The sequence below is a fragment of the Scyliorhinus canicula genome, unplaced genomic scaffold (genome assembly GCF_902713615.1).
Source record: "Scyliorhinus canicula unplaced genomic scaffold, sScyCan1.1, whole genome shotgun sequence".
NCBI lineage: Eukaryota > Metazoa > Chordata > Chondrichthyes > Carcharhiniformes > Scyliorhinidae > Scyliorhinus > Scyliorhinus canicula.
This window is the reverse complement of record NW_024055427.1, coordinates 341,991-405,279: the sequence shown is the minus strand read 5'-3', so window position 1 is coordinate 405,279 and position 63,289 is coordinate 341,991. Positions and strand designations below refer to the sequence as shown.

The 63,289-nt window shown below is 46.9% G+C and overlaps 3 protein-coding genes, 1 long non-coding RNA gene and 1 other non-coding gene across 11 annotated transcripts in view; 1 reads left to right on the top strand and 4 right to left on the bottom strand.

Moving 5' to 3' along the window:
- Window positions 1–3,790: 3,790 nt before the first annotated feature.
- LOC119959313 lies at window positions 3,791–22,153 on the bottom strand. Of its 3 annotated transcripts, none has more exons than XR_005459167.1 (4): window positions 22,024–22,153; window positions 20,696–20,802; window positions 19,871–19,963; window positions 3,791–4,012 (listed from the first exon to the last, which is right to left on the bottom strand). It is a non-coding gene; the product is annotated as an uncharacterized LOC119959313 (long non-coding RNA). The 3 variants fall into 3 exon arrangements; XR_005459166.1 differs by lacking the exon at window positions 22,024–22,153 and adding an exon at window positions 20,924–20,979; XR_005459168.1 differs by lacking the exons at window positions 3,791–4,012; window positions 22,024–22,153 and adding exons at window positions 17,434–17,488; window positions 20,924–20,979.
- Window positions 22,154–30,847: 8,694 nt separating this feature from the next.
- Window positions 30,848–34,533, bottom strand: LOC119959322 (zinc finger protein 239-like). Of its 2 annotated transcripts, none has more exons than XM_038787636.1 (2): window positions 34,360–34,533; window positions 30,848–33,212 (listed from the first exon to the last, which is right to left on the bottom strand). In XM_038787636.1, exon 2 carries the CDS (start codon window positions 32,865–32,867, stop codon window positions 31,713–31,715), a length of 1,155 nt encoding a protein of 384 aa, XP_038643564.1. In that variant the 5' UTR covers window positions 32,868–33,212; window positions 34,360–34,533; the 3' UTR covers window positions 30,848–31,712. The 2 variants fall into 2 exon arrangements, with proteins under 2 accessions (XP_038643564.1, XP_038643565.1); XM_038787637.1 differs by having other exon boundaries at window positions 34,419–34,533.
- A 2,576-nt stretch (window positions 34,534–37,109) lies between these two features.
- Window positions 37,110–39,637, bottom strand: LOC119959316 (gastrula zinc finger protein XlCGF52.1-like). The gene is made up of 3 exons (XM_038787626.1): window positions 39,529–39,637; window positions 37,974–38,997; window positions 37,110–37,194 (listed from the first exon to the last, which is right to left on the bottom strand). The coding sequence occupies exons 1-3, from the start codon at window positions 39,635–39,637 to the stop codon at window positions 37,110–37,112; spliced, it is 1,218 nt and encodes a 405-aa protein (XP_038643554.1).
- A 1,717-nt stretch (window positions 39,638–41,354) lies between these two features.
- trnak-cuu lies at window positions 41,355–41,427 on the bottom strand. Its single transcript has one exon. It is a non-coding gene; the product is annotated as a tRNA-Lys (tRNA).
- Window positions 41,428–60,961: 19,534 nt separating this feature from the next.
- The window catches only part of LOC119959317 (zinc finger protein 239-like), a 9,898-nt gene continuing 7,570 nt past the window's right edge, over window positions 60,962–63,289 (top strand). For 2 of the 4 annotated variants that reach the window (XM_038787627.1, XM_038787630.1), the window contains exon 1: window positions 60,962–61,054. The gene's annotated coding sequence lies outside the window, so the exon portion shown is untranslated. The other 2 variants (XM_038787628.1, XM_038787629.1) reach the window with 2 other exon arrangements.

The following is a 63,289-nucleotide window of genomic DNA, read 5'->3' as shown; positions in this document are numbered from 1 at the left end:
TCTGCCAGTGATGACCTCAAATGGGCTTCGGCCTGTGGTTCTGTTTGGGGTTGCTCTGAAACTGCACAAAACTAGTGGCAAGGCTTGAATCCAATTCCTGCCTTCTTGGTTGTATTTGGACAATCGTTCTTTTAAAGTCTGGTTCATGCGTTCCACTTGTCCTGATGATTCTGTATAAGGGCACTGTAGATTCCAATCGATGTTCAGTAACCTGCAAACCTCCTGGCAAACAGCACCTGTAAAATGGGTTCCATTGTCTGAGTCAATGCGAGCTGGTACTCCCCATCTGGGAATATCGTCTTTGTATAGGACTTTGGCTGTATGGGTGGCTGTAGCCCTCCTGGCTGGAGCAGCCTCGGCCCATCTAGAGAACCTATCCACTATTACAAGGATGTATCTTTGACATGTAGGATGGGTGATGTAATCGACCTGTATGTTCTGGAATGGTCCTGCAGGGGCAGGAGCTTTTAGCTGAGGCATTGATGTTATAGGTCCTAAGTTGTTCTTTTGACAGGTTACACAGCGGTTTGACACCAATTGTGCATGTGTTTTGAATCCTTTGCCACACCAACTTTTCCGGAATCAAGCCATCATCTGTCCTTGGGCTAAATCTCCCCATGAATGGATCTGTTGGGCCAGAAATGGCATCAGTGCCTGTGGGGCAACTGGTTTATCCGTCTGAACTTGTCTCCAAATATCATCATCATACCACTGGATACCCGAGTCTAACCATGACCATTTCTCTTCTTGTGTAGAGACATGTTGCATTTCACATAGATGTTGTAATAAATCGGTCACTCCCAATTTGTAGATGTGTCTTGGTTCTGCTGAAGAATCCTACTGGGAGGCAGCTTCCTTTGCTACTCGGTCTGCAAGGGTGTTTCCTTGTGCTTCTCTAGTGTTGTCTTGCGTATGGGCCTTACACTTTAGAATGGATACTTCCTTTGGCAAAGCTATGGCTTCCAGGAGGTCATCATTTCAGTGGTGGGAGTCTAGAACTCGCTGTCTGATAGGGTCATAGAAGCAGAAATCCTGATCACTTTAAAATAAACGTCTTGGATATCCAATTGAAGGACTGGAACATACAGGGCAATCGACTGAGATCTGCAAAATGGGATTAAGCTGAATAGCTCCACTTCAGCCAGCACTCACACGATGGGCCAAATGGCCTCTATCTGGACCAGAACGTTGGAGGTTTGTACTCTGATAGTTGGAGTTTGTTTCTGATGATAATAATCTCTAAGGGACTGGAGTTTAATATTCTAGATATTGGTAAAATAAATCAGCTGTTTTAAACACGTTGTAGATTTTTGTCTTTCCCGCCTGAGTGTTTAACATCACCTGGCTGGAGCTCAGAAAGGACAATCTCACCTCATAGAATCAGAGAATTTACAGTGCAGATGGAGACCCACGCAGACAAGGAGAGAACTTGCAGACTCCGCACAGACAGTGACCCAATCCGGGAATCGAACCCGGGTCCCAGGTGCTGTGAATCAACGGTGCTACCCACTGTGCTACCGTGCCGCCCTTGCATCCCAGCACCCGGATTGTCTCTCTTTCTCTCCGGGTGAGATTCCGTTTGTCTCTTGTATTTCATTGTGACAGGGCAGTGACCTGATTGAAGGGATTCAAACATGGGAGTTCTGGGAAAGATGGGCAAGGATTTGGGGGATGACAACATGTTCAAAGAGTTTGGAGGAGAGGGAGGTTGAAGACTGGGGCAGTAATTTGTAAGGATGACAGGGTCAAGGGTTTGTTTTATTGAGGAGGGGGTGATGATGGCAGATTTGAAGGACAGAGGGACAGTACCTGAAGAGAGAGAAATGTTGACAATATCCATAGACACAGGGTAGTTGGCTGATCAGTAGCTCAGTGGGAATAGGGTCGATGGAGCAGGAGCTGGGTCTCATGGACAAGATGAGCTCTGAGAGGGCATGAGGAGAGATGGGAGGGAAACTAGAAAAAGATGTGGGTTCAGGGCTCGGGGAAGGATGAAATTTAGAGACAGTTTGATCCGGTGGGCTTGTGTAAGGGAGGGAAGCAGCAGAGGAAGCTGATCGGATTTACTCAATCTCAGTCACAAAGAAGCTCCACCAGCTCCTCACACTTCTTGTTAGAGGTGAGAATGGAAGAGACAGGGGCCTCACGGTAGCATGGTGGTTAGCATCAATGCTTCACAGCTCCAGGGTCCCAGGTTCGATTCCCGGCTGGGTCACTGTCTGTGTGGAGTCTGCACGTCCTCCCCGTGTGTGCGTGGGTTTCCTCCGGGTGCTCCGGTTTCCTCCCACAGTCCAAAGATGTGCGGGTTAGGTGGATTGGCCATGCTAAATTGCCCGTAGTGTAAGGTTAATGGGGGGATTGTTGGGTTACGGGTATACGGGTTACGTGGGTTTAAGTAGGGTGATCATTGCTCGGCACAACATCGAGGGCCGAAGGGCCTGTTCTGTGCTGTACTGTTCTATGTTCTATGTTCTATGTGCGGGTTAGGTGGATTGGCCATGCTAAATTGCCCGTAGTGTAAGGTTAATGGGGGATTGTTGGGTTACGGGTATACGGGTTACGTGGGTTTAAGTGGGGTGATCATTGCTCGGCACAACATCGAGGGCCGAAGGGCCTGTTCTGTGCTGTACTGTTCTATTCTATAAACTTCAAAAGGAACAGACTTTTGTCTGGGGCTGGTTTAGCACACTGGGCTAAATTGCGGGCTTTGAAAGCAGGCCAGCAACACTGTTCAATTCCCGGAACAGTCTCACCAAACAGGCGCCGGAATGTGGTGACCAGGGGCTTTTCACAGTAACTTCATTTGAAGCCTACTCGTGACAATAAGCGATTTTCATTTTCATTCATTTCATTTCAGAGATATTAAAAAGATTCAGCACACAGCGTATTTAACATAAATCTAATTTATTTGACTTTTAGGCAGAATATTAGCCCCTGTAAATGGGCTGGAGTTTGTTATCAGCAGAAAGAGACCCAAATGAACATGGTTCAGTCCTGAATGTGAGGAACAGTAAAATCCATTCACCGTGGTTTGTGGCCTCGTTGGTGTCGCAGTAGGGAGGATGACTGAGTGAATCCCTTCCCACACTCTGAACAGGTGAACGGTCTCTCTCCAGTGTGAATTCGCTGGTGATTCAGCAGACTGGATGACTGAGTGAATCCCTTCCCACACTCGGAGCAGGTGAATAGCCCTCCCCAGTGTGAATTCGCTGATGTACAGTGAGTTGAGTTGATTCTCTGAATCCAGTCCCACAGTGAGAGCACCTAAACGGTCTCTCGTCAGTGTGAACACGTTGATGGAGCATCAGTTCCCCAGAACCTTTAAAGCATTTCCCGCAGCCTGGACATTGGAACGGTCTCTCCCCAGTGTGAATTCGCTGGTGCTTCTGCAGGTCGGAAGATTGACTGAATCCTTTCCCACACTTGGAGCAGGTGAATGGTCTCTCCCCAGTGTGAACTCGCTGGTGTCTCAGCAGGTTGGATACCCGAGTGAAACCCTTCCCACACTTGGGGCAGGTGAATGGTCTCTCCCCAGTGTGAACTCGCTGGTGTATCAGCAGATTGGTTGAATTAATGAATCCCTTTGCACACTGACAGCAGGTGAATGGCCTCTCCCCAGTGTGAACTCGCTGGTGTTTTCGCAGGTTGGATACCTGAGTGAATCCCTTCCCACATGTGGAGCAGGTGAATGGTCTCTCCCCAGTGTGACTGCGTCGATGAGTTTCGAGCTTGGATGGGGAAGTGAATCCTTTCCCACAGTCCGCACATTTCCACGGTTTCTCCTCAGTGTGACTGCATTTGTGGCTTGTGAGGCCTGATGATGGACTGAATCCTCGTCCACACACACAACACGTGTACGGTTTCTCCCCACTGAGAACGATGCTTTTTCCTTCCATGTTCAAAATCTGCTGATATTCAGGTATGATGAATTGAGGACTCACGTCAGATCCTGTTCTGATGCTTGGTTTGAGTTTCCCGACTTTGAAGCCTCCCCTTCGAACACCCTGTGAAACTGATTGAAAACAGAAAATAGGGAGTGAGAGAACCCACAAAAACACAAAGGCAGGTTGTGAAACTGAATGAATCTGGTCATTTGTGGGGCCGACACTGGGAAAAGAAGTGGCCATGAAAACTGCTGGATTGTTATAAAAACCCAACTGGCCACTTTGGGAGGAGAGAGAAAGAGGTGAAGAGGGAGTTTGTATATCTACAAGACATCAAGAGAGTAGTTGGCAAAGCAAATTTGATCTTGAGCTTCATAAACAGTAATATTGATACCAAAACTATGCTTCTGGTGGCACGGTGATTAGCACTGCTGCCTCAGTGCCAGGGACCCGGATTCAATTCCGGCCTTGGTGACTGTCTGTGTGGAGTTTGCACTTTCTCCCCGTGTCTGTGTGGGTTTCCACCCGGTGCTCAGGTTTCCTCCAACAGTCCAAAGAAGGGCAAATTAGGTGGATTGGCCTTGATAAATTGCCCCTTAGTGTCCAGGGATGTGCAGGTTAGATGGGGCTATGGGGTTACAGGGACAGGGTAGAGGTGTGGGCCTAGGCAGGGATCCCTTTCAGAGAATAGGTGCAGACCCGATGGGCCAAAGGTCCTCCTTCTGCACTGTAGGAATTCTATGGTTCTAATTCTATTCAATGAATCTTTCTAAAGCTCTGGTCACCACTCTTCAGGAAGGATGTGATGGTTCTTGGAGAAGGTGCAGAGGAGATTTACCAGACTGGATCCAGCAAAGGAGGTTGAGAGGAGATTTGATTCAGTGACACAAGATTACGCCAGATTTCCATTGGATGGACAAAGAAACTCTGTTTCCATTCACTGATCGTACAAGCAGCCGGGACACAGATTTAAAGTTTTAGGTAAAACCTGGATTTAACTATAAGATCCTGAGGGGACTTGACAGGGTGGATGTGGAGAGGATGATTCCTCTTGTGGGAGAATCTGGAACAAGGGGGTCACTGTTGCAAAGTAAGGGGTCACCCATTTCAGATGGAGATAAGGATTTGTTTTTCTCTTGAGGGTTGCAAGACAGGGGGTGGCATAGTGCTTAGCACTGCTGCCTCACAGCATCAAGGTTGAATTCCCACCCTGTCTGTGCGGAGTTTGCATGTTCTCCCCCCGTCTGTGTGGGTTTCCTCCAGGTGTTCCGGTTTCCTCCCACAGTTCAAAGGTGTGCAGATTAGATTGAATTGGTTAGGATTGTATTTGCTGGAGTTCAGCAGAATGAGGGGGGATTCACAGAAACGTATAAAAAGTGGGTGGCGCTGTGGTTAGCACTGCTGCCTCATGTCACCGAGGACCCGGGTTTGATCCCGACCCGGGTCACTGTCTGTGTGGAGTTTGCACATTCTTGTGTGGGTCTCACCCCCACAAATCCAAAGATGTGCAGGGTAGGTAGATTGGCCACGCTAAAATGGCCCTTAATTGCAAAAAATGAATTGGGCACTCTAAATTGAACAAAGAACAAAGAAAAGTGCAGCACAGGAACAGGCCCTTCGACCCTCCAAGCCCCTGCCGACCAAGCTGCCCGTATAAACTAAAATCTTCAACACTTCCTGGGTCCGTACCCCTCTATTCCCATCCTATTCATGTATTTGTCAAGATGACCCTTAAATAAACCTATGCCCCCTAGTAATTGACACCTCTACCCTGGGAAAAAGCCTCTGACGATCCACTCTGTCTATGCCCCTCATAATTTTGTAGACCTCTATCAGGTCGCCCCTCAAACTCCGTCGTTCCAGTGAGAACAAACCGAGTTTATTCAAACGCTCCTCATAGCTAATGCCCTCCAAACCAGGCAACCTCGTGTAAATCTCTTCTGCACCCTCTCTCAAGCCTCCACATCCTTCTGGTAGTGTGGCGGCCGGAATTGAACAATATACTCCAAGTGTGGCCTAACTAAGGTTCTATACAGCTGCAACATGACTTGCCAATTCTTATACTCAATGCCCCGGCCAATGAAGTGTTCTGGAAAATACAGAATGTGTCATTTGAAACATAGAGGTCTGCCAACATCTGATCGGGGAGAGTGCAGGGAAAGATCCCACAAGAGGTTGGTGGCAGCTGAAGGGCACAGAAACTGTGGGCAGCAATTTCAGTCTATCAGAATGGTTATTACAACCTGCAGCAGGAAAAAGGCAAAAGAAAAAGTTTTTAAAAATCTCTTTGTGTTGTTGGAAAATTGTGATGGACTGCCCCTTTAAGACCCGAAGTCCGATCCTTATCAGAGGTCCCGATCAGAACAGCTGAAACAGAGAAACCAGCGTGGACTTCAGACTCCTCCCCTTTTTCTCCCCACGAGGCAAGAAGCAAGAACAAAGACACCAGAGCAGAACACCAGCGGCACCCAAAGAAGCCAGAAGGACAGCAGCAGCCACAGCAGCCGGAAAAGAGAAAACTGCACCAGGAGAGATGACCAGGAGGCTTGAAAGTGAAAGAGAGAGAGAGAGAGTCTGAAGGCCTCACCAACCAACCAGACAACATCAAAAAGTAAATAATGTTTTTAATTTAATGAGATAAAAAGAGTATGTTAATAATAAAATAATTTAACCTGAAAAAGTGGTTATTAGCTTACTTCACTTCCTTAAGAACGCAGGACCCTGGACATCAATGCCATTAAGGGGTAAGTAAGTAAAATTCTTCAGTGAAGGTAGGAGTTATACCGGGGGATAACTTGAAAGGAGAGTTTGACCCGATTAGCACTCTCAGAGGCCTGTACTGGAGTCAGGGAGGTAGTTCCCTGTTCGCGGTTTTTAGAATATTGGCCCGTAAGGTTCTTTGGTATAAAGGGAATTCTAAAACATATAGGTGAATTTAAAAAACATGGCGCCCAGCGTGGAGGCCTAGAATATTAGAAGTTTCTAGGTAAAGCGAGGCTAGAATATTAGAAGTTTCTAGTTAAGCAGAGTAGGGGCTAGAATATTAGAAGTTTCTAGTTCCCAAGAAAGGCCTAGAATATTAGAAGTTTCTAGGTAAAGCGAGGCTAGAATATTAGAAGTTTCTAGTTAAGCAGAGTAGGGGCTAGAATATTAGAAGTTTCTAGTTCCCAAGAAAAGCCTAGAATATTAGAAGTTTCTAGGTAAAGCGAGGCTAGAATATTAGAAGTTTCTAGTTAAGCAGAGTAGGGGCTAGAATATTAGAAGTTTCTAGTTCCCAAGAAACGGGTGGAATATTAGAAGTTTCTAACCGGCAAAAAGGCTAGAATATTAGAAGTTTCTAGTCTATGTGTGAGTCAAACTTTACCTGCCGAGTTTAGTTTGGAAAGTCAGGTGTGATTGGCTTTTGTAAGGATATTCTGTGGATCGAGGGGACTGAAGCTCAGGTTGGGGGTGAAAATCAGTAGACTAGAAGATACTGACCCTGAGAAAAAGTCTGCAAGACATTTTGGTGATAGCACTAAAATCTTGCATCCATCACTGGTAAAAGGGGCTAAAGAATAAATCATCCTCAGAGTAAGGCGGATTGTGCGGACATTTTCTGGAAAATAGGGACGCTTATATTCAGAAACCAATAATCAATCGACCCTTAACTAGAGCAGGAAGATAGTGCCTTGGATAGGGCCCAGAAAGGGTACTTATCCTTAATTTCAGAGTGCACCTGAAAGGGACAACCAGGAACAGAACTAAAAATCCGAAAATGGCAATTAGGGTAATTCTCATGCCCTGGGATACGGTCAAGAGAAATGTAGAAATGAAAAGGGAATGGAAGAAATTAAAAGAGCAAAAGAAATCCTGGACAGGAGATATGTATCCAGACGGAGATATCTCCCTCTTTGTTAGAGTGCCAAAAGCCCTGCAATATACAGATTCAGTCAGGGTCCTTAAAGCACTTTGTCAGTTTGCATTTGAAAAGCGAGCTGAATCACTAATCGTATTTGGACACAGACAGAAGCATGCAGCTGCTCAAGTGGGCAAAGTGTGTTCCAAACTGATTAAAATCATTGACGGAGTAAACAGGACAGAAATAATACAGATCCATAGTAAACACAAAATTAACTCTGAAGTGGTAGGCAAATATATAAAACAACTGCAGAAAAATGAACCATTAGAAATGGAAAGTGACGAGGAATCAGGCCTAGAATCAGATAGCCGAGAGAATTCGGACTCCTGTGAAAATTTCCCAACGGGATACAATTTTCCATACCCAGATCCAAGTCTGTTTCAGGAAGAAAATTGGCCTCAGCAATCTGCCACACATAAGAAAGAAGCGTTTATCGATCATTTCGTTGAACCACAAGAAAGTGAAGAGGAACAAGGCATAGTTGGGATTATGGCGCCTCCTGTGATGGGACAGGAAGAATTATCATCCTCATCCGAGAATGAGGAAATAGTCAAACCAAAGAGAGGAATAGGGAATAGAAAAAATTCTAAACCATTAGAAATAGGGGATTATAGCGATCACTGGAAACACCAACAACCTTCCACTTATCAACCAGTAAATAAGGATGTACCGTATTATATGTATAATCCAGAAGCAGAAATGGTACACCATAGAGATCAGGAAGGATGGGAAAGAGAGGTTACAGCTAGGGGACTTAAAATAGGAGAAATATTAGGCGGAAGTCAACAAATTGATTCTTCGAAATTACTAGAATTACCAAACGTTACCCCCAAAGCTAAAATTTGGCAAATGAGCAAAGGGTATGACAGTTTCGGAAGAGCCATGAGTAGGGTAAGGAACAGCACAGAAACACACGGCCAGATAATAGCAGCACTAAGACCACAGGAAAGGATACAGAATCGTCCAAGACCCCAAAAAACTGCTCCTACTCCAATGGATAGGGCAAGTTATGCTCCACGAGATAGCCAGGTACCAAGTGCAAGGTTTGAAGAATATATAGAATCGGTGGAAGAGTTTGCACAACATGGTACCCCCTATTTTGAGGAAGAACCGGTACGACGACGGATACATTTCTCCGAATATAGGGACCCAGATAGAGGTGCCCCTTTGAGAACACCATGCCCCAGAAGTGAGAAAATAGTTCAGTCATTTACACCAGGTCCAGAGGAAGGACAGGGAGGCATGGTACCGTATAAAATAGTAGCAGCCGTAATGAAGACAGCAGGCCCAAAGAAACATGGGGAGAGTAGAATTGAGTATTCACAGAGGTTAAAACAGTTAGCGAAGAAAATGGGGGCATCAGGAGAATCCACCAAATTGATTGATTTACATACAGTGGGAGAAATAGTTACAGGCGAAGTCGCAGATTTAATAAATGAGTTAGATTTGGGAAATGAGAGAGCTAATTTAATGAAAGAGATGACAGAGGCAGCATATGCAGGGGAACACCTCACACCATATATCGACCGAATATATGAGGTTAATAAGGAAGAGGGGGTCGATGTAGTCAGATTCCTGAGGGAATTAGGACCCAAGATTCCAGGAGGAAAAAGCCTCTCAATAATACTGTTAACGACCTCTAGAAGAGAAATAGGAAGAGAACTGGTTAAATTTGATTTGGCAGGCAAAGCATTTAAGGATAAACACACAAAAGGGGAACAAAAAAGAGCAGCTGCCCAAAATAATGTTTCAACACAAAATGCTCAGATTAGACCACCAAACCGACAGATACCTGACAAATCGGAACAAAATCCAGCACAACCAGCAATGCCACAACATGGGTATAATTTGCGGTCACAAGGGCCACCTCCACCACAAAATCTAGATTATTTACCAAGGGGACAATTCCTAGCCCTCAGTCGGGAGGAAAGAGACAGATTCATTGAGGATAGGAGAAGAAGAGCAGCTGGTCAGGGGAGGATTGAGCAAGGTAGATATCAACCACCAGAAGGGTATCCGGGACGCTCGCGAGGGGGATTCCGAGGAGGAGGCAGAGGAGGCCCCGGTATATATGGACAGGATTCGGCTTCTCCCCTTAAACAGGCTATACAAAATCTAACAACAGAAACAGACAAAGGAGAATTAGTAGTAGTATACAAGGGGGAAAGATGTATAGTGGACACAGGGGCTGAGATATCAATGATAAGGGAAGAAGCTGGAAATCCGACAGGAAAGAAATACATAGTAGAAGGAGCATTAGGGAATAAGGATATTAGACCAGAAGTTAGATTGGGAGAATTACTGGCAATATCAGGAACTGATAATCTGATGGCAGGGAAAGATTTAATAAAAATAGATACTGGAAAAATAAGGATATTAAAACCAATTGATAACATGGAGGAAATAAGGAAACAGAAAGAGAAAAGTATTTTAAATGACGAAGCTTGGAAGAAGATGGAAGAAGTACTGATGGGAGCAAACCTAGCGATAGGTAAGAATGACACAGGTTTGCTTAGCCAGCAATTTCAACACACAATTCACGGGGGACAACACAGACCTCAAAAACAGTATCCTTTGCCTAGAGGAGCTAAGAGCGAGCTGGAGATAATAATCAAGGAATTGGAGCAGCAGGGGATTATTCAAGGGGTCACATATGCCTCAACAAATAGTCCACTTCAGGTAGTAAGAAAACCAGATGGTACATTTAGAATGGTAACAAATTACAAAGCTTTAAATAAAGTCACAAAGAAGGACAAGAGATATTTAATAAATCCACAAGCTACCTTAGAGCAAGTCGCGGGAAAAACTTACTTAACTAGTATAGATTTGGCGAATGGATTCTGGAGTGTTCCATTAGACCCAGACAGCAGGGAGAAAACAGCATTCACCTTTGGAACTAAGCATTATGTATATTGTAGACTTCCACAGGGATATGTTAATTCTCCAAATCACTTTCAGGCAATAATCAGGGAGCTGATTCAAGATGATTTGGCCTTAGTATATATCGATGATATATTAATTGGAGATGACGATCAGGACATACATGTGGAAAGAGTGGCCAGGATCATTAAGACACTTGGTGAAGCAGGCTTTAAAATAGGGCTAAAGAAATGTCAAATTGGGAGAAGCGAAGTCAACTATTTGGGTTATTCAGTATCGAAGGAAGGTAGAGAGGCCAGTATTGAAATGAGGAAGAAGATAGCTGAAATTACTGCGCCGGTTTCGAAAAAAGGGGTTCAAAAAATAATGGGAATGTTGGGATATCTAAGGCCAGTAGTGAAGGACTTCAGTCTCTATGCTAAAGCCATTTATCAAACCTTGAAAGGGGATTTATTTGGACCCGCGAGGCCCAGAGAGGGTTAGATCAGTTAAAGGCAGCAATTGCGATATCGGGGTCATTAGTTGGGAGACAAGAAGAGGATGATTTAAGCATTAAATTAGACATATATAAAAATGGATATGGTATGGTACTTGCTAATCTTAGCAATCAGACACCTATCAAACATCTGACAGGAAACTGGTCGAGAGCTGAACAAAAGTTTTCAAACATCGAGAAATGTCTAGCAGCTATAACAAAGAGAATAGCAGAGATAGAAAACTTGTCGGGTGGTAAGAAAATTTATGTCACAACTGAGTTTCTGGAGTTAAAGGAGCTAACCAAGAGACAGATTTGCCAGCAAGGCGCGAATACAGCTCGATGGGAAAGATGGGAAACCATTCTTCTAAACCCTGACTTAATGTTTGTTCATAACATTCAAAAGGGACAGAAACTTGATGAGCCAGTTAGTAAAACGGAGTTGGTGAATGCTTGGGTATTATATACTGATGGTAGTAAAGTCAAGAAGGACGAAGAACAAGCCAGATGGGCATTCATTTTAAAAAATTCAGGAAACATAGTAGTGGAGGAACAGGGAGTAATCATTGGATCAGCTCAGACAGCTGAGGTAGAGGGAGTATTGCAAGGGTTAAAGGAGTGTCACCAGCGAAAGCTGCAGGAAGTTACCGTTGTAACCGATAGCTTTTTCGTGCAGCAAGGATTGGAGAAAGATTTGGAGTTTTGGAAACTAAACGGTTGGACGAACGGTAGAAATAAACTACTGGAACAGAAAGAACAGTGGGAAGAGATAGATAAAATTTTAGCCGATATGGAGATCCAGACAATTCATCAAAAAGCACACACAAAAGGAATTGGGGAACTGTGTAAGGGGAATCAGGAAGTGGATGAATTAGCCAGACTTAGGACAATAATCTTGGGGACTCTTGGGAACTCAGCAGCCGACCATCAAATGATAATTAAGCAAGTACATGAAGCCACAGGACATGGGGGTCATGTTGTAGTCTCAAGGGAGTTGAAGAAGTTGGGACTTAAAATAGCCTATTGGAGACAACATTTAACTGCAGTAAGGAGAAAATGTGAGAGATGTATGGCCTGTGGAGGACAGAGAGGAAATAAAACATATGGGAGCATAAAAACTGAGAAACCAATGCAGGAATGGTCATTAGATTATGCAGGACCACTTTTTCCCAGAAGCAGCAAAGGTAATTTGTATTTTTTAGTCAAAGCTGATAGCTGCACGGGAGAAATTGACCTTAGAGCAACCAGCAAAGCAAATGGAGCCACAACCAAAAGGGTATTGGCAGAAATGATGACCTCCAGAGGTAGACCAGAATCGATCCGAATGGACAACGCGCCACACTTTAGAAACAATACTGTTATTAACTTTTGTGCTGACAGAGGAATAACAATCAATTGGGCCGTGAAATATGCACCTGAGAGTAATGGAATGGCTGAGAGGTCTGTAAGAAAAGTAAAGGATTGGATCATAAAGAATCAGAATAATAAAGGCTGGGATAAAGACATTGAAAGAATAGTATTTGATCTTAATAGCAACCTTGGAACCTCTGTCCCCCAGGGACAAGGAGACCCAAGTGAATCTGGGAATTATCAAGTAGGAGACGAAGTTTGGGTGAAGTTACCAACTAAGACTGCGGGGAAAATCATTCGCGAGACTGTAAAATGTAAAGACAAGATTGTTCAGATTCTGGGTACACATACAATTGAATTAGAGAAGCATGGTGTCTGGAGCAAAAGAAATTGTGTCACGCTTGAAACACACGACCCAGTGAGCATCAGAGGAGTTTGAGATTCTTCGAATCTCACTCAGGGGTGCAATGACAGAAGGAGGCTTGACTACATCAAGGATATGGAATATAAACCAGTTCAAAAAGAAATGATGGCAAAAGGAATCCGGAAGTCCTGGAGAGGGCACTTCTGGGATAATCCGAATTAAAGAATAGGGCCCTCTCCACCCTTGATCTGTTCATTTGCTTTTTCAGGTGGAAAAAATTAATAACAAACCAGGTCGCAAGAAGGAAGAGAACTACACTCCAATAACAAACCAGTTCGCGAGAAGGAAGAGAACTACACTCCAGAGAAGAATCTGTTCGACAGGATTGGGGGGAAACTAATGATATAATTGGCTACAAATTTGAGGGAATTAAATGCAAATTAGAATATCAAATTATAACTGGACAGTGAAACCCCGGTCAGACATCTCTAACTGGACATTAGTTGATGGATGATCTGTGGTCTCCATGGGGTATGTACTACGCAGTGGAATCATTAAGGTCTCGGCAGCAGATAGCAGCGACTGACGAGGAACCCCAATATGATCAATGATAATAGGTTAAGAATTTCAGTAGCTTGATACTACGGCGGGAAAATTGTTACCAATGCAACAAAACAATATTGCATTGAAGAGCTATAATCGTTGATAAGAAATTTTTTTTATTTTCATGTAAATTGATAGGGACTGTTGTATATATATGAGAAGGGGGGTATGTGTGTCGTTAAATAACTTGATCCGCATTTCTAAACTGTGAATGTTTTAATAGAGGGTTAGTTAGTATGTAATAATGATTGTTCCAAAAGCCAAGAAGCGATGTTTCGATATGGATATTAAATTGTTAACAGTTGAAAATATGTAAAGTGTAACACACAGTCTATTGGTTAGGTAATGTATAAGGTGTTAAGATAAGATAAAAATTTTACTATGTATAGAACAATAAGGAGAATTTGTTTGGGAAGAAAAAAAAAAAAGAGACGGTTCAATGCGGTTCTGTAAATGCTGAAATGAAAAATATACACGTTGTCAGAAAGATGTTCTCTCATGTAAACCAGGGGTTGGCAGACTTACATGATTCACGACAATGTTAGACATTAATGGGGAAGTTAGGAATACAAGCAGGATCAATTGAACATTTTAAATTAATAAGACTAGGGGATCAGTGGGGGGTAAAAGATATCACAATTACCACATTCCAATCAGAAATGGAAAACAAGACTCGTATTGACACTGGTCTATGATATGCATACAAATGACAATGATCAGGGATGTAGGTTAGTACAATTGGATGGGGGGACAATAAACCAAATTATAGTAATGTTTCAAATGTCAAGACGGGGTGTTCTGGAAAATACAGAATGTGTCATTTGAAACATAGAGGTCTGCCAACATCTGATCGGGGAGAGTGCAGGGAAAGATCCCACAAGAGGTTGGTGGCAGCTGAAGGGCACAGAAACTGTGGGCAGCAATTTCAGTCTATCAGAATGGTTATTACAACCTGCAGCAGGAAAAAGGCAAAAGAAAAAGTTTTAAAAAATCTCTTTGTGTTGTTGGAAAATTGTGATGGACTGCCCCTTTAAGACCCGAAGTCCGATCCTTATCAGAGGTCCCGATCAGAACAGCTGAAACAGAGAAACCAGCGTGGACTTCAGACTCCTCCCCTTTTTCTCCCCACGAGGCAAGAAGCAAGAACAAAGACACCAGAGCAGAACACCAGCGGCACCCAAAGAAGCCAGAAGGACAGCAGCAGCCACAGCAGCCGGAAAAGAGAAAACTGCACCAGGAGAGATGACCAGGAGGCTTGAAAGTGAAAGAGAGAGAGAGAGAGTCTGAAGGCCTCACCAACCAACCAGACAACATCAAAAAGTAAATAATGTTTTTAATTTAATGAGATAAAAAGAGTATGTTAATAATAAAATAATTTAACCTGAAAAAGTGGTTATTAGCTTACTTCACTTCCTTAAGAACGCAGGACCCTGGACATCAATGCCATTAAGGGGTAAGTAAGTAAAATTCTTCAGTGAAGGTAGGAGTTATACCGGGGGATAACTTGAAAGGAGAGTTTGACCCGATTAGCACTCTCAGAGGCCTGTACTGGAGTCAGGGAGGTAGTTCCCTGTTCGCGGTTTTTAGAATATTGGCCCGTAAGGTTCTTTGGTATAAAGGGAATTCTAAAACATATAGGTGAATTTAAAAAACAGAAGGCAAGCATGCCGTATGCCTTCTTGACTACCTTCTCCACCTGTGTTGCCCCTTTCAGTGACCTGTAGACCTGTACACCTAGATCTCTCTGACTTTCAATACTCTTGAGGGTTCTACCATTCACTGTCTAATCCCTACCTGCATTTGACCTTCCAAAATACATTACCTCACATTTGTCCGGATTAAACTCCATCTGCCATCTCTCCGCCCATGTCTCCACACGATCTAAATCCTGCTGTATCCTCTGACAGTTCTCATCGCTATCCACAATTCCACCAACCTTTGTGTCATCTGCAAACTTACTAATCAGACCAGTTACATTTCCCTCCAAATTATTTATATATACTACGAACAGCAAAGGTCCTAGCACTATCCCTGTAGAACACCACTAGTCACAGCCTTCCAATTAGAAAAGCACCCTTCCATTGCTACTCTGCCTTCTATGACCGAGCCAGTTCTGTATCCACCTTGCCAGCTCACCCCTGATCCTGTGTGACTTCACCTTGTATGCCAGTCAACCATGAGGGACCTTGTCAAAGGCCTTACTGAAATCCATATAGACAACATCCACTGCCCTACCTGCATCAATCAACTTTGTGACCTCTTCGAACAACTCTATCAAGTTAGCGAGACATGACCTCCCCTTCACAAAACCATGCTGCCTCTCACTAATACGTCCATTTGCTTCCAAATGGGAGTAGATCCTGTCTCGAAGAATTCTCTCCAGTAATTTCCCTACCACTGACGTAAGGCTCACCGGCCTGTAGTTCTCTGAGTTATCCTTGCTACCCTTCTGAAACAAAGGAACAACATTGGCTATTCTCCAGTCCCCCGGGACATCAGCTGAAGACAGTGAGGATCCAAAGATTTCTGTCAAGGCCTCAGAAAAAAAACAGGGCGAGACAGAGTAGATTCAGGAAGGATGTTTCCGATAGTGGGTGTGTCCAGAAATAGGGGTCACAGTCTGAGGATACGGGGTAGACCATTTAGGACAGAGATGAGGAGAAATTTCTTCACACAGAGAGCGGTGAGCCTTTGGAATTCGTCACCACAGGAACTAATTAAGGCTAAAACATTGCATGTTTTCAAGAAGTAGGGTGAAGGGGATCAAAGGATATGGGGGGAAAGCGGGATTAGGCTATTGAGCCTAATCAGCTCTGATCGTAATGAATGGTGGAGCCGGCTCGAAGGGCCAAATGGCCTCCTGCTTCTATTTTCTACGTTGCTCCGTATCTGTGCATGTAAATGGTCCAGGAGCTATGAGGAAGAATGTTTTTACACAGCCAGTGGCAATGACCTTAAACTTGCTGCCAATGACGGAGTTTGGAAATAGACACAATAATTTTTTTTTTTAATTGGATAGAAACATGAGAGAAATAAACCGGTGAGGGTACAGAGATAGAGCAGGAGAATAACTCTGACTGGATTGCTCCAGATAATAATAACATTTATTAGTGTCACAAGTAGGCTTACATTAACACTGCAATGAGGTTACTGTGAAAATCCCCAAGTCATCACACTCCGGCTCCTGTTCGGGTACACAGAGGGAGAATTCAGAATGTCCAATTCACCTAACAAGCACATCTTTCGGGACTTGTGGGAGGAAACCGCAGCACCCGGAGGAAACCCATAACAGACACGGGGAGAACATGCAGACTCCGCACAGACAGCGACCCAAGCCGGGTATCAAACCCGGGCCCCTGGCGCTATGAAGCAACAGTGCTAACCATGCTGATTAGAGCTAGCATGGACTCAATGGACCGAATGCCCTTCTCTGCCCTTTTTCTATTTTTTAAAAATAAATTTAATGTACCCAATTCATTTTTTTCCAATCAAGGGGCAATTCAGTGCAGTCAATCCACCTATCTGCCCATCTTTGGGTTATGGGGGCAAAACACAAGCAAACACGGGGAGAATGTGCAAACTGCACATGGACAGCGACCCAGAGCCAGGATTGAACCTGCGACCTCGGCGCTGTGAGGCAGCAGTGCTACTCACTGCGCCACCGTGCTGACAGCTGACTCTGACATTTCTGTCTAATCTCGCTTTATAATTTAACCCTGGAGAGTTCAGATATCATTCAGGTAAAGCTGTGCTATACTCCCTCCGAGGCCATTCTATCCTTCCTCTGGTTTGTTGTCCAGAACTGAACACAGTTCTCCAGGTTTGGTCTAACCAGGGTTTGTGAATCTCGGGGCTTTTCCAGTCACACTGAGACCTGAAATCTTCCCTCACAGACAGAACAGACAAACCTTTTACCTTCCACACCCAGATGCTGCTGATATTCAGGTTCTGATGAATCGAGTGACTCTGTCAGATCGCGATGTGACATTTGGTTTGCGTTTCCCGTCTGTTAAACCTCCACTTCCAGTATCCTGTAAATTTACAGAAACCTCACTGTCAGTTTAGGATAGAAATTCACAACATTCTCTCCTCGCCAACTTTGATTAAATGTATTCCTGGAGGTTTGATCACATGACCTGCCCCCATCCTCCAGCCATTAATCGGTCAACCTATCCATCCTTGTGACACACTGCCTTCCTCGGCCAATTGGGAAGCAAAAGGTCTCATTACCTCACAGGACAGTGTTTGACTGTCAGCCAAACATCCTTTATCCCATTTTCAATATTTTTATATCCGCTGAAGAGAAATGTTCAAAAATCTTCTTTCCTGTCCCTATGATTTTCCAGAAATCCAGGTATGAATCTCACCAAGGTAGAAGGTAAAATTTGAATTTGTTGAAAATTTACTGAAGACCATGAAACCATTGTTGGTTGTTGTAAAGACCCATCTGGTTCACTCCTGTCCTTCAGTGAAGGAAATCTGCCATCCTTACCTGGTCTGGGCAAACCACAGCAATGTGGTTGACTCTTTAAATGTCTTCTCATCCAGTGGAAACATCTTCCACTTGTCTATCACATCAAACCTTTTCATAATCTTACATGATCAGGCCATCCTTTATTCCCCTTTCCAGAGAAAAGTTTATGCCCTGTCCAATCCCTTTTGCCAGGTGTAACTTGCCAGTTCAAGCATAATTTAAATATATTTGCCTGCATCTTCTCCAGTCCTTCTAGGTCCATTTTGTGATGTGGAGACTTTACTTAACCTGAGCAGCAAACTCACCGTTGTCCTCAAATGCCTGTATGTTGCAGTATTTTAATCATTTTACCATTAGCTGAATGTAAGATGGGACAGAAGAAGCAGATCCAACGAGTCTGTAACACTATAGAACATCTACAAACTTGCCTCTTCCCCATACTGCTAAACAGTTGACTTTTTCACTCTTAGCCTGTCAGCTATGGCATTAAGAATAATGTGTCAAAGAAAGAGTGGATTTCAGCTCGGTGACACTCGGCCAGACTAAATTTTCGTTCACAGGGTTGTGGAGCTAATGTCTCCATGTCATAAAATGGATCTGGAAGGACTGGGAAAGTATTCCAGAATGATGCCTGAACGAGCAGGTTACAGCCAGCAAGATATGCAGAGGCTCGATGAGCCATATGGTCTCCACCCGCTTCCATTACTTGTGTTATTATGAACATCTCTGTAAATCATTTCCATGCAGACACAACAGATGCAACAACCACCAGTTCATCGCCTTCCCTCCCACATTCCAGGATTCCAAACACACTTTCCAGGTGACAGTGATTTACTTGTACTTTTTGCTATCCACTATTGTGTATGCACTGCTCACGATTTGGTCTTCCCTACACTGAGGAGATTAAATCTGGATTGGGTGACTGTGGAACATCACCATTCGGTCTGCAAGCATAATCCTGAGCTTCTGATCATTTTAATTCCCGCCCCATTCCCACTCTGTCCTCAGCCTCCTGCACTGCTCCAATAAAGCTCAAAAGAAACTCGAGGAACAGAACCTCATCCTTGATCAGGCAATTCCTGACCTTCCAGACACAACATTCATTTCAGTAATTTCAGATTATAATCATCACTCCGATATTTTTAGACAGTTGGTGCAGTTAACGGTTCTGCTGTTGCCATTTATACCTCACCTGGACCTCTCTTTTATTTCTTCTCTTGTCCTATTAGTTTATTTACTTATCTCATTGTCACCCCGATTTATCTTGCACCATTATCCCCTTTGTCATTTCATCACTTCAGCCTTACATCCTCCCAAACTGCCCCCCTCTGAAATGGCCCAGCAAGCCACTCAGTTCCAGGGCAATTAGGGGTGGGCCACAAATGCCGGCTCAGCCAGCGACACCCACATCCCAAAACACATAAAGGAAAGTTGGCAGCTAGAAAGGCAAATGCAATGTTCGCATTCATTTCAAGAGAGCTACAATACACGGTGAATGGGGATGAGAAACATATCAGACATGATCGAATGGCAGAGCAAACTCCAAAACTTGATGGGCTGCTTCTCTATCTTTTTTTTAAATAAGGGGATCTCATAGAAACATTTGTAAAAAAATTGTTGGAATCCATCCGAGACCTGGAAACAGATCAATTGATTCTTGGAGGAGACTTCAATTGTGTTCTGGACCCTAAATGGACTGGTCCAAGCTGATTCAACCACAACAAACACATGAAAAAGGAATGAAACCAGACGGACCACCCGGCATCGACCCAGGCACCAGAAACAACAACGGCAAACCCAGCAAAAGATTTTTAAAAACTGTTCCCATCAGTCGATTGTAAAAGGGACACAGATTTAATTTGTGAACAAGATCTACAGGGGAGATAGAAGGTAGACATTTTATACAGTGAGTGATAACGATATGAAACGCAATGCTTACACACAAAGGTTGATAATCTCCAGATCCTGATAACCCGAATTTGATGTGAGGATTGGTTGTGAGTTTTCTGTCTGCGAATCCCTTTCTAAGCCCCTGTGAAAGAAGTTTACAAAGGCATCACTGTCAGTCCAGAAATGAAATTCAAGAAAGATAAACGTTTCGCCTGGTTTGAGTTTGCCGTGTGTAAATCCTCCTCTCCTAATCCCCTGGAAAAGGAGTTTCCAAAATTAATCACTGTCAGTCCAGGACAGAAATTCACAACATTCTCCCCTCCTGCTCCCGGGTCCAGGATGACCGCTCATGCCCCCCGCTGCACACTGACCCTCTTGCCATCAGCAGTCCCTCGATTTGACGGTGACATCTACTCAGGATTGTGAATTTCTGCCCTGGGTCTTCATGTGGCTGAACAGAGCTTTGGACACATGGGACAGGATATCCAATGAGACAGCGAAATCTGGAGAGCAGGATTGGCTTCCTTTTCTTTCCATCTCTGCCACCGCTTTGGTGACTGGGACCGCCACTGGGACTCAAAGACTAATCCAGTTTGATGGACAAATTGTCTCCATTCTGAACAATGGGGAACAAGCTCCTCCCACTCATTGAAACATCGCCCCGACAAAGATGACAAACCTGCACGCGCCCTGATGCACATCCAATAAAGATGGCGGCAGTTAACCCGAGCCGAACATGAACTACAGCTCCGCTCGGTACAAACTGGGTCCCGGAATCTCTTTTCCGAGGTTTGCAGCTTACAACAGCTTTACACAATGTTTCCGCCCACCCCCGCGATCTCTCGCTCCCTGTATATTGTTAAACGCCTCTCACCGATTTTGGAATTGATGCAGAACGGAGAATTTGACACTCATCCAAAACTTCATTCACTGTAGCGGTGTGAACAGAGAATTCCAGCCTATGTTTCTGTCAGGATATTGCTGGGGTAAAAGAAAAGTAAGAATTTGAATTGTATTTTTGTGTTTGTATTGAGATCTTCTTACTCCAACATAATATAGTTAATTTTTCTTTGATTCTTAGTATTAAAAGTTAGGGTAGCACCGCAGCACAGTTGCTTCACAGCTTCAGGTTCGATTCCCGGCTTGGGTCACTGTCTGTACGTCCTCCCCGGGTCTCCGTGGGTTTTATCCGGGTGCTCCGGTTTCCTCCCACAGTCCAAAGATGTGCAGTTTAGGTGGATTGGTCATGATCAATTGCCCTTAGTGTCCAAGCTACTGGGTTACGGGCTTAGGGTGGAGGCGTGGCCTTGAGTCGGGTTCTCTTTCTAAGGGCTGGTGCAGACTCGATGGGCCGAATGGCCTCCTTCAGCACTGTAAATTCTATGATTCTATGAAGACGCCCTTCGATATCGTCATTACCCAGACTGCGCATGCTTCAATCACAGCGGTCCCGTCCATCATTCACTCCGACTGGTTGGAGGACCAGCTGCCCTCACTCGGTCCTCTAGACCTGCCCCATCCCTTCCTATTGGTCGAGAGCTGCCGTCAATCACCCAGGCATTGTGACAGTGACAGATGGTGAGAGCGCCCGAGACAGGCTCAGGCTGGCTCGCTGATTGTCCAATAATAACAGTGAGAGTCTCAGTGGGACAATCAGACAATAATCGTGGAGATGGGGCCCAGAGGATAAACAGCAAAGGATTCACTCACTTTGAGAGTAACAAACACCGTGTCTGTTCTAATAAGAGTCAGGCTACAGTGTGTGAGTGAACACATCATTGGATCCAATGTAGAATCATAGAATCCCAATAGTGCTGAAGGAGGCCATTCGGCCCAGTGAGTCTGCACCGCCCCTCATTCACTCCGATTGGTTGGAGGACCAGCAGCTCCAGGTCAATTCTCCAGCCCCGCCCCTCCTCTTCCCATTGGTCCAGAGCTGCCGTCAATCACGCGGGCATTGTGACGGTTTCAGGTGGTGAGAACGGTCACAGGCTCAGGCTGACTGGCCAATAATAACAGTGAGAGTCTCACCAGGATCCTGAAGCACCGCTAATCAAAGATGGCGGCCGTGGAACTGGGCCTGACACCCGATAAAAGCTCCGCAGGCTGCAAACACGGGACTTATTCCGGCCTTGTGACCAGCAGGGGGTGTTTATGAAGCCTTCACTCCCTCCCCACCCCGACTCCCGTCTCCATTCCTACCTCCGCCTCACCCCGCCCCAAACAGCCGCTCCCGCACTCGCAGACCTCCGAGCAAAGTGACACTGCGCATGCTCGATTCACCCAGCACTGCGACCTCGCACTGGGCTCCTGTGGAGTGATTCGGGCACATTCACAGCCGCAGTGAATGTTGGGTAATAGCCGCACCATTGACACCCCAAACTGTAAATAAAAAATAACTTGCTTACCAATTGATAAAAATAATCAAACAAATTATTGTCAATGGGTAATCTGCTCTACACTATATTTCAAAATGATTAAATGCTGCTGTCCAGTGGAACAATGCAGACCCTAAGGTTTTTTTCCCCAATGGGTCCTTCCTCTCTCCTCCCCAGAAGATGCAAACTCTTACTGGGTTCAATCCCAGAATCAGTAATTCCTCTATCTTCTTCCCTCTTTCTCGTGATACTGAATGTTCAATGTTCTCTAGAATGATCCAGCACAGATGTCACTCGGCACACCATGTCTATACTGACCCTGTACAAGAGCTGCCACTTTTCCTGGTTAAATTCCATTTGCCACTGTTCTGCCCATATGACCCACCCATCTGTATCATCATGTAATTTAAGGCTTTTCTCCTCGCTAGTTACCACACCAACAATTTTCCATCTGCAAACTTATCGATCATACCTTCATATATTTCAAGACATCGATTTTATATATAATTACTATTGGTGACTGAGGATGCACCAGATCTCCATCAGCACCTGAACCTGTGCTTCCTTCCTTCGAGAGCTTTAATAACTCTGGATAAACAATGCTGAAAAAGCTGGGGCGGAATTCTCCGCCACCTGGGAATCGGCGCGGGCGGGAATCATGCCGCACCGGTCGCGGGCCCCCCACGGCGATTCTCCAGCCCGCGTTGGGCCAAAGTCCCACCACTGACAGGCCTCTCCCGCCGACGTGGTTTAAACCACCTCTGATGCTGGCGGGAGCAGACGGCACAAGTGGGCCTGGGGTCCTGGGGGGGGGGGGGCATAGGGCGATCGGACCCCAGGGGATGACCCCATGGTGGCCTGGCCCGCGATCAGGGCCCACTGATCGGCGGGCGGGCCAGTGCTGTGGGGGAACTCTTTTTCTTCAGCCGCCGCCACAGCCTCCACCATGGCGGAGGCGGAAGAGACCCCCCTACCGCGCATGTGCCGGGATGACGTCAGCAGCTACTGATGCTCTGGCGCACGTGCGGCCTGACGCCGGCCGGCGAAGGCCTTTTGGCCAGCTGTTCGCTCCGGCAGTCAGGGCGGAAAGGCCGTTCACGGCGGCCGGCGGGGAGCCAAAGGCCGCTCGCACCTGCCAGCGGAGCAGGAGCCACTCCGGTGCAGGGCTGAGCCCCTAAAGATGTGGAGAATTCCGCACCTTTTGGGGAGGCCCGAAGCCGGAGTCGTTGGCGCCACTCCGGTAAGCCGGGACCCCCTGCCCTGCCGGGTAGGGGAGAATACCACCCCTGGTGTTCTGGTCAAGGCTAATAAGTGAGTGCTGCTTTGCCTGTCTCTGAATTTACTCCATTCCTGTTCACTCCCCACTTATATAATACGCATTGACCATAATGACTGGGAAGAGTTTAGAACATAGAAAGGTACGGCACAGGACAGGCCCTTCATCCACGATATTGTGCCGACCATTTCTCCTAATCTAAGATCAACCTAACCTACACCCTTCAATTTACTGATGTCCATATGCCAAAAGTCCCGAATGACTCTGACTCCACCACCTCTGCTGGCAGTGCATTCCACGCAACCACAACTCTCGGTGTAAAGAACCTACATCTGACATCTCCCCCATACCTTCCTCCAATCACCTTAAAATTATGTCACCTCATAATAGCCATTTCCACCCTGGGGAAAGGTCTCTGGCTATCCATTTAATAGGGGCAGCACGGTGGCCTAGTGGTTAGCACAACCGCCTCACAGCGCTGAGGTCCCAGGTTCAATCCCGGCTCTGGGTCACTGTCCGTGTGGAGTTTGCAAATTCTCCCCGTGTCTGCGTGGGTTTCGCCCCCACAACCCAAAAATGTGCAGAGTAGGTGGATTGGCCACGCGAAATTGCCCCTTAATTGGAAAAAATAATTGGGTAATCTAAATTTATAAAAAAAAACAAGGATTTAATAAAGCTGCAGCAAAACATCACGGCTATTAAACTCAACCCCCCTGTTAATGAAAGCCAACACACTATATGCCTTCTTAACAACCCTATCAACCTGGATGGCAACTTTGAGGGATCTGTGTATGTGGACCCCAAGATCCCTCTGTTCATCCACACTTCCAAGAATTCTGCCTTTTAACGCTGTATTCAGCATTCAAATTCGACCTTCCAAAATGAATCATTTCACATTGATCTAGGTTGAACTCCACCTGCCACTTCTCAGCCCAGCTCTGCATCCTGTCAATGTCCTATTGTAACTTGCATCAGCCCCCAACACTATCTACATTCTACAACTTCCCCAACCATTGTGTCATCGACAAACGTACTAACCCGCCTTCCACTTCCTCATCCAAATCATTTATAAGAACAACAAAGGGCAGAGGTCCAAGAACAGATCCCTGCAAGACACCACTGGTCATCGACCACCAGGCAGAATACTTTCCATCCACTACCCGCTGTATTCTATTGGCCAGCCAATTCTGTATCCAGACAGCCAAATTTCCCTGTATCCCATGTCCCCTAACTTTCTGAATGAGCCTACCATGGGGAACATTATCAAATGTCTTACTGAAATCCATATACACCACATCCCTGCCCGACCTTCATCAATGTGTCTTGTCACATCATCAAAGAATTCAATGAGGCTTGTGATGCATGACTGACTACCTTTAATCAAACTATGATTTTCTAAGTAATCATAAATCCTACCTATCACAATCCTTTCCAATAATTTGCTCACCACAGATGTAAGACTGATGGGTCTGTAATTCCCAGGGATTTCCCTATTCCCTTTCTTGAACAAGGAAACAACATTTGCCTCCCTCCAAACATCTGGTGCTACTCCAGTGGAGAGCAAGGACACAACGATCATCGCCAATGGCACAGAAATCTCCTTCCTCACTTCCTGTAGTAACCTTGGTTATATCCCGTCAGGCCCAGGGGACTTATCTATCTTGATGCTTTTCAAAATTTCCAGCACATCCTCCTTAATGTCAACCTGTTCGAGTCTATCAACTTGGTTCACACTGCTCTCATGAGCAACAAGGTCCCTCTCTCCCGTGAATACTGAAGCAACATATTCATTTAGGGCCTCGCCCATCTCCTCACACTCGTGGCATGAGTTCTGTCCACTATCTCTGATCAGCCCTACTCTCAGGATATTGGTGCCCGAGATGAACATTTGAACTGTTTCGCACAGTCCTCATATTTCCACACGTTCTCTATGATGCCTGTGTCCTGTGTCTCTCCATGTTGGATGAGCAGTTGAAGCCTTGTCCACACAGGACACGTGTCTCTGTGTTGTGAATGGTGTGATGTCAGGCTGCGTAACTGGGTCCAGTTATTTCCACAGTCTGTTCACTGGATCAGACAGATGGGTGACTGCTAGGAAGGGCAGGCAGGCAGTGCAGGAATCCCCTATGGCTGTCCCCCTCTCTAACAGGTATACCGTTTTGGATACTGTTTGGAGGGATAGCCCAGTGGGGAAAGCAACAACAGCAGCCTGAACAGTGGCACCACAACTGGCTCTGTTGCTTAGCAGGGGAGGGCAAAGTGCAGGAGAACGATAGTTATAGGGGACTCGATAGGAAGGGGCACAAATAGGTGCTTCTGTGGACAGGAAAGAGACTCCAGGATGGTACTTTGCCTCTCTGGTGCCAGGGTCCAGGATGTCTCTGAACGAACACAGTACATCCTGAAGGGGGAGGGTGAACAGCCACTGGGATATCTTCTGGGACAGGTGTAACCTGTACAAGAAGGAAGTGTTGCATCTAAACTGGAGTGGCACCAATATCCTGGCTGCGAGGTTTGCTCGAGTCACTCGGGAGGATTTAAACTAGTATGGGGGTGGGAACGAGAGCGCAGAAGGTGTAATAACTGAAGGGGAATTGGAGAACAAAAATATGAGAACAACATCACCTTGTCTGCTCAAACATAGCGTTTTGAAGAGTATTTGTTTCAACGCCAGAAGTATAGCGGGGAGGCAGATGAACTTAGAGCACTTATTAGTACTTGGAATTACGATGTTGCGGCTATCACAGAAACATGTTTAAGTGAAGGGCCGGATTGGCAACTGAATGTTGGAGGATACAGATGCTTCAGGAGAGATAGAGAGGGATGTAAAAGGGGTGGGGGAGTAGCATTACTGGTTAAAGAGAATATTATAATATTATGACGGGAAATATACTGTAAATGTCAAAACTCAGAGGAATATAGAAAGTCAGAGTTCTCTGTGTTGCATGTGCACAGATCTTTGAAGTTGGCAGCACAAATAGACAAGTTACTCAAGAAAGCAGACGGATTGCTTGCCTTCATTGGACAGGGCATCAAGTATAAAAACTGGCAAGTCATGCTGCAGTTGCATAGAACCTTGGTAAGGCCACACTTGGAGTATTGTCCACAATTCTGGTTGCCAGAGTACCAGAAGAATGTGGAGGCTTTGGAGAGGTGCAGAGGAGGTTTACCAGGATGTTGCCTCATCTGGAGGGCGTTAGCTATGTGGAGAGGCTGAATAGACGCGGACTGTTTTCGTTAGAAAGACAGAGGTTGAGGGGTGACCTGAAAGAGGTCGACAAGATTATGAGGGGCATGGATAGAGTGGATGGGCAGGCACTCTTTCCCAGGGTGGAGGGATCAGTCACCAGGGGGCATAGGTCTCTGGGGCAAAGTTTAGAGGAGATGTGCGAGGCAGGCTTGTTTACGCAGTGGGTGGTGAGTGCCTGGAACGCATTCCCAGGGGAGGTTGTGGAAGCAGATACATTAATGGCGTTCAAAAGGCATCTTGACAAACACATGGATAGGATGGGTATAGAGGGATACAGCACAAGGAAGTGCTGAACGTTTTGGCAATGATTGGTATCATGACCAGTACAGGCTTGGAGGGCCGAATGGCCTGTTCCTGTGTTGTATTGTTCTTTGTTCAAAGACCCTGTTCAATGTGGGAGAAACAGTTCCCGTGTTTGGAATGTGGATGACGTTTTAGCCGATGGTCTGACCTTTCGAACAATATGTAGTCACGCTGGAAGAAACCTTGGAAATCTGGGTACTGTGGAATAGATTTAATCAGACCTGGAGATTCATCGACATGTTCACACTGAGGAGCGACCATTAATGTTCTCCGTGTGTGCGAAGGGATTCACTCAGTTCACCAACCTCACTTCATCATGGTCAATCTGTACTGGACCGTTACCGAGTGCAATGTATCTTTCCTGAGGTTTGGTGGCCAGTACGGAACACAGTTCATGCAGCAAGTGAGGAAAAGACAGCAGGAATTTATCTAATCTGTGAGTTACAAGGACACATTCTTGGTTCACAGCAGTTACGTTTCTTCAGTAATTTCTTCATTTTCCCTAAACTACCCTGCCTGTTAATTCTATTATTTCTGATAATTCCACTACTGTAGCGAAAATATCACGCATTAGAATTTAATCTGTTCCATTATTCACTCTGGTTTAAGTTTATGTTGAGGTTAATAACAGACAAAATCTGTCCCTCTCCCCGATCCGATTAGAGTTTCCAATGAGTGGATTCTGTGGAATGGAATGTCTTATCAACGTTTCCACGGTGACCTGTCTGCAGTGAAGGAATGTCTTATCAGCGTTTCCATGGTGACCTGTCTGCAGGTTAGGAATGTCTGATCAGCGTTTCCACGGTGACCTGTTTGCAGTGAAGGAATGTCTTATCAGCGTTTCCATGGTGACCTGTCTGCAATGATGCGCCTGTTTGAGTTTCTAACTCAGACTAAACTTCTCTCTCCCATAACACACATTATATCAGACATTAGATGTCAATGTATTTCAGCCATGTTTTGTTAATATCTCCAAAACCCTAAAAAGAGTTCAGATACACAAATGTTTAAATGTGGGAGGACAAGTTGATAAAGTGTTTCAAATACACATGGGATCCAAGGTTTTAGAGTACAAAATGACAGATGTCATGTAAACCTGGTACAAATCATTGGTTAGGCTGCAGTTGGAATATTAGATCAGGTTTTGGGGATATTACACCAGGAAGGATGTCAAGGCCATGGAGAGGGTGTAGAAGAGATTCACTGAGATGATCCCAGGGAAGAGAGGATTTAGTTACCAGGACAGATTAGAGAAACTGGGGCTCTGGTCATTCAAACAGAGGCTGACTGGAGATCAAAGGGAGGGGGGTTTGATTCCGGCCTCGGGTGACTCTGTAGGGTTTGCACTTCCTCCCCGTGTCTGCGTGGGTTCCTTCTGGGTGCTCCAATTTCCTCCCTCAGTCCAAAGATGCACAGGTTAGGTGGATTGGCCATAATAAGAGACTTCCCCTGAGTGTCCAAAGGTTAGGTGGGGTTCTGGGGATAGGGTGGAGGAGTGGTCCTGAGTGGGGTGCCATATTGGAGGGTCAGTGCAGACCGATGGGCTGAATGGCCTCCTTCTGCATTGTAGAGATTCTATGGAACAGAAAAAGACACATGAAATATCAAGCAGACTACAACAATGTTCAGGATTGTCACTGCCCCTCTGGGCCTGCAAAGGGGGGGGGGGGGGGGTGGGGGGGGGAGACAGGGGGGGGGGGGGAGACAGGGGGGGGGGGAGAGACCGGGGGGGGAGGGGGGGGGGGGGGGAGACAGTGGGGGGACCGGTGATGGTTTCTCTTATCTCTGAATGAAATTTTATTTTTAAAGTGAAGGGTGTCTGTACTGGAGAATCTGAGTACTAAGTGCCAGCTTGAACCATTCTCCAATCAGTTACAGCACAGCTCCCTCTACGTTGCCCCATGAAACACTCCCAAGGCTGATACAAAATGGTGTTAGATACAGAGTAAATCTCCCTCGATGATGTCCCCATCAAAACACTCCCATGATCGGTATAGCACAAGGTTGGGTACAATGTAAATGGTCCTCTGCATTGTCCCCATCAAACAGTCCCAGGACAGGTACAGCATACCTTCTGGAAATCCAGATAAAGCACATCTACAGGTTCCCCTTGTTACTTCCTCAAACATCTTGCTAAATTAGTCAATCAAGATTGATTCCCTGAACCCCATTTTCAAACACTGTGTCAAAAGAAAATTCAAATCTCCTCTACCCCTCTGGCTCCTTTGCCAATTACATTCGACGGACTCACTTTCTGTTAAAGAGCCTGTCAACCCCTCTCACCCACTTTCCCAAAAGTGAACAATTTTAATCAGGAAAAGTCCAACAAATTCAAATATTTTCTGTTTAAAAGTTTATTGATGAAATAGAACATGGTTAAAAAAGCTGACGGAAAATTACTTGAGGATCAAAGACAATCAGAGTAACAGGATGTTCACAATGTTCTGGACCCAAATAGTTCCCTTCAGCTACTCTGTACCCTGTCCCCGTGACTCCCCGCTTTGGACACGGGGGCACTGAACCCTGGGGTCACGTCACTATCAGTCCCGGTCACCCTCTCCCAAAAAGGTCAGCAACTTCTTAGAAAAAATCAAACTCCCAGTCAACAAATTAAAGGATCACACGATGGGACTTCAGGTTTTATGAGTTTTAATACAACAAACAAACAAACTAGAAGCTACTTTCAGTCAGAATCCTACACATTAAACTATAAACTAGAACCTTGCCCTTTTTCACAATCTAGAAATACACTCCACGATTATAGTTACTCTGCCTTATAAATCGAAACTTAATTGTCTCAGAACCTGTCCAAAGTGATGATTCATTCCCGAGGTTCATTTACTTCAGTTCTTCAACCAAGACACCGAGGAAAAAAAGGGAGAATAGAATAGAATGTGAACTAGCAAAATACATAAAAATGGAGTGTAAAAGTTTCTGTGGCTACGTAAAAAGGACATACTGGTGCTGGAGTGTGTGCAGAGGAGATCCATTACGTTAATCCCAGAGCTAAAGGGGTTGGATTATGGGGAGAGGTTGAGTAGACTGGGACTGTACTCGTTGGAATTTAGAAGGGTGAGGGGGGATCTTATAGAAACATTTAAAATTATGAAGGGAATAGATAGGATAGATGCGTGCAGGTTGTTTCCACTGGTGGGTGAAAGAAGAACTAGGGGACATAGCCTCAAAATAAAGGGAAGTAGATTTAGGACTGAGTTTAGGAGGAACCTCTTCACCCAAAGGGTTGTGAATCTATAGAATTCCTTGCCCAGTGAAGCAGTTGAGGCTCCTCCATTACATGTTTTTAAGGTAAAGATAGATAGTTTTTTGAAGAATAAAGGGATTAAGGGTTATGGTGTTCGGGCCGGAAAGTTGAGCTCAGTCCACAAAAGATCAGCCATGATCTAATTGAATGGCGGACCAGGCTCGAGGGGCCAGATGGCCTACTCCTGCTCCTAGTTCTTATGTTCTTATGTTTGGCTCAAAGGTTTGCCCATTCCAGATAGAGTCAGGAGAATTTAGAATGAGGAATAGAGATCTCGACAGCCACCTCATTCAACACTCTGGGATGTAGACCATCAGCTTTTGGGGATTTATTCACTTCCAACCCCATTAATTTCTCCAGTGCTACTTTTTCACCACTACTAATCTCTGCCAGTCCCTTCGTTCTCTGGTGTTTTGGGGACAATTTCTGTATCTTCCTCTGTGAAGACAGACACACGTTGTTTATTTTCTCTGCCATTTCCTTACTCCCCATTATAAACTGTCCTGTCTCTGCCTGGAATGGACCCACATTAGTCTTTGCTAATCTTTTCCTTTTCACATTCATGTAGAAGCTTTTCCAGTTGGTTTTTATGTTTCTCACCAGTTTGCTCTAATCAGTTTCTTGGTCCTCCTTTGCTGAATTCTAATGGATCTCATGGAATCTTTAACTTTTCTTGTTCGCCACGATTACATTACTTTTCCTGTTAGGTGTTTGATCCTTAAAGGAATCTATATTTGTTGTATATATGTGAAATACAAATTGCAAAAATCCCAGAGGACCATAGGCTGCTCTCCCCTTTGGCAGAGAGAGAGCTGACTGGAGGTAATTTAACCCGAGGGTCAGCACACCTCAAGCGACGGGCCTGGTTGAGAAGGGGGGGCATACATGAATAAACTCAGCCAGTACGGGAGTTGAATCCTCACTGTTGGCCTTGCTCTGCATCACCAACCAGTTGTCCAGCCAACTGAGCTAACCATCCCCTGATAAATTAGGTATTCCCTGTACCAATCAGTTTCCCAGTCCACCTCAGACAACTTGCCCCTCATAACCTGATAGTTTCCTTCTGTGAGGAACACCCAGATAAACAAAAGAACCATGTAACCACCAGGGCCCATCTCCATGGCAATGTGGCACGCTTTGGAGGGTTTGAAACAGAAATGGAAAGAACATATCTTCACATTTGCAAACACCCTTCCACTCTTGTGATCCTTGTGCAATTTGAAGCCAGGTATCAGCAACAAGGCTCAAAGAGCATCAGCCCACTGGAGGCAAAGTGGTGAGACCGGCCAGTCCAGCAGAAAGAAACCCTCCGACCATCCCCACTGACCACCTGTCAGAATGAACAAAATGCAGCCCTGGGTGTAGAGCGGAAACAATAACAGCAGAATCCAACCCCTGTAATCATTTGTGAAATTGTTGGTGTCACAGAAGGTCCAATGAAACATGTAATCCCATCTCACATGGAGAGGTGGACGGCGTCTCCCCAGTGTGAACTCGCTGGTGTCTCCGCAGGTTGGATAACTGAGTAAATACTTTCCCACACCGAGAGCAGGTGAATGGCCTTTCCCCAGTGTGAACTCGTTGGTGTGTCTGCAGGTGAGATAACTGAGTGAATCCCTTCCCACACGGAGAGCAGGTGAACGGCCTCTCCCCAGTGTGAACTCGCTGGTGTATCTGCAGGTTGGATAACTGAGTAAATCCTCTCCCACACTGAGAGCAGGTGAGTGGCCTCTCCCCAGTGTGAACTCGCTGGTGAATCCGCAGGTGAGATAACCGAATGAATCCCTTCCCACACTGAGAGCAGGTGAATGGCCTCTCCCCAGTGTGAACACGCTGGTGTGTACGCAGGGTGGTTAACCGAGTGAATCCCTTCCCACATTGAGAACAGGTGAATGGCCTCTCCCCAGTGTGAACTCGCTGATGTTTCTGCAGGGTGGATGAATCACTGAAACCCTTCTTACACTGAGTGCAGGTGAATGGCCTCTCCCCAGTGTGAATTCGCTGGTGAATCCGCAGATGAGATAACCGAGTGAATCCCTTCCCACATTGAGAGCAGGTGAGTGGCCTCTCCCCAGTGTGAACTCGCTGATGTTTCCGCAGGGTGGATGAATCAATAAATCCCTTCCCACACTGAAAGCAGGTGAATGGCCTTTCCCCAGTGTGAACACGTTTGTGTCCCCGCAGGGTGGATAAGTGTGCAAATCCTTTCCCACACTGAGAGCAGGTGAATGGCCTCTCCCCAGTGTGAACTCGCTGGTGTGACTGCAGGGTGGATAGCCGAGTGAATCCCTTCAAACACTGAGAGCAGGTGAATGGTTTCTCCCCAGTGTGAACTCGCTGATGTATCTGCAAGGTGGTTGAATCACTGAATCGCTTCTCACACTGAGAGCAGGTGAATGGCCTCTCCCCTGTGTGAACTCGCTGGTGTGTCTGCAGATTGAATAACTGAGTGAATCCCTTCCCGCACTTGTAGCAGGTGAACGGCCTGTCCCCAGTGTGACTGCGTCGATGAATCTCCAGCTTAGATGGGAATCTAAATCCCTTCCCACAGTCCTCACATTTCCATGGTTTCTCCATGTTGTGTGTCTCCAGGTTGTACAATCAGTTGAAGCCTTGTCCGCAGATACAACACGAGTATGGTCTCTCCCAGCTGTGAATGTTGTTATGTTTTTCAGGCTGTGTAACTGGTTAAAGCTCTTTCCACAGTCAGTTCACAGGAACACTCACTCGGGTGTCTGTTGTGTGGGTCTTGGTGCTTTTCCAGTCACACTGATGGTTGAAATCTTTAGCTGACAGTTCGGAAAAAGGTTTCACCTTCTAGATTCAATGGTTGGAGATATTCAGGTTCCAAGGAATCGAGTAACTGTCAGATTGAGACGTGACGATTGAGATTTCTGTCTGTAATTCTTCCTCATCTAATACCTGTAAAAACAATTTACAAAATTCATCACTGTCAGTACAGGATAGAAACTCATAACAGACAATTCTAGTTTCTATGTGACATTTTTTCCTCTCCCTTATTCCCTGAAAGCTGTAAATCTCCATCCCACACACTCTCCCTCCATTCTCATTCTGGTGTATCGCAGTTGAGTAGCACAGTGGTTAGCACTGTTGCTTCACAATTCTAGGGTCCCAGGTTTGATTCCCGGCTTGGGTCACTGTCTGTGCGGAGTCTGCACAGGTCCCCATGTCTGCGCGGGTTTCCTCCGGTTTCCTCCCACAGTCCGAGGACATGCAGGTTAGGTGGATTGGCCATGCTAAATTGCCCCTTAATTGGACAAAATGAATTGGGCACTCTAAATTTATTTTAAAAAAGAAAAAAAAGTCTCGATGAACCAGAGGAGAGAATCCTGAACGTTCAGCAAGATGCCTCCGTCGAAATTTAATCCTTTGAAAACCAGCCGAGTGGCTGGCGGAGGTACTGGAGGATTTGGAGAACCGAGGGTCAGAGAAAGAACATCTGAGTCATTGGCCTGTCAGAAGGTGCGGAGGTAAGGCTCCCATTAGGGTCTTTGAGGACCGGCTGCCATGCTGGGCGCCATGGTAGCACAATGGCTAGCACTGTTGCTTCACAGCATCAGGGACCCCGGTTCAATTCCCAGCTTGGGTCACTGTCTGTGCAGAGTCTGTATGTTCTCCCTGTGTCTATGTGGGTTTCCTCCGGGTGTTCCGGTTTCCTCCAACAAGTCCCAAACAAAGACGTGTTTGTTAGGTGAATTGGACATTCTGAATTCTCCCTCTGTCTACCTAAACAGGCGCCGGAATGTGGCGACTAGGGGATTTTCACAGTAACTTCATTGCAGTGTTAATGTAAGCCCCCTTGTGAGACTAATAAATGTATAATGAATGGGCCAAAGGCTCTCTTTCCGTGCTGTAAAATTCTACGACTCTAAAGATAGAGGTGGTATAGGGAGGGAGGGAATGACTTAATAGAGAAACTGCCAAAACCAGAACATTCACCAGCTCTAAGGACACACCTTAGCTGCCTTTCCAATCTGAAAGCAGCCTGAGCTGGATTTACATTCCCCTTAATTCATCATTGCTGGGTGATAATCCTGTACTTCTTTACCTCACACCACTGTGACAGCACCTTCACTACACTGACTGCAGCAACTGACCAAACATCACCTTCCCAGTTATTCCTGAACCTGGCCCCTTGCCTGAGGTGTGGTGATCCTCAGGTCACATCACCGCCGGTCAGCTCTCTGTCCCAGGACCAGGCCCTGCTTCACAGCCACCATCTTGGGGAAGCAGAGCGCATGCGCTGGCGTCTTGGTGACGCAACACCTGGTGGGCGGGACCTGAAGGTTTCTGTTCCCAGCCGGGTCCTAGTGCCCCCGAACAATATATTGTAACAGGTTGTTTAAATGTTTCACCCACCCCCAGGCTGAAGCTGATGTTTGCAGGCTGGAGGTGCCTCTGGATTACGTAGACATTCAGTGTGAGAGGCTGCAGCTTCTATATAGCTACCTGAAGGGGGGTTTTCAAAGGTTGATTACATTTCGTGGTCATTTTCAGTTCATTATCAGGATGTTTGCGTGATATTTTCTTACCCTCAGTGTTTTTTCTTTATTTAAAATACATTTCAGCCGCAAGCTTAATGGTGATTTTTAACGGATGGAAGGTTATTTATTATCACACCCTTTCCCTGGATATTTGAACATCTCAGTCTCTCGTCTCTTTCACACTCACTGACACATACACAGGAATTAGGTAAAGGTCAAGTTGAAGCTATAATGATGAAAATGAATGTCGACTGCAATCTTTACATCGCTGCAGGCCTGTTGTCTTCTTGTTTAGCTGATCCTTTAGTTGGAGTGAAGCATTTTTAGAAACAAATAATTCTCATGAGGCTCTGAAGCTTCTTGTAGATGAATAGCCAGGAGGTTGGTTCTCAGGTGGGCTTGGAAGCTGGAATAAGTTCAGTCCTGTGGCTGCACTGGGAGACATTCAGCTCTGCTGGTTCAGCTGGTTCCTGGTGCTTCAGATGCTTCTCACACACACATTTGCTTTGGTTAGTGTTTATTATACTTCTTCCCTGACAATTAACTGTAGGGTTAAAACTCTGAGACCCAGAACACCCCGATACAATAGCAGTTTACGATGCTCACTCACGCTTATCTCTGTCCCAATTCGAACTCATTCTCCTGTGTTCAATACGGCACTTGGAGATCAACAGTCCTGAGATTTCATATTCCTCAAATGCTGGTTCATCCGGACACAAGGAGACATTTAAACTTCACAGGTGGCGGCAACGTTTCCTTATTCAGGTCCATGTTTAAATAAATATTGGTCACAGAATCGAATATTACCCGCAGTTTAATGTCCATAATAACCTGTTAAGTTGCAGCCACCTTGACAGAGTTTGTGGATCTTACAGTCTATCACATCTGGTATCCTTGTGCTGAACGTGACAAACTGAATCTACGCTTGGGTCTTATTAAAACAGTACATTGTAGCTGGATGAGGACCTTGGAGTGGGGGGGGGGGGGTTACTCTGGCTGCCGACTTCTGTTCTGTGGTCTTGTCTATTCCCAGTGGCCCTACAGAGGCAGCATGCGGTATCCACCGGAATGTTTGACACCTTCCACACCCAGTGGATACCTCAGCGGACAGAGTGTTTCAGAGACACTGGGAACAGTATTCTGGTTCAGTTAGGAAGGTTCCCTACACTTTTGTTGGGGCTTCTAGCTGATTTTGGTCTTCTATTTTGGCTGGACCACATGCTTGGGGAAAGCAAGAGAGGAAAGAAGGTTTGATAGAAACTAGAATGATCTGTTGTGAATTTCTATCCTATTCTTACAGTGATCATTGTTGTAAACTTCTTTTTCAGGCATTAGAACGGGAGGATTGGCAGCTGAGCAACTCGAACCAAATATAACATCAAGATCTGGGCAGCACGGTAGCATGGTGGTTAGCATAACTGCTTCACAGCTCCAGGGTCCCAGGTTCGATTCCCGGCTGGGTCACTGTCTGTGTGGAGTCTGCACGTCCTCCCCGTGTGTGCATGAGTTTCGTCCAGGTGCTCCGGTTTCCTCCCACAGTCCAAAGATGTGCAGGTTAGGTGGATTGGCCATGCTAAATTGCCCGTAGTGTCCTAAAAAGTAAGGTTAAGGGGGGGGGGGGGGGGTTGTTGGGTTACGGGTGTGGGGTGGATGTGTGGGTTTGAGTAGGGTGATCATTGCTCGGCACAACATCGAGGGCTGAGGGGCCTGTTCTGTGCTGTACTGTTCTATGTTCTATCTGACAGTCACGCAATTCATTAGGATCTAAATATCACAAACTGTCAATGTGCTTGTCTGTTCTGACTGTGGGAAGAGATTTCAAACATCAGTGTGACTGGAAAAGCCCCGAGACCCACACACACACCTGAGTGAAAGTGTTCCAGTGAACTGACTGTGGAAAGAGCTTCATCCAGTTACACAGCCTGAAAAATCATCTTGTTTCCTCTTGTGGGAGAGTTCACAAGTCTAGGTCTAGGACCAGAGGCATAATCTCAGAGGAAGGGGTCTCAAATTTAGAACCGAGATGAGGAGACATTTCTTCCATCAGAGGGAACAGAATCTGTGGAATTCTTTAGCTGGGCAATCCTTCTTTATCTGGGAATCAAACTGTTGTCTAATTGTCCCAGCATTTACCAGGCTCCCGTGAAGTACTCCAGCTGCTATTTTAATGCAGACTTCAACAATCTATTTTCAGTCGGTTTCTATTCAATTATTTCATTGTGACTGTCACATAACCACATTTGCAGTCTGGAAACTTTAACCAGCTGTTTTACATTCAATCAGGAACATCATAGTTTTACACCAATCTCTGATTTTACAGCACGTTCCCATCATTCACCATTGTTCTTCCTGACTCTAAACACAGTTGTAAAGGAGCTTCTGTTCCATGCCCAGGAACTCTGAACCATGGAAGAGAACAGCTGGGATATATTCTACTCACACCTCAGGATTAACCCACACGAGGACTTTGCTGACAGTGAAGAGAGATGAGATAGACCAAAGTGTTGTTTGTAAAAGTAAAGTAAATCGCTTATTGTCACGAGTAGGCTTCAAATGAAGTTACTGTGAAAAGCCCCTAGTTGCCACATTCCGGCACCTGTTCAGGGAGGCTGTTGCGGGAATCGAACCGTGGCTTGCTTGCCTTGGTCTGCTTTCAAAGCCAGCGATTAGCCCTGTGAGCTAAACAGCCCCTCTCAGTGTGACCCTGAAGGACTGTGTCCAGGCTGAAGTTCTGTTCCTGCCGTATGATTCTCCCCAGATTGTCCTTTCTGAGCTACAGACAGGTGATGTTAAACACAAGTGGAAAAGACAAAAACCTGCAACGTTTCAAACCAAGCTGATTTATTTCACATTTATTCAAAATATTAAACCTCATCAACAGATGAAAACAGTCACAGTGAAACTGATTCACTGCTGAACATGATTAACAGCATCAATAAAGGTAGAATCCAAAATTTGTAGTCACTTGTGAACTCGCTGGTGTGTCAGCAAGTGGGATGACTGAGTAAATCCCTTTCCACAGACATTACAGGTGAATGGCCTCTCCCCAGTGTGAATGCGATGATGTTTCAGAAGATAAGATAAATGAGAAAATTCCTTCCCACATATGGAGCAAGTGAACGGCCTCTCCCCACTGTAAACTCTCTGGTGTGTCAGCAGGTTGGATGGCTGACTGAATCCCTTCTCACACACAGAGCAGGTGAATGGCCTCTCCCCAGTGTGAACTCGCTGGTGATTCAATAGGTTGGATGAACGAGTGAATCCCTTCCCACACACTGAGCAAGTGAACGGTCTCTGCTCACTGTGAACCTGCTGATGTGTCAGAAGGTTGTATGAACGTGTGAATCCCTTCCCACATTCAGAGCAGGTGAACGGTCTATCCCCTGTATGAAGTTGCTGGTGTATCAGAAGGTTGGATGAATTAATGAATCCTTTCCCACAGTCAGAGCAGGTGAATGGCCTATCCCCAGTGTGAATTCTCTGGTGGTTCAGTAGGGCAGATGGACGGCTGAATCCTTTCCCACACACAGAGCAGGTGAATGGTCTCTCCCTAGTGTGAGCATATTGGTGTGTTAGTAAATCCTTTTTGTTTTTAAAGCTCTTCTCACAGTCAGGACAATTAAAAAATTTGTTATCAGAGTGAACAGGTTGATGTGTCTGCAGGTGGGATGACTGAATGAATCCTTTCCCACACAGGGAGCAGGAGAACGGTCTCTCTCCAGTGTGAATAAGTTGATGTGTCAGCAGATCCTTTTTACATTTAAAACTCTTTTCACAGTCAGGACATATAAATGGTCTCTTATCAATGTGAACAAGCTGATGAGTCACAATGTGGGATGACCGAGTGAATCCCTTCCCACAAACAGGGCAAGTGAATGGCCTCTCCTCAGTGTGAACTCGTTGATGTGTCAGAAGGTTGTATGAATGGGTGAATCCCTTCCCACAAATGGAGCAGATGAACGGTCTCTCCCCAGTGTGACTGCGACGATGAACTTCCCGTTGTGATGGGTAACCGAATCCCTTCCCAGTCCGCACATTTCCACAGTTTCTCCATGGTGAGGGGTCTTTATGTCTCTCCTGGTTGAAGCTTTGTCCACACACAAATAAGCGTTTAATTTCTCCCTGCAGTGAATGATGTGATACTCTTTTTGAGGCTGTGTAACTGGTTAAAACTCTCTCCACAGTCAGTGGACTGGAAAACTCTCAATGGGGGTGGGTCTCGGTGCTTTTGCAGTCACACTGCTGAAACAGAACAAACCCTTCTCCTTCCAAATTCAAAGATTGAAGATATTGAGCTCTTAATGAATTGAGTGGTTGTCAGATTTCGATATGATGTTTGGTTTGAGTTTTCTGTTGGCCAATCCTCCACTTCCAATATCCTGTAAAAGGAGTTTACAAAAGCCATCACTGTCAGTGGAGCATATAAATTCTGAACAGACAATTCTAGTTTCTCTGGAACATTTTTCCCTCTCTTGTTCCCCCAAAGCTGTAAATCCCCGTCCCACAAACTCTCCCTCCTCCCTGGGCTGAAATCCAAACCCATCTCACCATCTGCACCATTTCTTTCCTCCACTCCCAGTTTTCTCCCTCCCTCTCCTCTGCCTGAGTTCAGTTCTCCAGCTCCTGTCTGCAGACTGACAATAAAACCAAATGGATCTTATTGGGGGGTTTGGGTTCTCACCATTGTCCCCGCTCGCGGCGGCTCTCATTCAGCCTCTGGGAGCCGCACTCACTCTCACTGCGGCTGCGCTCAGCCCGGAGCAGCAACGCGCATGCTCCACACAGAGAGGCCACTTCCGGGGACGGGGCAACTTGCGCCTGCGCGTTCCGACTCCTGAGCATTCCGACTCCTGAGATGGAGATAGGGCGCATTCGGCCTCGCCGGGCATTCCGGGTAGCCTTATCTGCCATTATTCCATTTTATTTCTCAGGGTGATAAATTGGTTCCGGCACTTTTGATGACGTTCGTTGTTTGTACCGAATGTGCCAGCCGCATCGGTGATTTTCTCTCTGATCGGCCCCTGTTAACGGCTGTCATCTGTTTCGGTGGCGATATGCAGCAGGGCGCCTGCGCGGCCGCCATCTTTCCCAGCGGAAATGTGCAGCAGGGCGCATGCGCGGGCATCCAGGAACCGGAAGCCGGAAGAGAGAATCTTGTGAATTTCTTTCCTGGACAGAGAATGAAATTCTTTTGGAAACTCATTTAGAAAGAGGAGGATTTGCCAACGGGAACTTCAAACCAAACATCACATCACATCATCCTCTGACTGAGTTACTCGATTCATCAGGAGCTGAATATCATTGGGAGGTAAAATGGTTTGTCTGTTCTGTCTGAGGACAAAGAGTTCAGATATCAGAGTGACTGGGAAAATTTAAATGACCATTCCGGGTTAAATTTGAGACTAATTACACTGATCACATTGGGGAAGTTAAATAATTTGCTGTTGTACTCATTTGTATGCAGGTAAATTTGGAAATGTCCGCATTAGGGGCTGGTTTAGCTCACAGGGCTAATTGCTGGCTTTTAAAGCAGACCAAGCAGGCCAGCAGCACGGTTCGATTCCCGTACCAGCCTCCCCGGACAGGCGCCGGAATGTGGCTTTTCACAGTAACTTCATTGAAGTCTACTCGTGACAATAAGCGATTTTCATTTCATTCATTCATTAGCATACTTGGCAGCTAAACTGGGCAAACTGTTGACCTTGTTAGTAGTGAGAGTTACTATCCGGGTTTTTATTGAAGTTTGTTGTTCCTGTTGCATTTCATTTAGCTCACCGTGGCTGCAAAGTAGGTATTCAGCCTCATCTCAATTTCCAGATTGTGGTCTGTAGCTTTTTAAGTTACATCAATTAAAATATCTATCGAAATACTTTACAAATGTTCTGAGGGTTTCTGTCAGCATGTCACAGATCCTGGCCACCCTCTAAACCACCTAGTCCTTCCCTAAATCTCTGCCCCCTTTTATATGTATCCCTCAACCAAAGGGAATAGGACCTTCCTATCCAATCTATATAGATCACTCAGAATTTAAAAAATACATACATTTATATCTTTTTCCAATTAAGGGGCAATTTAGTTTTGCCAAGCCACCTGACCTACACATATTTGGGTTGTGGGGGTTAGGGTTGGGGCACACAGATAATGGGAGAATGTGCAAACTCCTTACAGACTGTGACCTGGCGCCAGGATTGTACCTGGGTCCCCAGCATGCAGGCACACAGCCACTGTGCCACCGTGATCCCCCAGAATTTTATACATTTAGAATAATCTTAATTATTGTCACAAGTAGGCTTACATTAACACTGCAATGAAGTTACTGTGAAAATCCCCTAGTCACCACACTTTGGCACCTATTCGGGTACACAGAGGGAGAATTCAGATTTCCAATTCACCTAACAAGCATGTCTTTCAGGACTTGTCGGAGGAAACAGACACTGGGAGAACATATAGACTGCGCAGACAGTGTCCCCAGTGGGAATTGAACCCAGCACCCTGGCGCAACAGTGCTACCATAAACAGTTCAGCTCAACTCAATATTCTCAGATTAAAGAAACTGAAGCGCCCAATGTGGGTCTTGAACCCTCGGCCCTGGGATTAAGAGTCCCATGCTCTACCGACTGAGCTAGCTGGGCTGCTTTTCAAAATTTAATTTTGGTCTCCCCTCAGTCTTTTCTGTTCCAAAGAAAACAGCTCCAGTTTATCCAAACTTTCCTCAGAGCAAACATTGTCAATTTCTGGCTGATGTTCTTAAATCCCCTCTGTGCTCTCTCTGGTGCAATCTTCCTGTGCACAGGAATCTAGCTCTGGCCTACCTAGTCCTGTCCTGCCATTTATCATGTAATCCTTTGCCTTGTTTTCCCTGTAGCTTTCTTCCTTATTCCTCAAGTGTTCAATCATTTTTGTGTCACAGGTAAACTTCTTCTTCATGTTCCTACATTTAATTTCAAATCAATGATGTAAACCAGGAGTGAAGGGCCCAGTACCGATTCCTTGGAAACCGGCACTGGAAACAGCCCTTTGATTTTCTCTGTTCTTTATGGCATGCGAGTGTCACGGGCAAACCAGCTTGGTTGCCCATTCCTAATTGTCTTTAAACTGAGTGGCTTACTAGGCAATTCAAAATTAACGACATTTCAGTGAGTTGGCCAGATCAGGTAATGCTGGTGCAGACTTGATGGGCCGAATGGTCTGCTTCAGCGCTGTAGATTCTATGATTAATTCTGACCATGGGTCACTGTCTCTGTTGAGTTTTCCTGCATCTGCGTAGATTTCCTTCGCGGGTGCTCTGGTATCCTCCCACAGTCCAAAAATGTGCAGATTAGGTGGATTGGCTGTGCTAAATTGTCCCCGGGAGGTGTTACGGGGATAGGGTGGGGAATTCGCCAAGGTAGGGTGCTCTTTCAGAGGGTTGCTACAGACTTCATGGGTCAAATGGCCTCCTTCTGCACTGATGGGATTCTATGATTCTACATTGGATGCAATGATGTGTTCACTCACACACACTGCAGCCTGACTCTTGTTGGAGCAGACACTGTGTTTGTTACTCTCAAAGTGAGTGAATCCTTTGTTGTTTCCCCTCTGGGCCCCATCTCCACTATTATTGTCTGATTGTCCCACTGAGACTCTCACTGTTATTATTGGACAATCAGCGAGTCAGCCTGAGCCTGTGGCCGCTCTCACCATCTGGAAGCGTCACAATGCCCGGGTGATTGACGGCAGCTCCCGACCAATAGGAAGAGGAGGGGCGGGATTAGAGGACAGACCAGGAGCAGCTAGACCTCCAACCAATCGGAATGAATGAGGGGCGGGGCCGACTGTGATTGAAGCATGCGCAGTGTGGGTAATGGCAATGGAGAAGAGCGTCTTGTTCAGATCTGAAATGAGTGAGAGGCGATTAACAATATGGAGGGAGCAAGAGATCGTGGGAGCGGGCGGAAACGTCGTGTAAAACTGTTTTACTCCTCATGTTCGGCTCGGGTTAACGGCCGCCACCTTTATTGGATGTGCAGGACGCATGCGCGTTTCTCATCTTTGTCGGGGCGATGTCACAATGAGTGGGAGGAGCTTGTTTCCCATTGTTCAGAATGGAGACAACTTGTCCATCAAACTGGATTAGTCTTTGAGTCCCAATGTCTTATTGATGATGCAAAGCGGTGGCAGAGATGGAAAGAAAAGGAAGCCAATCCTGCTCTCCGGATTTCACTGTCCCATTGGACATCCTGCTCCATGTGTCCAAAGCTCTGCGGCTCTGTTCAGCCACATGAAGCCCTAGGGCAGAAACACGCAATGTTGAGTCAACATCACCCTCAAATCAGGGGACTGCTGATGACAAGAGGGTCAGTGTGCAGCGGGGGCATGAGCGGTCATCCTGGACCAGGGAGCAGGAGGGGAGAATGTGGTGAATTTCTCTCCTGGACTGACAGTGATTACTTTTGGAAACTCCTTTTACAGGGGATTAGTAGGGGAGGATTTACACACAGCAAATTCAAACCGGGAAAAATGTTTATCTTTCCTGAATTTTATTTCTGGACTGACAGTGATTCCGTTGTAAACTTCTTTCACAGGGACTTAGAAAGGGATTCGCAGACAGGAAACTCACAACCAATCCTCACATCAAATTCTGACAGCACCATTCGGGTTATCAGGACCTGGAGATTATCGACCTTTGTGTGTCGGCATTGAGTTCAGATCATTACCACGCACTCTGTAAAATTTCTTCCTCATATCTCCCCTGTCGATCTTGCTCACAATCTTAAATCTGTGTCCCATAATCCTTTTACAATTTACTGATGGGAACAGATTGATTTATCTTTTTTCCGGGTTTGCTGTTGTTGTTTCCGGTGCCTGGGTCATGCCAGATGGTCCGTCCGGATTCCACTCCGTTATTGTATATTTATAGCGGTTAAATGGGCTTGGACCAGTCCATTTCCAGATCCAGTACACAAGTGAAGTCTCTGCCAAGCATTGATTGATGTGTATCCAGGTCTGGGATGGATCCCAACAATTTTTTTTACAAATGCCACATCGTCCCAGTTAGGGGCTTAGCCATTCACCAACACCACCAATGTACCTGCCAATGACCCACTGACCACCACGTATCTCCCATTAGTGTCCGCAATGATCTGAGTAACCGAAAGAGGGATCTGTTTATTGATTAGAATTGCAGCACATCGAGCCCTTCCGTCAAAGCCCGAGTGAAACACTTGGCTCCCCGCTCCGCAGTCTGGTCTGATCTCTAACCCGCGAGTGACTCTCCTGCAAGAACACCACCCCAGCATTTGGATTCTTTAGGTGAGTGACAACCCTTGACCTTCACTGGTCCACCCAATCCCCTTGCGTTCCAGGTGAGCAGCTGAATCAAGGGTCTCCGCACCAGCCCCATCATGGAATCAGCCATTTCAAACGTGAGGGACTATCCAGCAAATCTTCAAAAAGTACGGGCCAAGGGTCCACCCAAGATGACCGCCACGTGCACACATCTTCAGAGTAAAACAAAAACAGTTTTATAGTCATCATCAGCAAAGTAACCCCCCTCCCCCATTTTTCACCAACGCCCCACCGAGACACACAGATTGAATCAAACCCCCCCCCATCTCACTCCCATTCACCATCTGACTGCTGGTGGGGCAGCTCCTCTCAGGACAACATGAAAATAGAAACACCAATATTGCCTACTTTGAGGATCAAACATACTTCAGAATGCAGTCCCTTAATAGACTCAATTTCCAACAGGGGCCATCCCCCCACCCTCCCCATAGATCTACATTGTGCTTTGTAAAGAAAATCTCGCTTCATCCCCACACAGAAAAACAGATTCTATTAGAAAATGTCAAAAACTATATCGAGGATATCACAACACCCACCCCACCCCACAGGAATGTGGATCTTGTCCAATACAGATAACTGGACCCCAGTCCATGCTTTACAGTAAAGGCATTCGCCTCCTCCAGTGTCTCCAAATGGAAATCTTTGGACTCATTTGTAACCCGCAGCTTTGCCGGGTAAACCGCCCCGAATCAAACTCCTTTCTTACACAGAACAGCCTGAACCTTATTAAAGGCCGCTCGCTTCCTCACCAGCTCGGCTCCCTCATCCTGGTAAATCCTCACTCGGATAACTGAGTGAATCCCTTCCCATAATTACAGGGTACCTCCAGGATATACAACATTCTTCCAACCGCTGCTCCCGCCGCATCCTGAAAGCCACACTCAGTGCCATGCGGTGCCACATGAAGACACTCGACATCTCTCTCCAGCAGCACCGTCTTACTCTCTCTCAAAGCTGGCCCTGTCCCCAGTTTAATTTCATCCTTTGCATCATTCGACATCTTAACGACTTTCTTACAGATGGTAAGGAATGCAAGCTTCAACAACTCATCAACACTACAGCCCATCCCTGACCCTCCACCACTCCCAAACCCTTGTACCCTATTCCTCCCAGTATCAACACTGCTGTCCATCCCAGGCCCTCCACCAGTCCCAATCCCTCGTACCCCATTTCTCCCAGTAACAACACCACAGCCCATCCCTGACCCTCCACCAGTCCCAAACCCTCGTACTCCATTTCTCCCAGTATCAACACCACTGCCCATCCCAGACCCTCTACCAGTCCCAAACCCTCGTACTCCATTTCTCCCAGTATCAACACTGCTGTCCATCCCAGGCCCTCCACCAGTCCCAATCCCTCGTACCCCATTTCTCCCAACCCCAGCCCTTGCCGCGTGTTCACCATACACAGTGACCTTCCCCTTTCTGAGGCTGAGCATGCTGTTCTCAGCAAACGACTCAGCTTTGTACCCTTGCATCCCCATCTCAATGAATTCCGGGCTCGGCATGATGTTGAACTCTTCTTTCGTCGCCTTCGCCTCTGTGCCCACTTCTTTGGGCAAGAATCCTTCCCCCGTTCCGCTGATCCTTTCATGTTCCTCCAACATTCTGCCTCCAAGTGGACCCCCCCCCGTCTTAATTTTTCTGCCCCCCTCACCCATTCCAACCTCTCTCATTCTGAACTTTCTGCTCGTCACTCTGTCAGGTCTAACCCCGACTTTGTCATCAAACCTGCTGACAAAGTTGGTGCTGTTGTCGTCTGGCGCACTGACCTCTACCTCGCAGAGGCTGAGCGCCAACTCTCTGATACTTCCTCTTACCTCCCCCTGGACCATGCCAAGACCACTGAACATCAAACCATTATCTCCAACACCATTAGTGACCTCACTTCCTCCGGACGCCTTCCCCCTATGGCTTCCAACCTCATCGTCCCCCAACCCCGGACAGCCCGCTTTTACCTACTTCCCAAAATCCACAAAAAGGACTGTCCCGGCAGGCCCATTGTATCAGCATGCTCCTGCCCCACCGAACTTATTGCCTCTTATCTTGACTCCATCCTCACTCCTCTGGTCCATTCCCTCCCCAGCTACATCCGGGATTCCTCTGATGCCCTGCGCCATATTGACAGCTTCCAGCTCGTGGGCCCTAACCGCATTCTATTCACCATGGATGTGGAATCCCTCTACACCTCCATCCCACACCAGGATGGCCTGAGAGCCCTTCACTTCTTTCTCGAAAAGAGATCCGGACAATTCCCATCCACCAACACTTCTCCGCCTGGCTGAACTCGTTCTATCTCTCAACAACTTCTCCTTTAACTCATCTCACTTTCTCCAAATCAAAGGTGTAGCAATGGGTACCCGCATGGGTCCTAGCTATGCTTGCCTTTTTATGGGGTATATGGAACATTCCTTGTTCCAGTCCTATCCGGGCCCCCTGCCACAACTCCTTTACCGATACATTGATGACTATTTTGGTGCCGTGTCGTGCTCTCGCCCGGACCTGGAAAAATTCATCAATTTCGCTTCCAATTTCCACCCCTCCATCACTTTCACCTGGACAATCTCAGACACTCCCCTTCCTTTCCTTGATCTTTCTGTCTCCATTTCCGGCAATAGACTATCCACTACAAGCCCACTGACTCCTATCTTGACTACAGCTCTTCACACCCTACACCCTGTAAGGACTCCATCCCTTTCTCTCAACTCCTTCGCCTCCGCTTTCCTGCACCTTTCTCCTCTTTGCTTCCCCCTTCCCCTCCCGCCACACCTACAGTTTATCCTCTGATGTTAGTTTCCCTGCTGTTTGACCTTTCACATCTTTTGTCCTGTCTGGGGACTGCCATTTGCAGTCTTTCCCCTTGGGTTCTGTGGCCATTAGCAGCCGGTTTCCCTGGGTTTCTGTGGCTATGACTCATCTTTCATTCTCACTCCACAGTATAAATATTTCCCACTCTCTCTGTCTGTTAGCTTTGACAAAGAGTCATCGGACTCGAAACTCTTATCTCTTTTCTCTCCCTACAGATGCTGCCAGAGTTGCTGAGATTTTCCAGCATTTTCCCTTTCGTTTTGAATCCCTTCCCACACTTGGAGCAGGTGACTGGTCTGTCGCTGGTGTGACTGCGGTGATGAGTCCCCAGCTCACATGGGGACTTGAATCCCTTCCCACAGTCCCCACATGACAAGTGAAATGAAAATCGCTTATTGTCACAAGGAGGCTTCAAATGAAGTTACAGTGAATAGCCCCTAGTCACCACATTCCGGCACCTGTTCAGGGAGGCTGGTACCGGAATCGAACCCGCGCTGCTGGCCTGCCATGGTCTTGCTTTAAAAGCCAGTTATTTAGCCCTGTCCTAAACCAGCCCCTATTTACACGGTTTCAGCATGCTGCTGGTGTCCTTGTCCCTAACCACGTTTGACGATCAGTTGAATAATAAATAATAAACTTTATTAGTGTCACAAAAAGGCTTACATTAACACTGCAATGGTTACTGAGAAAATCAATTAGTCGCCCCACTCCGCCGCCTGTTCGGATGGAGAATTCAGAGTGTCCAAATCACCAAACAAGCACGATTTTTGGGACTTGTGGGAGGAAACTGGAGCACCCGGAGGAAACCCACACAGACACGGGGAGAATGTGCAGACTTCGCACAGACAGAGACCCAAACCGGTAATCAAACCCGAGTCCCTGGCGCTGAGAATCAACAATGCTACCCACTGTGCTATCGTGGCAACCTTGTCTCCACAGAGAGCATGTGTACGGTCTCTCCCCGCTCTGAATGGAGTGGTGTTTTTTCAGACTGTGTAATTGGTTAAAGCTCTTTCCACAGTCAGTTCACTGGAACACTCACTCAAGTCGAGTGTGTGTGTATCGGGTTTTCTTACAGTCACACTGATCTTGGAAAATCTTTTCCTACGGACAGACCAGACAAACATTTCTTCTTCCACATTCACAGGCCAATGATATTCAGGTCCTGATGAATGGAGTGACTTTGTTAAATCTGGTTGTGAAGTTTGATTTGAGTTTCCATCTGTAAATCCTCCCCTTCTAACCCCCTATAAAAGGAGTTTACAAAAGCCATCACTGTCAGTCCAGGATAGAAATTCTGAACAGGCAATTCTATTTTCTCTGGAACATTTTTTGTTCTCTTGTTCCCCCAAAGCTGTAAATCCCCGTCCCACACACTCTCCCTCCTCCCTGGGCTGAAAACCAAAGCCATCTCACCATCTGCACCGTTTCTTTTTTTTTTAATTTGGAGTATGCATTTTATTTTTTCGAATTCAGGGGCAATTTAGCATGGCCAATCCACCTAACCTGCACATCTTTGGGTTGTGGGGAGAAACCCACGCAAACACGGGGAAAATGTGCAAACTGCACACAGACAGTGACCCAGAGCTGGGATCGAACCTGGGACCTCGGTGCCATGAGGCCGTAGTGCTAACTACTGCACCACCTTGCTGCCATTCTGCACCATTTCTTTCCTCACTCCCAGTTTTCTCCCTTCCTCTCCTCTGCCTGGGTTCAGTTCTCCAGCTCCTGTCTGCAGACTGACAATAAAATCAATGGGTCTTATTGGGGGGTTTGGGGCCTCCAGCGGGTGTTTGTGAATCCTCCCCACCCACCTGCCAGGGTTTCCTTCCTTGCCATTGGAGAGACCTCTGATGTATTGTTCTCCCTTGTTGTCCAGGTCTCTCCATCAGCTTGACATATTTATTTGTCTGGCGAAAAGGATGGTCTCTTTCCTAATGTTCACAATTAAAGGGGTGGGTTCCCATGGAGATGTTTGACATTTCAGGGGACATTAAATTAATAGTGGACAGAGATATGTCTGGTGTTGTTACATGGTACAGATTAGATATATTATTTACGGTTCTGTAATAAAATATATTTATTATGATTTCTCTTTTAATATAAGATTGCAGCTCCGTTATAGATTTCCAGTCATCTCTTCCCTCAGAGGGTTGTTAATCTCTGGATTTCTCTTCCACAGGGACCAGTTGTATCTGGGGGTCATTGAATATATTGAAGCACAAGTTTGACAGATATTTTATTAACAATGGAGTTAAGGGTTACCGGGAACGGGTAGGAAAATAGAGTGAAAGCTGAGATGAGGAGGGATCTCTTCACTCGAGGATGTGGTGAAGCTTTGGAATTCTCTATCCCAGAGGAATGTGGAGCCTCGGTCATCAGGGATGTTCAAGACAAATATTGATAGGTTTCTAGATAGTGAAGATATCGAGGGATATGGGGACCGTGTGGGGAAAATGGTGCTGAGGTAGATCGGCCAAGGATCTCATTGAATGGTTAGCAGACTCGGTGGGCCGAATGGCCTACTCTTGCTCCTATTATAATCTCTGTCCTGGTCAGGAAGCAGTGAGCTGAGCTTGGATCTGTCAATCAACATGAATCAGCACCTTCAGGAGAATTGGGAGGGTGAATATTAGATGCAGCAGAGTGAGAATGGAGGGAGATTGTGTGGGATGGAGATTTACAGCTTTTGGAGAACGAGAGGGGAAATTATGTTCCATAAGAACTACAATTGTCTTCCGAGTTTCTATCGTGTACTAACAATGATGATTTTTGCAAATTGTTTTTAAAGGATATTGGAAGAGGAGGAATTATAGACAGAAATCTCAAAGGTCATGTCTCAATGTGACAAACTCAGTCGATTCATTTTGATCTGAATATCGTTGGTGAGGAGGAGAAATGTTTGTCCGATCTGTCGGCTTCCAAAGATTTTAAGCACGAAAAGCACCGAGACTCTCACAACACACACCCGAGTGAGAGTGTTCCAGTGAACTGACTGTTGAAACATCAGTGTGACTGGAAAAGCACCGAGACTCACACAACACACACCCGAGTGAGAGAGTTCCAGTGAACTGACTGTGGAAAGAGCTTAAACCAGTTACACAGCCTGAAACAAACATCACACCATTCATAGTGAGGAGAGACAGTGCACATATTCTGTGTGTAGACAAGGCTTCCACTGATTGTCCAATCTGGAGAGACATGAGGAGACCCAAAACATGGAGAAACCATGGAAATGTGGGGACTGTGGGAAGGGATACAGATTCCCATCTGAGCTGGTGACTCATCGACGCAATCACACTGGGGAGAGGCCATTCACCTGCTCTGTGTGTGGGAAGGGATTCACTCGGTTAACCATCCTCAAGTCACACCAGCGAGTTCACACTGTGGAGAAACCATTCATCTGCTCTCAGTGTGGGAAGGGATTCCAATACTTAACCAACCTACGGATCCATCAGCGAATTCACACTGGTGCGCGCCCGTTCACGTGCTCTCAGTGTGGGAAGGGATTCACTCAGTCATCCAGTCTGCAGAGACATCAGAAAGTTCACACTGGGGAGAGGCCATTCGCCTGTTCTGTGTGTGGGAAGGGATTCACAGAATCATCCAGCCTGCAGAAACATCGGCGAGTTCACACTGGGGAGAGGCCATTCACCTGCTCCCTCTGTGGGAATGGATTCACACGGTTATCCAGCCTGCAGAAACATCGGCGAGTTCACACTGGCGAGAGGCCATTCACTTGCTCTCAGTGTGGGAAGGGATTTACACAGTTATTCAGTCTGCAGCGACATCAGCGAGTCCACACTGAGGAGAGGCCATTCACCTGCTCTTAGTGTGGGAAGGGATTACATAGAAATATTGGCAATAGGAGCAGGAGGAGGCCATTTGGCCCTTTGCGCCTTGTAATTGAAAATATAGAAAGACGTGTCATTTGGAACATGGAAGTTTGGTAATACCTGATTTAAGAAACATAAGAGAAGATAGGGAAAAATCCCACGAAGGGTTAACAGCAGCTGCCAGGAGAGGATTGTAAAATGCAGATAGCTTTGGTCAAGCAGGCTTAGCAAACAAAATAAGCAGGTCTTTCAAGACACAATCAGTGAATTTTAGTATACAGCTAAAAGCAATGTTTCGAACCTCCTTTTTTTAGTTGGGTAAGCAGATGGAAAAGAGTGGATGAGGTTCAGCTGAATTAGGAGACCAGTGTTTAAATGTGAGGCAAATCTTTTAAACTCACCACCAATTGAATCTTTAGTATAAAGCTAAAAACAATATTTCATACCCTCCTTGAAGTTATGCAGCTGGAAAAGAATGGATGAGGTTCAGTTGAATTAGGTGACAATTCTAGGTGTGAAATTTTGCTGACATTAGGTGAATATGGAAAGCTGGAGACAATGTGTCTACAAAAACATAAATTAGACCCAAATCAAAGTCAAAATTATGAGCTGGGGACACAATTTGATAAATCTATAGAAATGGCAGAATCAAACATCACACCACGTTGAAATCAAAGCATTTTGAACATCACAAAGGAAACAATGTAATTAGAGATCTATGAGATGAGGTCATGCTCAAAATGAATACTTAGTCGTGTTAGAAACATTTAGATTATAGGTACCTTTTACAATCCAAGTGAAATAAAAATTACTTTACAATAAAGTAATAAAAACTTTAACTGTTAGAAAGATATATAAACGAGGGGCTGGCTTAGCTCACTCAGCTAAATCGCTGGCTTTTAAAGCAGACCAAGCAGGCCAGCAGCACAGTTCGACTCCCGTACCAGCCTACCCGGACAGGCGCCGGAATGTGGCGACTAGGGGCTTTTCACAGTAACTTCATTGAAGCCTACTCGTGACAATAAGCAATTTTCATTTCATTTCAAACACTGAGAAAGGAGCAGAGAAGAAACAAGAGTCAGCTCAGAGTCAGCTCTCATAGCTTGGTCATTGCAAAGGGACAGAGCAAAGCAGCCGAGCTAAAACAGCTAATATATCTAATGAAGACCAAAATTTAGAGAGGAGGCAGAGTCAGCTCAGAACCAGCTCTCATAGCTCAGTACATGGGAAAGAGGGAGCATAGCAACCAAGCAGAACAGCTAATACATCTGAGGAAGACCAAAAGCTAAAGAAGAGTGATTGTCAAGGTGGGCCTGAAGGTCCCTTCACCCAACCAGGAGAATCCAGAAGCAAAATCTTTTTACTTTTCTGTAAAGGCAGTGATTGCATCTTTTTAAAAGAAGAAATATAAGAATAAAATAACTTAAAAGTTTTAACCTGACAGTAGTTATTACAAAGCCTACTTTACTTAGCAACGCAGGACCCAGGATACCGATGCTATTAAAGTGGTAAGTAGGTACAATTCTTCTGTGAAGGTATGGGTTATACCGGGGGATAACTTGAAAATATAGTTTGACCTGAATAGCACCCACCTAAGTCTGCATCGGAGTCAGGGAGTGAGAATCCCTGTTCACCAGTCAGAATATCGACACTTTTTGGTATAGGGGGAGTTCTAAGAATAGTGGTATGTTTTTAACTTCAGCCTGCTCTGCAATTCATTATGATCATGGCTTATCATCCAACTCTTTTCACAGTGACTTCATTGCAGTGTTAATGCAAGCCTACTTGTGGCAATAAAGATTATTATTGTTATTATTAATAAGATGTGCAGGGTAGGTGAATTGGCCACGCTAAATTGCCCCTTAATTGGAAAAAAGAATTGGATATTTAAAATTTTTTAAAAATCATTAATCTGTCTTGTGAATATCTGGGCCCAAGCACTGATCCCTGCGGTACCCCACTAGACACGGCCTGCCAGTTTGAAAAAGACCATTAATTCCTCCTCTTTGTTTCCTGTCTGCCAACCAGTTTTTTTTTAATCCATCTCAATACACTACCCCTAATCACATGTGCTTTAATTTTACACACTAATCTCTTATTTTACTTCGTCAAAAGCCACCTGAAAATCCAAATATACCACATCCACTGGCTTCCCCTCGTCAACTCTACCAGTTACACCCTGGAAGAATTCCAGTCGATTTAGTCAAGCATGATTTCCCCGTCATAAATCCATGCTGACTCTGTCCAATCCTGCCACTGTTTTCTCAGTACTTTGCTATAAAATCTTTGATAATGGATTCTAGAATTTTCCCCACTGTCGATGTCAGGCTTACTGGCCTATAATTCCCTGTTGCTCTCTCATTTCAAATAGTGGGGTTACATAAGCCACCCTCCAATCTGCAGGAACTGTTCCAGAGTCTATGGAATCCTGGAAGATGACCACCAATGTATCCACTATTATTACAGATTTACATGGGGATCGGTTAGCTCTCCATCCATCAGCATCTCCTTCTATTCCTTTCTCCCTCATGTATGTATCTAGCTTTACGTTCAATGGATTCATGCTGTTCACCTCAACCACTCGCTGTGGTAACGAGTTCCACATTCTCACCACTTGCTGGGTAAAGAGGTTTCCACTGAAATTCCTATTGGATTATTGAATCCCTTCATAATCTCAAAGACATCCACCAGGTCACCCAACAGTCTTCTCTTTTCCAGAAAAAAGCAGCTCCAGCCTTTCCTGAGTGTTAAATGCTCTCAGTTCTGTATATTATGAATCTTTGTTGCACCTTCTCCAGTGCCTCTATTTCATTTTTCTAAATGGAGATCACCAACGTTGACACAGCTCCCAGTATAGTCGAACCACCCAGGGAATTATAGACCTGAGCTTGACGTCAGTGGTAGGCAAACTGTTGGAGAAGATACTGAGGGATAGGATCTATTCACATCTGGAAGAAAATAGACTTATCAGTGATAGGCAGCATGGTTTTGTGCAGGGAAGGTCATGTCTTACAAACCTAATAGAATTCTTTGAGGAAGTGAGAAAGTTAATTGATGAGGGAAGGGCTGTAGATGTCGTATACATGGACTTTAGTAAGGCGTTTAATAAGGTTTCCCACGGCAGGTTGATGGAAAAAGTGAAGTTGTATGGGGTTCAGGGTGTACTAGCTAGATGGATAAAGAACTGGCAACAGGAGACAGAGAGTAGTGGTGGAAGGGGGTGTCTCAAAATGGTGAAGGGTGACTAGTGGTGTTCCACAGGGATCCGTGCTCGGACCATTGTTTGTGATCTACATAAATGACCTGGAGGAAGGTATAGGTGGTCTGATTACCAAGTTTGCAGATTATACTAAGATTGAGGGGGTTGCAGATAGCGAGGAGGACTGTCAGAGAATACAACAAAATATAGATAGATTGGAGAGTTGGGCAGAGAAATGGCAGATGGAGTTCAATCCAGGCAAATGCAAGGTGATGCATTTTGGAAGATCAAATTCAAGAGCGGACTATATGGTCAATGGAAGGGTCTTGGGGAAAATTGATGTGCAGAGAGATCTGGGAGTTCAGGTCCATTGTTCCCTGAAGGTGACAACGCAGGTTGATAGAGTGGTCAAGAAGGCATACAGCATGCTTGCCTTCATCGGACGGGGTATTGAGTACAAGAGTTGGCAAGTCATGTTACAGTTGTATAGGAATTTGGTTCGGCCACATTTGGAATACTGCATGCAGTTCTGGTCGCCACATTACCAGAAGGATGTGGATGCCTTGGAGAGGGTGCAGAGGAGGTTCACCAGGATGTTGCCTGGTATGGAGGGTGCTAGCTATGAAGAAAGGTTGAGTAGATTAGGATTGTTTTCGTTGGAAAGACTGAGGTTGAGGGGGGACTTGATTGAGGTCTACAAAATTATGAGAGGTATGGACAGGGTGGATAGCAACAAGCTTTTCCCAAGAGTGGGGGTGTCAGTTACAAGGGGTCACGATTTCAAAGTGAGAGGGGGAAAGTTTAAGGGAGATGTGCGTGGAAGGTTTTTTACGCAGAGGGTGGTGGGTGCCTGGAACGCTTTACCAGTGGAGGTGGTAGAGGCGGGCACGATAGCATCATTTAAGAAGCATCTAGACAGGTATATGAATGGGTGGGAACAGAGGGAAGTAGACCTTGGAAAATAGGAGACAAGTTTAGATAAAGGATCTGGATTGGTGCAGGCTGGGAGGGCCGAAGGGCCTGTTCCTGTGCTGTAATTTTCTTTGTTCTTTGTTTCCAGTTCTTTTCTATCCTTCTGGATGGAAAGTACGGGGTGTGCTTCCTGCAGGAAACCCATTCCGGGTGATGAAGCTCAGTGGACCCTGGAGTGGCAAGGAGGAGTCTTCATGAGTCACCTGGCCCACGTTTGGGTGGGGTGGCTATCTTGTTGGCTCCACATTTTCAGCCAGAGATCTTGGGGGTCAAGGAGCCAGTGCCAAGCCGTCTGCTGCACCTGAAGATCCGTGACAGGGCAGTGCTAATCCACTTTATAAACGTGTACGCTCCGGCAGAAGGACCGCAGCAGGTGACTTTCTTTGGAAAAGTGTCCACTCTTTTTGCCACCATTCCGGTGGGCGAGTGCATCGTCCTCGGAGGAGATTTTAATTGCACCCTCCAGGACAAGGACCGTGGTGGAGTCCAGCGCAGCTCGGCGGCGGTGGTGAAGTTGAGGGACCTGGTTAGGTCCTTTGACTTGGTGGACGTCTGGCGGACTCTCCATCCTGAATTGCGGGCGTACACTTATGTGCGGCCTCCGTTCAGAGCGTCCAGAATCGACCGTCTTTACATTTCCAAGACGTACTTGCCCAGCGTTCCGACGGCTTCCATGGAGCAGCTGCCGTGCTTGGATCACCACCTGGTGTGGGCGGGGTTCGCCCCGTCCCGCGCTCAGACACGGTCCGCGCACTGGCATTTTAACAACCTGCTGCTGGAGGACGAGCCGTTCCTGGACTCGTTCCGCCGTTTCTGGGCCGGCTGGAGAAGGAAGCGGGGTGACTTCCCCTCCTTGAGGCTATGGTGGGATGTGGGCAAGACTCACGTCCGCGCCTTCTGTCGGGGTACACGAAGGGGTCTATGGCAAGGCGGAATTCCACGATCGCCAAATTGGCTGAGGAACTCCTCGATCTGGAGTCACGTCTTGCTCAGCCCAATGAGGACCCGGCCCTGCGGCTGGTGCACAGAGCGAAGAGGGGCACGCTGTGGGACCTGCAACTTGCCAGGTCCCGTGGCGTTTACGCGAGGTCGCGGATCCGTGTCCTGACAGATATGGACCGCGGCTCCCCCTTCTTCTACTCGCTGGAAAGAGGACGGTGGCCCGTCAGCAGATTTCTACGCTGCTGGCCGACGACGGGTCCCTCGTCTCGCATCCGGAGGGGGTCAGGACCCTGATTAGGGATTTTTATTCCAACCTCTTCTCTCCGGATCCATCCAACAAGGACGCTTGCAGAGTTCTGTGGGAGGGCCTGCTGCAGGTCGGCCCGGAGGGCGCCGGGAAGCTCGATGATCCCATCAACCTCCAAGAGCTGACCGGCGCCCTGGACAGTCTGACACGGGGAAAACCCCAGGGCTGGACGGGCTGACCGTGGAGTTCTTCAGGGCATTCTGGGATGTCCTGGGGAGCGACTACGCGGGAGTCCTGGGTTAATGTACTGCGACCGGGGAGATGCCCCTTTCGTGGCGCAGAGCCGTCATTACCCTGCTGCCCAAGAAGGGGGATCTCCGCCAAATTAAGAACTGGCGACCGGTCTCCCTCCTCAGCACGGACTACAAAATCTTTGCCAAGGTGCTGTCTTTACGCCTTGGCCCCATGCTGGACCACATGATCTACCCTGACCAGTCCTGCACAGTCCCGGACCGCACAATATTTGATAACATCCACCTGGTCCGGGACATTATTCATTTCTCCCAGAGGACTGGTATGTCGAGCGCCTTCTTGTCTCTTGACCAGGAGAAGGCGTTCGACAGGGTGGGGCACGAGTATTTGCTCAGGACTCTGCGAGCTTTCAGGTTCGGGATGCATTTTGCCGCCCGGATCCGATTACTGTACGCCGCCTCGGAGTGTCTGATTAAGGGTCACGGGTCCCTGACGGCACCCCTTCGCTTTGGGAGAGGAGTGCGTCAGGGCTGCCCCCTGTCCGGCCAACTTTATTCTCTCTGCTTGGCGTCTTTCCTGTGCCTCCTGCAGAGGAGGTTAACGGGGCTGGTTCTGTGCGAGCCGGACGTGGAGCTGGTCCTCTCAGCTTACGCTGATGACGTGCTTCTCATGTTCACTGACCATGGTGACCTGCGGAGGATGCAAGAGTGCCAAGCTGTCTACTCCGCCGCGTCTTCCGCACGGATCAACTGGGCTAAATGAACACACTCCCGCTCTCCCTCGCGGGGAGAGTTCAGACGATCAAAATGAACGTACTGCCCAGGTTCCTCTTCCTGTTTAGATCCATTCCGATCTACATCCCCAAGGCCTTTTTCAAAGCGCTGGACAAACTCATCATGGCGTTCGTATGGGGGGGTAAAAATGCTAGGATCCCAAAGAAGGTCTTACAAAAAACAAAAACCAGGGGAGGGCTAGCCCTCCCGAATCTACAATTCTACCACTGGGCAGCAACAGCCGAGCGAGTAAGGGGATGGATCCAGGAGCCAGAGGCTGAGTGGGTGCGTGCGGAGGAGGCCTCCTGCATGGGAACCTCCCTCCGGGCCCTCGCCACGGCAGCACTCCCATCCCCACCCAAAAAACACTCCAGCAGCCCAGTGGTGACAGCCACCCTCCAATCCTGGAACCAACTGCGGCAGCAACTTGGCCTGACCAAAATGTCGAACAGGGTTCCCATCTGCAACAACCATAGGTTCACACCAGCACTGACTGACGCCACCTTCAAAAGGTGGAGGCAGGACGGAGGGACACTGACAGTCAGGGACCTATACACGGACGACAGGATCGCAACACTGGACGAACTGACAGAGAAATTTCAGCTAGCTGGGGGGAACGAGCTACGGTACCTGCAGCTCAAAAACTTCCTACGAAAGGAGACAAGGACGTACCCACAACCGCCACGACAGACACTACTGGAAGACCTACTGGACGCAAGTATCCTAGAGAAAGGGAACTGTAGTGACATGTATGTCCGACTGGTAGATAGGGACGACACCGTACTGGACGCAACAAGGAGGAAATGGGAGGACGACCTGGGGATGGAGATAGGGTGGGGACTCTGGAGCGAAGCACTGCATAGGGTCAACTCCACCTCCACGTGCGCAAGGCTCAGCCTGACGCAACTAAAAGTGGTACATAGAGCCCACTTAACAAGAACCCGTATGAGTAGGTTCTTCCCGGAGGTGGAAGACAGATGTGAACGGTGCCAAAGAGGCCCGGCCAACCACGCCCACATGTTCTGGTCTTGCCCGACTCGTGGAGTACTGGACAGCCTTCTTCGAGGTTATGTCCAAAGTGGTGGGAGTGAGGGTGGAGCCATGCCCGATAGTGGCGGTCTTCGGGGTTTCAGAACAGCCAGATCTATTCCTGGGGAGGAGGGCGGACGCCCTTGCCTTTGCCTCCCTGATCGCCCGCCGTAGAATCCTGTTTGGCTGGCGGTCAGCAGCACCGCCCAGAGCTGCGGACTGGCTGTCCGACCTCTCGGAATCTCTCCAAATGGAGAAAATCAAATTTGCCATCCGAGGGTCGGACGACGGCTTCCACAGAACGTGGGAGCCATTCATGCAACTGTTCCGGGACCTATTTGTGGCCAATGTACAAGAGGAAGAATAGTCGGGGGAAGGTAGCGGGAGGGGGGGGGGCTACAGGTTCGGTACGGGGGTTCGATGGCTAGCTAAGGCCCAAAACCAAACTAAATAAACATGTTGAGGGGGGGGGGGGGGCGGGCGCAGTTACCACTACGAAGATGCTTACCTGTAAATATGTATGTTAATTTTTGCGTGTTTGTTTGTTTTTTTTTGTTCTTTTTCTCTCCTAACAATTTGTAATTTGTTCAATATAAAATATGAAAACTGAATAAAAACATTTATAAAAAAAAAAAAACTGGGCTAAATGTTCTGGACTCCTGGTCAGTCCGTGGCAGATGGACCCCCTCCCGGAGGAGCTCAGGCCCTTCAACTGGAGTCGGACCAATATCCTGTACTTGGGAGTCCATCTTTGCCCGGCAGAGGAAGCCTGGCCGGCGAACTGGCAGGAGCTGGAGACCAAGGCCACCACTTGCCGGAGATGCTGGACAGGACTGCTCCGAGTGCTGTCCTGCAGGGGTCGAGTTCCCATCATAAACCAGCTGATTGCCTCCATGCTGTGGTACCGGCTGGTCACTTTTGACCCCTCCCCCTGATTTTGTCCCACGCATCCAGAGAACCCTGCTTCGGTTCTTCTGGGACAAACGATTGCACGGGGTCGCTGCGGAGGTCTTGAATCTCCCGATTGCGGAGGGCAGACAGACGCTGGTGTGCCTTCGCAGCCAGATTGCGACTTTCCGCCTCAGACTCTGCAGTGATACCTGTACGTCGAGCCTCCTCCACGATGCTGTGCCCTGGTGACGTATTTCTTCTGCCAGGTGCACGGCCTGAACTATGACGTGCAGCTCCTGTTCGTTGACCAGCAGGGTCTTCGGAAATCTTTGTTGGCGCTGCTCATCTTGTACCAGGACCTCCTCAAAGTCTGGAACATGGTCGCCACGCGCCGCAGCTCTCCCCTGTCAGGAGTACTGGCCCTCGCGAGGGAGCCGCTGCTCAGGAATCCGCACCTCCGCCAATTTCCATTCCAGTGGCTGGCGGAGCGGAGGGCTGTGGATGCCGGGGTGACCAGGATTGGGGACGCGCTGGGCGGCGGAGGGCGGGCTGGCTGACACCCCACGAGCTAGCCGAGCGCGGGGCAGTGTCTGTCTGGTACATGGCCAATGCCATCCAAGGCCTCAAAACGGCCGTGCTCGTCCCCGTGGGCATACTGGAGCTAGAGGCGGTGTGGTTGTGCGGTGGCATCCCGTCTGAGCGGACCCCCGCTCAGACAGAATTTCACATTGGTCCCAGGCCCCTACGCACCCGCCGGGCGCCGGCACTGCTGCCTCATGCAAATACCCTCCGTGGCATTTCGCACTGCACGGAGGGGTTGCCTGTACGGCCTGCTGTTGCACACCTTCCACCTCCTTCCTCTTGCCTGCCGTCTGGAGACGCCTTGGCGTGCTTCATTGCCGTCTGGCGGCGGAGGTCCCTGCTGGGGTCCCTCTATAGAGGCGTCATCCCCATAAAACTTGGGGACCTGGGGTGGAGGGTGCTGCACATGGCAGTGCCGTACAACTATCGGATTCACCACTTCGCGGCTCTGCCAGAGACCTGCTCCTTTTGCGGCCTGGTGGAGACCGTGGAGCACGTTTATGTTGACTGTCCCAGGCTGCACTCCCTCTTTGATTTCTTGACAACGTTGTTGTTGAGGTTCTGTTTGCACTTCAGCCCCACGCTCCTGATCTATGGACATTCGGTGCGGCGAGGGGCGGGGAAGGCAGAGGACGTCCTTGTGAACCTGCTCCTGGGCCTGGCCAAACTAGCCATTTATCGGTCCAGGCAGCGGGCGAGCGAGGGGGTCGTCCAGCCCGACTGTCTGCCCCTCTTCCGTGGCCTTGTTCGCGGCCGGCTGTCCCTGGAGAGGGAGCATGCGGTGTCCACGGGCACACTGGAAGATTTCCGTGCTCGGTGGGCACTGCAGGGGTTGGATTGCCTTATCTATCCGATTTTCACACTCTAATTTGACGGGTTTTAGATAAGTTTCTGATCCCTTTCTTGTTCCATTTGGGTTGTGCTCCACTCGTTGTTTTAGCAGCACTCCCTTCTTTTGTTTTATCCATTATTTACTTTATGTTCTTTTGCTTAGTTCTTTTCACACCCAGCATCATGCTAAGGCAGATGCTGGCTTAATCCTGCACATGAACATAAATGTGCAGGTCTCAAAACTCACAAAAAAACCGAACATCAACTAAAGTAGTGAAGCCCCAAAACAGCTTCAGTGAAACCTCCCGGCCGAGCCCAGCATCGGCACTGCGCATGCTTCAGCTCACCATGCCCAGGGAGTGGTTGACGGCAGCTCTTGTCCAATAGGAAGAGAGGGGCTGGACTGGAGGATCGAACGGAGTGGCTTGTCCTCCAACCAATCGGAGTGAGTGGGGGGCGGGGCTGGGCCCCGGTGTCTCCCACGTGATTGGAGCATGCGCAGTGCCGATGACAGTTGACGATTCAGGCAGTAGGATTGAAATACTCCGCTGGTCATATCTCGCCCGCTGAGGTATGAGGGAGGGATGGAGCCGGTGGATGGGTCGGGAGGTTTCATAAACACTCTGTGTGGGCCCCAATCCCCGAATACGAAGCTCGGATCCGACAGTTGAACCGGCGAACGCTGCTCTGGCTTTTCCCCGAGACAGGCCCCGATGGCCGGGCGCATGCGTAGGGAGCGAGAGGCCTGGCTTTGCTCCGCCTCCCATTCACTCTGATTGGCTGGAGGACCAGCCGCTGTCGGTCAGTCCTCCAGCCCCGCCCCCTGGGCTGGAGCAAACCTTTCAGAATCATCCCACAGACAGAAGTCTTCCAACACCAGGTTAAAGGTTTGTTTCAAATCAATGACACTGCTCCTTCCTCAGGTGAATAAAGAGGTATGTTCTATAAACATATATATAGACAAAGTCAAAGATGCAAGACAAGGCTTTGAATGTGAGCATTTGCAGGTAATTAAGTCTTTACAGATCCAGAGACGGGTATATCCTAGTTTGTGGACTATTAGAATAAATGTACATTTCTATAAAACCTTGCACTGCCACTGGACCTTCTGAAGTCTTTTAGAGACAATGGAGTACTTTTGAAACATATTCACTGTTGTAATATAAGATGCTGTAAGTATGCATGTTGGATTGGATTTGTTTATTGTCACGTGTACTGAGGTACAGTAAAAAGTATTTTTCTGCAAGCAGCCAACAGATCATTAAGTACATGGAAGAAAAGGGAATAAAAGAAAATACATAAGAGGACAACACAAGGTATACAATGTAACTACATAAACACCGGCATCGTATGAAGCATACATGGTGTTGTGTTAATGAGGTCAGTCCATAAGAGTGTCATTTAGGAGTCTGGTAACAGGCCCGGGTTACCGGCCGCCATCTTTACAGAGGACAAGGTGCTGCAGAATGCATGTGCTGCGAGCCTGGACCGGATGCCAACTCTCCAGGATTGACTGACTGGAGTCTCCAGGATTTTATTTTATTCGGAGTCACTGGCTGGGCCAACATTTATTGCGCATCCCTGATTTTCCTTGAACTGAGTGGCTTTCTAGACCATCTCGGAGGGCATTTAAAGAGTCAACCACATTGTTGTGGTTTGGAATCGTGTCGGCTAGACCAGGTAAGGATGGAAATTTTGTTTTCCATTCATTCATGGCAGTGTTCTTCAAACTTTTATTCCGGGGATCCATTTTTACCAACTGGCCAACCTTCGGGCCCCAACCCAACCGATATTCGCGCTGCACACCAGCCGGCCTTCGTGATGCACGCCGGCCGACCTGCACGACCCACCATTTTCTCTTACCTTATTTGCTGCTGACAAAAATGGAGGAAATGGTTTTGGGTCCCTTTGGCCCTCGTACACGTTCCTCCAATGGAACCTGTTGAATGAAGGTGAAGCCTTCCTATGTCGGAAAATATGGAGTCTCCATCTGTCCAAAGTTCTGCATGTTTTTTCTGTAAATTTTTACCAAATAAATCCCCCCTGAACCTGTTTTTAAAAAATGAAATGAATAAAAACCACTCCAGAACTTGTAAAAGAAAAAGTTGCAACGGTTTTTAAAAAAATAGACGCAGCACTGCGCATGCATGCCCGTTTATCGGCACGCATGCGTATTCTGCGAGCATGTAAAAACATCAGCCGCATTGCGCATGCACGCACGATGATCAGGCACGCATGTGCAATGCAGCCGATTTTTTTTTTTACATGTTCGCAGAATATGCATGCGCGCCGGTCATCGTGCGCGCATGCGCAGTGCACCAACTTTTTTTAACAGGTTTACGGCCCCTTGCAGCCGGCATTATTCAAAGCCGGCTGCTGCACAGGAATTTGCGCGATCGGGAGCGTCGCGGTCAACGGCTACATGACCCTTCCGACATACGCCCGCGACCCCCCCCCCCCCCTGTGGGTTGCACCCCCGACTTTGAAGAACACTGATTCACGGGATGTTGGTGTCGCTGGCTGGGCCAGCATTTATTACCCTTCCTAATTGCCTTTAAACTGAGTGCATCTCAGACAGCACTTTAAGAGTCAACAAGCTGACTGTGGATCTGGAGTCACATGTAGGCCGGACCAGGTAAGGATAGAAGATTTCCTTCACTGAAGGACATCAGTGAATCAGATGGGTTTTTACAGCAATTGACAATCGTTTCAGGGTCTTCAGTAGACTTTAATGAATTCAAATGTGACCTTCTTGGCAAGATTCATGTCTGGAAAATCATTAGAACAGTAAAGAAGATTTTAATGT

What these genes read in the sequence shown, in the direction of transcription:
- LOC119959322 (XM_038787636.1), bottom strand. Translation starts at nt 32,867, where the DNA reads ATGGAGAAACCATGGAAATGTGAGGACTGTGGGAAGGGATTTAGATTC.
- LOC119959316 (XM_038787626.1), bottom strand. Translation starts at nt 39,637, where the DNA reads ATGCTCAGGAGTCGGAACGCGCAGGCGCAAGTTGCCCCGTCCCCGGAA. An exon ending in TGAGCGCAGCCGCAGTGAGA is followed by an intron (nt 38,998 to 39,528) that starts GTGAGTGCGGCT and finishes ACCCCCATTGAG; the next exon opens with AGTTTTCCAGTCCACTGACT. An exon ending in TGCTCTGTGTGTGAGAAGGG is followed by an intron (nt 37,195 to 37,973) that starts ATTCAGTCAGCC and finishes TCCATGGTTCAG; the next exon opens with AGTTCCTGGGCATGGAACAG.